We start from the raw sequence: 72,089 nt of genomic DNA on the forward strand, positions 1-72,089 counted from the left end.
TGATGGCAATTCAAACCAACCTAAGTCAACAAGCGTGTTTGAAGTCAACAAGCGTGTTTGAAAATACATGTATTTCTATCCCCATTTGTGCATGTTGAAGTTTGTTAGTACCATGGTTCATTCAAATTCTGGGTTTAATCTATTGACACTTTCACTTGCAGCATGATGGCATCCCATCAGTGAAAACACAGGTCACTCACACAGAACACTTCATTTCCTACTTTATTTCATTTAAAAAAGTGAAAAATGAAAAAAAAGGCATGATACAGCTCTAAATCAAATTCTACCCTGTTTTTTACAAAAAAGTCACTGAAAGAGAAAATCATCACAGTTAAAGTAATCTTCAATAAGACTTTGAATTCATTTGAAAAGTCAAAATTTCATTTCCATCATGGAGTATATTTCATCAGGAGAAAGTCTACCATAATTACAATAACTCATGTACAATACGTTTCCATCAATTTCACCGTGAGATGTCTGAGGATGTGATGTCTAAAATTACACATATTTTGTTGATGTATGGCTGTTGATGCAACAGACAACATATCAGTGTTGACGATTAAAGTGGTACTGTCTCCATGGAACCAGCAGATCACTGTTATTCCACAAAGGACAATATCTCAAGAAAATCACTCGCATCATTTCTCCATGTATGGGGGTGTCACTTGAGGATTATATATTGCTTGTACCAAACCAATGAGGACAATCATTACAGGCTGTGGAATCCTGCACCATGTATCACAATACAACAATGATATATTTGTCTGTAGACTCTGAACTCCATGGAACTAACTAGGTTTATCAGAGGCCCTACAGAATGGGTTGGTATAGGTTTGTTTTAAATCTGAAATCAGCAGCTCAGTATGGATTCCACTTAGAGGGTGCAGTACCCATTAACAAGTATACTGCTTGGTGTACAATATGACTGAACAAGTACTGCTGTCTACTGGGTCTTATATCTCTCTACTGTGTCCTTAACTGATTCTGTTATGTGTAGTACTGATACTTTCCAAATTCTGCACTGGAATATTTCCATGATACCAACTTATACACTGGCTATCAACTATGTACATCAAGAATGTAACTATGAAGGACACTTCTATGAGAAACAGTTTAAGAAATTATTGGGCAGTGTTTAAGTTCTTAATGCTGTTAATATATGGTTTTGTTTTCATTGTTATTGTCACTATATGTGTGTGAGTATTTGTCAGTTTTCAGCCTAACATGAAACCCTGAAATGGCAGATATCAGTTTTTTCTTTATCTCATGAGTTTTAACAAGTCATGCAATTACAATGAAAAAATGCTGAAAAATACACTTCTGCTGAGCTGTCAACTTTTACTGGTGTATCTAAATAAAGTTGGCAAACCATGTTAACTTTGATTTATTAGATTATAATAAAAAATATGAGCAATACTGTTTACAGCCAAATATTACGTGGACTTGTACAAATGAACTGAGAAAAGTGATGAAAAGCAATTCAGTAGAGCCCTGTGGTTTCATTCTGGTCTAGATGAAGATACACAGGCATAACACGGCATTCTGACATTTTGATAAACCAATACTGTCATTAATACTACTGCTATCTTCAATCAGTGCTGGCAAATACATGCAACTCAACATATATACAAATGTTTTTACTGAAACTTTGTCACTGATATACTAGGATGCTATTCTTTGATTGAAAGCACACATCTTATATTGCATTAATGAGTTCTATTGTATTGTGAAAGACGATGTAGAATTGCTAATTGGCACTACTTTTTCCGGTATTTTACATTTACATGAGATTAATTTGTAATGAAGTGAAACAGTAACACATCAGTAAACATGCTACATATAGTTTTTTTACTTTCTGCTTCCTACCATTTTTATGTAGGGCTGAAATACATGGCAGAATACACAATTGCATAAAGTTATCAAGACAGACAACACAATGTTTGTCCCACACCAAGTATTGGCAATTCAGATATAATGTGTACCTGCTGAGTTTTGTTCTCACTTTAGTTTGCATAATACTAACACTTAGGGTTCGTTAATAAAGACTTTATAGACTGGCCAACTTAACATTGAGAAATTCTTCAAGTTTTTTTGAGTCATTCTTAGATAACAAAATAGTTCTATTTCAGGAAAGTGTGCTGTGTCAATAGTGTTTAATACTTGCTCAGACAGTTCACTGGTACAGCTGGCTTATTAGCTTCAATTGCACAAATTTTCAAATACTGACCCTGTGTGGTTGCATGAGATGTTTACACACGGTGGCCAGCATACTGAAATTACACCATGCTGCCACTACTCAAATGATTGTCTTTGCCGTTAGTTCTGGGTTGTGAAAAAATCATCACAGTTCCCATATCATACATCAATTATAATTCTGGGAGATAGAACGGAGATACATGAAATTGAACTAGCTGCCATTAACATTTACACATGCTATGTCTTACTGTCAAGTTCCTTAATGGACTAAGACTAGTCATTTCCTTCAGCAGGGAGTCTGGCGTGAACAGTTTGATGGACTGTATTTATATTTACATTTTTAGAAAGTACACATCACAATACTAGGTCTGTTGCTTCATCACAGAGACTAAAACAACACTTCAGCTCACACACACACACTGGATACAACAGACAGACAAGCAAGTACATGTGGAAGGTATCAATATATATTGACAAAACTCACAACAAATTTCCTTTCTGTCAATAGACCATATCACTTTCTCACATAACCAGATTTGAAGTAAACTGAATTGATGCTATGGGTACTACCATACAATTACCACACCGTAAAGAAATGGTTATTTGCTAATGCTATTTGACTCCATAAATTTAGTCTTAATGCCACTTGAACTTCATGCCTCCTTGACCTTCACAGACCATGACATGTTTCTCAGGCTTTCATAGAGGAAAGAGAAATTCTGCAAAATGAAAGTGAATTCCAGTAAGAAAATACAGGATATGAAGGTATATTTGCAACAACAGCTGTATCAGCTGGGATTAAAAGAGATCTGTTTTAAAAAGAACCACCTATGTATTTTGGCATTTTCTATGTACCATATACATATTCTAGCATCAAAATTTATTGATCTGAGCTACATTTCACATGAAATGGCTCTGAGCTATTCTTAACACACTTTCTGCTACATAACCTTATTCTAATATTTGTCAAGTTTCTTTGAAATTACACATGCCCACAAACACTATGACACACTGACACTGCTTGAACTATCTGATTTCTTCATAGTTTATGTCCACTTTCACTTCTTTTTATCAAATACACAGTGCAGCTTATCAAATGGTTAAACTTAAAATTTGAAAAAATTACTCACCAATACTGCAAGGTAGACAAGACCAAGATAAGCAGCGATACCAAATGCCAAGAACAAGTCAAAGACTGCAGGTTTGACACTGAAAATAGAAATAAATCAATGTCAAGGTTTTTGAATATCACGAAAGATGTCTTAAACAGTAATACTTGTATGTACATAGAGTATGGGACTGTAGATATGAAAATAAGTGAAACAGTGATCATAGAAATTTACCAGTAATTGAAGAAAGATAGGGATTTCAAAACACTACAACATGACTGTTAGTAGTAAACCTATATTGTTTATTTTCTTATTGTACTTGTTTAATTCTGATGACATAAAAAGTGCTGTGGTATCATTGTCAACCTTGATGGTATACAGTACATTGTCAATGTTGAAAACAATGAAGAAAGCATGGTTGGTATCTTTGCATCAATGTCAATGCCACAAATCTCACAATAATGTACAACTTTTGAATCTGATCTGAGGGTGTCAAATTACAATAACACAGAGAGATATGAACTTACTTGTATGCAAACATTGTGAACATGAGTCCATCATAGAATACAAATTCTGGATCCCTGTTGAGAAAGTGTTCAACACAGAAATCAGACTACAGTAGACATATCAACATCGGATACTAGATTAGGCTTACGAGGCTCTATTCATGACACTCACTCTTGTTCTTGCTATCACTAAGTTGTCAAAACGGTGGTGCTTTTGATGAAATACCAATGGCAAATGTTTAGGACTTGTACTTGCATGCTTTTGGCTAGCATTACCTATATCAGACTAGTTCAACACATTGGAATGTGTTGAACCCAAAAGTTGTTGGTAGCTAACATTCATGGCATAGAACACCACAGTTTAACCCTTTGAGCACCAAAGTCAAATTTTGTTACCTTTATGAAATATATCCCCCGCCAATTTTTTTCAGCTTTTTGCCAAAATTTTGATAAAAAAGTGTAGCCAATGAAATGTGATGCCCATTTGGTCAAAAACCATCAAGAGAATTACGGAAAAAAAAAATACAATGTTGCACTAAAATTTTGGGAAGAAAAATTACAGCACTCAAAAGGGTTAAATCACACCAATAGCACAAGTGGCAGTTTAGTACCTCTTATCTGCCTTGACATTAAATCTTCTGACTTCTTTGAGATGTTTTGCCATGGTGTGCTCCAAAGTGTTGAGTAGATGATGATCTTTGCTGATCAATGGTGCTGCTCTAGGGTATGAAGAGATGTAATTCACCCAGGACTCTATCGACTCCTTGTTTACTCCCTGTAACATTGTGCATAGAAATGGATATATTTGATGCAAATAGATTAGGTGAATGAAAGAGATGTAAATGAAGGTTGGGATAATTTCAGTTGGAATGACAGATATACACTGAGATGGGTAGAGAAGTAAGTAGGGAGGTACATCTATTGATAGGAAAGTAGAGAGGGAGAGATGATGATGAGTGGCTAGGAGGTGGAGAAAGAGATACATGAGAGTAAAAGATGTGAGGAAAGAGACACTGAGGGTTGAGTCAGAGAGAAAAAAACAGAAAGGAGTGGGAGAAGGAGAGAGGCTGGCAGACTATGATAGGATATGAAAACAACCGTTTAGTTGTCATTTGGCTGTGACGATTGTACATTATTTAAATCTAAATGTATTTTCTTAGAAAATTCTACAGTGCTCATGGTGATTTTGGGTAGCTAGGGAAAGTTGAGTTAAAGCAGAAGAGTTAAGGTGGCAGTCAAATCGGGCAGACTATAAAAAGACATGAAAAAGAAAGTACAAATGTATTTACTTCTGATTTTGTCATGATAAAGCCGATAAACTACTCTTATTTGAAATTTACATACAGGTTAGACTTTGAAACAACTATAATATCTGATTGAATACATACCATTGCATCCGTGAAGACATGAACTTCATCAGTTTGGTTGGTGGAATCAATGTTGTAAATGAATCTGGCTACAGCTTCACTGATTACCTTAATATTTCTAGTAAGTTTATCAACATCTACACTTGATCTGCTTGCATAAATAAATCAAAAAGACAGTTATTTAAGGTTTCCTGGCAGGACATTTCTTGTGGGGCATTTCAGGGCATGTGTTTGCTTAGGATTTGAAAATCTTCTGACAGTGATCATGTGTGTGAATTTTTCTCTATCTTCTCACACTGACATTTCTAAAGAAACAAACTTCTTGAAGTTGTGTAGCTTTACATCACATCTAATCAAATAAAAATGCGTAGTAGTGCTTTCATAGATTCACATGTATTCCTGTAAACTCTATTATCCATTTCATTTCTTCTATGTGTCACCATGACTAAGAAGTATTTGAAAACTTAACTTTTGTTTGTTTTGATGACTAACGTCTGTCCAGCTGACTTGGTAAAACCAAAATTGTCCAAAGATTAATGATATATTTGAAGGGCCATGAGTAGGAAAGACTGAAGGATGCAAGAAATCAATAATATTTACCTTTCATCAGCAATGGTATTTCTGTGTTGGTTTCTATGACTTGTAGGCTTGATATAGTACCAGCTGCTAATCTCTTGATACTAAATCTTTCATGCTCCCAAGCCAATAAATCCTCTGCTAAGTTAATCTTTTTATGAATCATGACTGAAGTTGACACTGGGATACAATGAACCAGTCACTGATTTCATTTCCTTGTGAAAGAAAAGACATATTATAGAGAGGTGAGCACATCCATGCAGTGGTCTACAAGAGTATTATCAGAGTACATTTGATATCCTCCAGCCCAGTATGGTACTCACACTTATCATACCTGAATTTCACCATTAGCATTGATCAATCTGACCACACTTGGGACCCATGGGTTTGTTAGCCTCCAATTGATGAAATGCAAGATATTGGCAATGTCAATGAAAAAAATAATGTACGCAACTTCTGCATTGCAGTACATGACAGAGATTATAATATCAGTGAATACTGTAATCCAAATACTCTATGTATGCAAAACATATTGTAATTTGTTTACATATATACCGAGTTCTGAAACTAGTCCTTGAGTTACTGTAACAGTAACCTATTCTTAAAATCTTCGACAAGTTGCTGTGTTAGGTCAATTTCACAGCCTTTAACACAGTATGTTGCTGAAAACCATGAGTATAATATATATTGTGTATCTCTTTTAATCATGGGTATGGGTATATATTCTTATCTAAATGTAGATGAATTGAACCATGATTGTGTGTGTGTGTGTGTGTGTGTGTGTGTATGAGTGTGTCCATTTGTGTACTCACCTCTATCACTGCATATGGCACTGATCCTTGTTTTGGAGGCTTTGACACATGTACATACAAGTCATTACCTGAACCAATCGTATCCAAGCACAGTACATATGACACATCTGACAGTAAACTAGAATCTGATGAAAAAAAAATGAAAAAAACAAGACAGGCTCTGTTACATATATATATTTTATATTCTTCTGTAGCATGTGCAGGTACATGTATTTGACCTTGAACTTTAAGTGACTTGTACAACAACTGCTGGAACTTCCTATATAATCTTAAAGAGTCAAACATTTTACATAAATATGATGTGCAAACTATATGCAATATAGAAAGCAGTACACCTAATTTTTGAAACTTCACACAATTACATATAACAGTTTGTCTCTGTTTTTTTTTAATAATGCAAGGATGTACATAGTTGACATTTGCATATATTACCTTCAATCAATGGAAGAACAATGAAACATGGAAAAGAATAGCATAATAGGAACTCATCAATTCATAATGACATGTAGTAAATTTTATCAGCAATGAACTACAGCAACTTTCACATGATAAGTAAGTTTATTGAAACTGAAACAGAACTAGCTGAGTAGCAGTAACATCATTCACATTCACACAATTTCACAAGTGTCAAGGTGTATGAAAATGTTCTTGAAGTTGGAAGGTATTTGTATCATGGTCACTTATTCTACCTGTTCATTATTTTAGTAATGCATGAGAACACACACTAAAATGATATTCCCACATTTACACTATATTAGTGTGTCTGGTAAATTCCCAGACATCCCCTCAGAAACTAATGATGACGTGTCCATGACTACTTACCAGCAGTTTCCACATTATCTTCAATCCATTTTTTGGTTCCTTGGTAATTGTATTTACCACCACCAGAAAGAAGAAACAGTATGTTGTATCTTTCAACTTGAGTTAAGTAAACATTTCTATAAAACTCATTACATAGTAGTTCAGTACATAGATAGGGGATTGCAGAAAGTGAAGACTGCAGTTACTTAAGAGATTCAACAAGTCATGTAAAAGTAAACAGAATTCAAGTATACAGAGGAATTGTGGCTTTGACAAACACTCTAAGAAACCTTTCACAGCATTTAATTATGATGAGAACATTGGAGATGTACCAAAAAATGGGCAGAACATTGGAGATATTGAACAACAGCTACTTGGCACTGGCAAATGGACAGGTTTGCAGAGTGCTTGTGTACTATAGTGTACTGTACTTACCACAACACAAACTTTCCTTTGACCCATAGTAAGTCTGACCTGATGGCATGTCAAGTAATGCAATGTCCTCCTGGTATTTTGATAATTGCCCATCAACATTATTGATTGCTTCATGAACAACGAGCATTCTCAATGTAATATCTATCCTACATGGGTCAATACCTGGCATTTGTAATGAAGTATGGAGTATGCTTCTTAAGTCCACAATTCAATTAAAATTTAACTAAGTTATAATTTAAAAGTGAAAGAACATGTCACTAAAGTAACACAATACAAGTATCATTCCATGGCAATTTTTGAATGATAGCATTACACTTAGAAGTATTTGGATTTTTGTTCTATTGTTGATTCTAATTCAAATTATTTACAGCACAATGACCAACAATTCCTTTTGAATTAATCACTAGTATCTGCAATCTGCGTACAGTCCGAATGGACAAATCTTGGTACAGTAAACCACAAGACAACTCTGGCATATCTAGTTGTAAAGGATACTTTGCATGAGTTCTTGAGCTTGTGTAAAGCTTTGAAAATAGTCTGGCCATTTCTATTAGTGCCACAACACCACTACCATTGGAGTCAGCGCCAAATGACAAATGCTGTCAACAGAAAGAAAACAGAAATAAATATGTGATATGCCTTGACGTAATGACAAACAGACTCTCCTAAAGTTGTTGAGTATACCTGGCAAGAGTGTTGGACTGTAATCTATACCAACTACTAATTCCTAATACCTGTATTTCAATAATGTGTTGAAAATATGGGTAGTCCCGATGGTAAGCCAATGGCTTTTGGTATCAGTTAAAATTCCCTCACTTTCTAAGAATCATAATTAAAATATGAAATTTTTAAGCAGTTACTAAATGTCATTACTGCTGAATTGACAACTGTCATAATTCACAACTTTGGTATAGGAGGAAGTAAAAGTACCGTACTCGTCCGAGTATAAGCCCCCAGTTCAGCAACACTAAACAGCTGTAAAACTAGGGAGAGGCTTATACTCGAGCAACACCATGTTGTTTGGCATGGACGCTTAATTTATGCTAATTTTGTGCACGATTTTTTTCAACACCACTCGATCTTTCTATCGCTTTCAAAATCGACTTACATATCCAAAGAAATTGATGTACAGTCTCTGAATACAGAAGTGACATTTTGGTGAAATTTCAGCGTCGAAAAAACCCCCAACTTGAAACAAAGACGTCATGTATGCTGCTGATCAACAGTAATGTGAACAGGCATGCATTGCCCACACGGAAAGGCAACTCAATATTCCAATATCAAACTGTCTACATCTTGTGAAAACAACAACATAGCAGTGAAAATTGTAATAGTCACCAGGAAAAGTCTTCACAAATGAAAGGATAATTGCTTCAAACAAAAGAAACTGCATGTTTCAAGCATGAAAACATGGTGGCCGTGAATGAAAATAAACAATGGCGGACGTGAGTGAGACTATTCTATTTAGGGGACAGGGGTGAGTAGGGTCAAAGAATCAAGATAGTACTGGAAAAACGTGTCATTTTCCTTACGATATTGTCAAAGGAACTCCAGTTTCCCATTGTTTTAACATCTTTTAATGGTTTCTTTATTATCTAAAATTAATTTTACCAAGTTAAATGACCAAATATACTCTCCTAACCTTTCTGTATTTGAGTTACACCAGGGTAGGGGCTTATACACGGATGTAATGCATTTTCTATAATCCTCTAAAATCAGTAGGGGGGCTTATACTCGGACGAGTAGGGTATAATTGATAAATGCAAACTATAGACTGATTTGCACTTTATTTTTTCAATGGACACTCGGTGATCACATAAAGGTGAGGGCAAAAATTGCAACCACAATACATTGTATTCTAGTGTGGTGAATTGCAAACATTTTCTCAGTTGAGAAATACTAAACTTACATGTAGTTTGATGTCTGTCATGAACCATATCTTTGTTGCATACTCGGAAAAAGATTTTGTATTGAATATTTACTTACCGGAGCTATACCAAATGTATCATAATGAGTCACTATTGCAATGGTTGGAAGTTGATCTTCAATACCAAGCCCTGATAGTTTGCCCTGGGAAAAGAGAAATACATACATGTATCTTTATTCTTTTCCAGGACACAAATTAAACAACATGAAAATCATGACATTAAAACTATGGGCAGTATATTTGGCTTGATACTTTCCAATCCATTATTTATGAAGCTCCATTAACTGTCACTTTTGATGTATTTACACTATTTTTGGAGTTTTTTAAAATACGGTTTCTAGTTCTACTCTCAATATAACATGTTGACATGCACAACATTCACCTTGTAAACACAGTCTGTATGTGTGCTACATGTCCATTATCATTGTTGACGTCTGAATTTTAGTTCAGACTAAATTTCATTTGTAAACAACAACAATACAATACAATAACTGTACACAAAGCACTGTGATTGTAAGGGTAATACTTTGTCTTTCAAAATAATTTTTCAGAAGAATAAGAGATTTTACTTTTTCCTTGATTGCAAATGATGTCAATATTATCAAATGTTATAGCTATTGTGACATCCCTGTAATACAATTTTTAAGGTTATGTCACTTCAGTGGTGCACTTTTATTTCCACTTACATGTACCGTTATGCTTTTAGTATAAAACAAGAATCTGCCGGCAAACAAAAACAGAAACTTTGTGACAGCAAGTGCCATTACATATGACCTGTTTCTCAAGCAGTAACACAACAGCTAGCACGTTGCTCCGATTTTGAAGCAAGTAGCATATACAAGTTATAACAAATTACTAACTGAAAGTGACACACTTACCTGAATGCTTACAATGGGCATGTCCTTGACTGCTTTCGCCTGGGGACCATTCACTACCATTTGAAAGCCATTGGCATACACGGCACTTAACAGTGCTGTAACAGAAAAGAGAAGCCATATTCACTCTTGAGCAGATGTACATACAGTCATTCTATGTTACAGAATATACATTGTAGACTTTCAATATGCAGGTTGTAAATGGATAAGATCAATTTGACAGATCAATTGCCAGATCATTGTTATCAATAGGCAGTCCCTATATGGCTACTACCACACATTTTACCATCAAGAGGTCATAGATCATTTGAGAGACGTTTGTGGCAGTTTCTTACTACAAGATTGTTCATGATGTATTTTGCAACATACACAATATCCAAGTTACAGTGTTTGCTGTCAGTTCAACAGTGTATAACCAAGACTGGTCAATACTAATGATTTTGTTCTTTATAAAAATTCAAACGCGTAGTCTGCCAGACTCTGCAGATTTTCACTACCTGTCATACAGGGGAAATGAAGTTCTGGCTTGTGAGAATGGTGTTTACTGTGCTATACTACAATATGCATGTATCATGTTAAGGTAGAATGTGCCTAAGGGACAGATATCCTGACTGTCACATTTTTACAAAACTTTTCTGATCTACCACTTGTGGAGGCTCATTTCAAAGCGCTTGGAGGAAGTAAAGTTTTCACTGTAAAAAATTCAATTTTTCCCCATACAGATAATACAGGTATGGTGGCCATTTTAATTCCAAATATCAAGAATTTGTTTCTCTAGTACCAAAATTTGCACAGGCACCCCCTGCCCCTTGGGCATCTAGATATCATGCGCAAAATACATTGTTTGTAAACAAGACTCTCGCACAGGTGCAGTTCCGACAACGGTTGCCCCTTAAGGTGAAGTAATACGAATTACGTCAAAATTAAGTTGTGGTGTAATTTTGTTGAAACTTTGCACAAATATTCTTTGAAGTTGTGCAAGTGCAAAAATGAAATAAAAAATGGGGGTCACCACGCTTGTTTCCATGGAAACGGACGTTAAAATGGCGTCGTTAGAAATAAATAAAAATGATATAATTCACTTAAACTAAAGAAAGCAATTATAAAACGCTTAGCAAATGAGTTAATTTTAATAAATACCAAGACTTAAGATCCATATCTATCGAATGTATAGTTTTCATGACGTTTGTGAAGAAATTTTAAAATAAGTATCGACTACAAAATGACGATATCGAAATTATATCACTACATAATTTTCGAACTTTCTTCCTGTCGCTTTGAATGGTGTCATTTTAACCAAACTTGGCGAATAAACTCCTGACATAATACCATTTAGTTTACACTTTCAATAAAAGGGTGTCACCACGCTACTTTTTACAATATCTCCAGGTGAATGGGTAATTTGCGCAATATAAATGGGAGAGAAATGTTAATTTTTCGCTCATATTGAATAAAAACCAGCTTCGTAGGGGGTCAAATTATGACAAGGTTATAGGTCACATGTATTTCTAAGACACTGGGTCAAAAAATTAGGTAAAAGCGCAATTTCAACAATGACAGGTGATGTTAAATAAATGCGCTACAAAATAACTCATTTGCAGCAGGCTGGAGTTAAATCTGCGCAGAAACGTTCTAAAGCGTGTGCGCGTCCGAATTCGTCGCCCTTTACCTTAAGTGTTTCAATTTCAAGGCACATACTACCTTAAATGACATTGCTTACGATTAGCTAAACTGTGACAACCATAGTGTTGAACTGACTTCTAAATAGGTCATGCAGGTACAACATTAATAACATTATGCATTATCAACAGACACAATGGATTGAAGATGAATTTGCTAGACAAGATTTAATTGCTATAAGACACCATACCTTCAGCAGCAGAAGCTGCTTGGTCACTGTTCACAGCACTTTGAATGGAATCATAAATTTCTAATAATTTGTCATCTTCATGGGCAAAGTATACAGGAACATTGGTCTGCTCAGATAACAACTGTGGTTCCAATTCCAACCAATTCTGCAAAGACAAGTGATGACACAATGCTTTCTTATGACACTCAGGTTGCAGTCTAAACTAGAGTATTTGATTTTTTTCCCTTGATAACATCACTGTACCTTTCATAAGCTTTGTCTTGGAATGTAATCTTTCATTGTAATAATTATGTCTGATTGCTTTAATTACATAAATGTCTTTGACCTGAAAGATGTGTACAAAAATGTAGGATTAAAAAGACATGAAACAGAAAGTTATCATGGTTTTAGCATTTGTTTTCTTATGTAGCTATTGCTATACTTTTTTAAAGAGCTACAATTCATTGTTAAGAAAACATGCATACCAATACAGGAAATTCACTTACCTCAAGTTCAGACTTTGAAAGTGAACTTAAACTTGGAGGAATTAGAATGACTATAGCCCCAGCTGACTGCTCCAATAATTCTCTGTATCGATCAATGGTTAGTTCTGTCAGCCTGGATATCACACAGCGTCGAGTTGCAACAGCAGATTCAACAGGTCTGGCTTCCATGTTAACAATGGCATTGCGACATCCTGCAGAACAAAAAGTTACCATATTGGAAAATACTGTTGACATCCTTCACTGTTGAGGGTTTCAAACGTAAGGTGGAAGCTATTGTAGCTATTGTCTAAAAGTGTATTGCTAGTCATTGAATTTATCAACACTTCCACAATGACCAGAGAGACAAAATAAAACTCTGACACTGCTGTATGTATTGACTAAACTTTGACAAATACACACATATTTTACTTTTACAATATTACTGCATTTATGGTCTATACTATCGAGCATGCTAGATCTCATACACTGTATTTATTTTCATTTGTGGTCATACTGGTGCATCAAGTCATCAAAATATGTATTGATGATTGAAAAATAGTCTATGCACTAGAGCTGCTCTGTACAGCCTGAAAAGACGTTGTTTATTATTTCAGTAGTATACAGATAATCTCAACAATTTCTGTGTCACCCCATGTCATTTAAAATTTGAAAGACAGAATTCTATATTTGTGTTTATGTATCCATTTGTTTGTGCAATGTATTTTAATATCATATATGCCAATTCACAAAACAAGGATATCTTCTTGACAAGCATACAAGTAAACAATCATTTTTGTGTCACATTTCACACTCAAAAATTGCTCACTCGTATTTGTTTCAAAAAGCTTCAGTGAAACTGAATTCATAGTGATGTTTTTGCTGCTACAACAATTAATCAGTCTATTTAGCTTTATGCAAACCAGCGGTTCATCCTAAAGCAGTTTACAAATAATATTATAATATATGCAAATACAACAAAATTTAATTTTGTACATATTCCCTTTGCAAGGTTTTAATACCATATGACCTTTCACAATGTGTCTGAATAAATATGTCTACTTGAAAGCTTCAAGGCATAACACTTGCATCTATTAATTTACAGGGTCATATGAAACAAGAAGACAGGCTATTACAGGTCAGTTATGGTGTTTTCATCAGCTGTAGGCCAGGGATACTGCTGCTTTTCCGCAGGGTCTACTATGAGCTGGCACCAATAAAATAGATACTGAAGACATTTGCAAATACCCTGGGACATGTAATGAACCACTTTAGAGTTACATATTCCACAAAGTGCATCACATTTCTTTGAATCAGATGTTCTATGGTTCGCAAATTATTCTGGAATTTACTGCGATAGATTCAATTATGCATGGCGACATGTTTGTAATTGGAATGGAAACCCGTCAGCTCTCATCAAATTGTGAATAGGAGTACAAAATTTGTTTGTTAAAACACTTTAAACCCTTTTCCTGCCAAGTTCGGTGAAAATCCGCTTGAAATTCGGTGTAGCTAGAATCTGAGCAGCCACGGCCGTTTATCCTGCCAGGCGGTGGAAATCGGGCTACTTTTTGGTACCCCCTTTCCTGCCTAGTCGACGGAACTACGTGTAGCAAACCCTTGCTCGCGCTAGGGGTCGTTCGAGGACAGGTTTTGGGCGAGGAACGGCGTTTGCTCTCGAAATGGGTTCACAGAGAGTCCAACGACAGGAAAGGTGCGGAAGCTACCCAGCCAGTCCCCACCCCGGTGGGGGACTGGTTTTTTTTTTTGGGACGAGTAGCGTACTTGGCAGGTTAGCACGTTGACGTATTCTAGCGGAGTTTGGGGTAACTTGGCTCTGAGGCACTACATAGATTGCGGCCGAAATTGACCGTCTCGGCAACCGCTAATCTGTAAGGCAACCGCCTAAGACCGCCTCAGCTGGCGGTGCAATTTTTTGCCAATGGTGCGAGACGAAAATCACGGACTTGGTCCTGATTGACGGGAAGTGCGGACGGATTTGACGGACTCGGCTTTCTCGAAGGCAACCGCCTAAGACCGCCTCAGCTGGCGGTGCAATTTTTTGCCAATGGTGCGAGACGAAAATCACGGACTTGGTCCTGATTGACGGGAAGTGCGGACGGATTTGACGGACTCGGCTTGATTAGTCCCTGACATGGAACTGATCCGAACGGACTTGAGCGACATTTGTGAAGGGTAACCACCGCTTTTAACCGACTTGTTACCTTCTCGAAAAGACTACCCACTCAGATGTCGGACGTTGTCGGCTGCACTTGGCTCTAGACGTTCAAGCCGTGCAACGAAACACCGCCTCAGCCTTGCCATTCAGGAACATGGCCTCAAAATTTGATACCATTGTTCACCGACTTGGCGGCTGCGGTTAGGTGCGTGAACCGTTGTTCACCGACTTGTTACGCCTATGTTGTCCCTGTGAAGTTCGGCTAACGGCCGAGTCTAACGGGAGTTGGCAGACCTGTGTTTGGTTTATACCGTAGTATGACCGACTCAGGTAGAGGTACCTGTCGGTATATTCCGAGTTTTACGCACTCGGGCGTCAATGACGGGTCGTCATCACCGCTGATGACGTAGACGTGCTGGCCACGTTATTTGAAGGAGCCATGTTTGCCCAACGGACGAGGCCGAGACAGCCGTTGACAATTTTGGCATCCTTCATCTTTGACCGCCTTAGTTGGGTAAGCCGCTCGGCAGGCGACGGTTATGACCTAAACAAGCCGCTGAAGCACTGTTCGTTGCCGTACAAGAACGAGACGGCCAGTCCATTACTGCTTAATGGGCAATCTGTCGGGTTGGCTTGTCACCGACTTGGATGACAATACGCCCTGCGCAGGCGTACTTAGAAGGGACATGAGGTTAAAGATACGGGTTTCCCACCCGTACTAAACATGGGCTTGGGCCAACGTCCTTGGGTGGCAGGTGCGCATGCCACGTACCCAGCTGGACGGAATGTCAAGTTGAGATGCTAATGACATTGACTATGTTATGCTAAGTGCTCGAGGGATTTGCATCGCAAATGAGTATTATTAGCATATCAAATGGTGCGGACAGGCAATTTACATGACGGGTAGGAATGTCAGCGCCGGTTGGTGGACTGATTGCCGTAGGTCCATTATAATAACAGGTGGATGCATATATTAACACCCCTGCGTCCAATCATGTCCAGGGCTTTGTTTCCCTGTGGCTTTAAAAGGGAGGGACCTGCTAGTCTGTCGACACTGTTCCAGACATGAGCTTGACGGACCGCAAAAGTTTTCTGAAGGCGAGCAGACGACTGAAGCTCAAAGATGCAGAGTCTCCGGGCGGTAGTGGTAGCGATCGTTGTGATGTCCCTAGTAAACGTTCTAAGAAGTCGGGCAAGAAACGCTCCCGTAAGGCGAAGCCATCTCCGGCTGAAAAACCCAGTGGTAAGCGTAAACGTAAGACCGATCGTTCTGCCGATGAGGATGATGACGGGTCACCGGTTGCCAGTGGTTCTCACCCGGCTGCTCCGGGAGAGACTACTTCACCTGCAGAGACTACATCTGCTCTTGTGGAGATACTTCACCTGCACAGACTACGTCTGCTGCTGCTAGTGAGACAGTGAGTAATGAGACGGCTGATGCCATTGGTTCTCCCCCGGCTGCTCCGGGAGAGACACCACCTGTTGCTACTATGAGCCCTCATCCTGCGTCAGGAGAGGTTCCTGTGCCCAGTGCGAAAGAGCTTGAGTCCTCGTCATCAGCAGAGGCTGCCGAGCCCGCTCCTGCCATAGTTTCGTGTGCTGCGATGTCCCCGCCGAAAAAGATAGTGCGGAGGGTTCGTTATCAGGATAGCCCACCTGATTTTGAGCCAGATATGATCCTTGATGCCGCTACGGGCGAGTTCAGGCCCAGACGCCCAGACGACGGTGATATCACCGCTGAGTCCGACTCGGAGGTTGACGAGGATGCGGCAGAGGACGATGACTTTTATGACAGGCAGTACGTAGGTGAGGCAAGCTCTGACGACGATGATGACGTTGCTGCTGTGTTGGCGGAGGACGACACACCTCCTGTCTGGCGTATGTCGGAGACTACCGATGCTAATATATTTGAGGAGACCGATTTTGACCATGAGAGAGGACCGACTTTCACCTTGCCCAGCCACGCCCGTGAGCTCGATTACTTTTTTAAGTTTATTCCAGCTACACTGATCAGATTGGCCAAGGACGAGACTAATAAATACGCCAAATTCCACCAGCGACATATCGCTAGGAAAATAGATAAATACTGGCGTAACGCTGACTACCGAGAGGTGCAGGCGTTCATTGGCGTCTTAGTCTGTATGGGTATCGACCGTAAATCATCAGTGGAGGATTATTGGTCTAGCGATCCCTTTCTGAGAAACCAGGGTATTTCTACTGTGATTACCCGCAGTCGCTTTCAGCAGCTTATGCGATACTTTCATCTGGCAGACCCAGAGAACGATCCACGTCGTGATCCTGATGAGGCACGCCGCCGACGTCGGTGTCAGGAGGATCCCCTGTATAAAATCAATCCATGGATGGAGCCCATAGTTGACCGGTGCGTAAATAATTATAAGATGGGTAGAGAGATCTCCATCGACGAGGGCATGGTGCGATTTAAGGGCCGTTCTAAATTTAAGCAGAGATTACCGCATAAGCCTGATCGAGACGGTTTCAAGATATGGCAGCTGTGCGACTCCACCACTGCATACATAGCTAACTTTGCACCGTACCTAGGTGTGAAATATCGGGATCGGACTGATGGGAGACGGCAGGAGCGAGGTGTGGTGAAAAGAATTACGATGGAGCTGGTCCAGCCATTCTGTGGATATAATCACAGCCTATTCTGTGATAGCCTGTTTAGCACGGTCGTTACTGCTAGAGAGCTGATGGAGACCGGGATCTACATGGTCGGGAGTTTCAACCGCCGTAATCGTCGCACCATGCCCCTCAATTAATTCCGCCGGGTAAGAGGAAGCGCCTTCCTCTGTCTGTTGGGGATATGAAAGCCACGACCAGAACGGACTCTCGTCTTAACATCACTGCTTATCAGGATAGTAACGCTCAGGTGCTGATCTTGAATACGGTCTATCCACCCTTGGAGTGCGTGCCAGTGGGGGAGGGAGACGAGCGGCGACAAGTGCCTCTGTCGCTGTATAATTATCGCCGGTACATGGGAGGCGTCGACCGAGCCAACCAGAAGCGCAAGTACTATCACACTGGGCGCAAGAAGCACAGATGGTGGACATATCTGGCATGTTACCTGATTGATGTTGCCCTGGTAAATGCATATATATGCTTCAAGCATGTACACCCTGATAGTAAGCTGACCCATAAGATGTTTCATCTGCGTGTCGGGAAACAACTCATTGGCGGTTATTGTGGGCGATCGCAGCCCAGTGTGAGAGAGGTCGAGGCCACTGTTTCTCTTGCCTCGTACATCAATCCACAAATCAAAATCAGCCGATGCACGTTGTCAGCCGTTTGGAGGGGCGGCAGAAATGCTGTAAAGTATGTAGCAGAGAGGGTAAGACCACTGCGAGCGGACGACTGTCTGAGACGTCCAAAGGATGTAGTCTGTGCGGGGTTCATCTTCACGAGGGCGAGTGTTTTGCGGCTTTTCATCATCGCATGATGCTACGAGGTAAGAGGAGCATTGGCGTGCAGACCTCTACTCACACAGCCCCGACGACACCCATCAGCAAGAGAACCCGACGTAAATAACGGACAGGGGACAGCTTCGCCTAACAGTGGCTTGACTGTATTCTGAACACGGACCATGATCACATTTTGAGCACGGTTGTGCCGTTTGTTTGTGCTTTACGATCCCGCTGATTGTAAATTGAAACACGGATTATTTTGTACAATCCCCCGATTGTAATCTTTGTAACACGGACCATGCACTCGGACGTCGAGACAGACTCTGAGATTTATTATTCGGCATAATGTAAATTATTCCCGAATAAAATACTATCTATGGATCGCATATTTTCGTTTTGTTTTGTTTTGTTTAGACGGATTATTTTGTACAATTCCCCCTATTATAATTTTTGAAACACGGATCTGCCACCCCGATTGTAATTTTTGAAACACGGACCATGCACTCGGACGTCGAGACAGACTCCGAGATTTATTGTTCGGCATAATGTAAATTATTCCCGAATAAAATACTATCTATGGATCGCATATTTTCGTTTGTTTTGTTTTTACCCCCACTTTCGTTTTTGGCAGATCCGTAAGGACGCTATAGTAATGGATGAACGTGCGTTGTATCACGTGGGAGGGGCACAGCCCAACGGAGGCTGTGCTCGTGCGACGTAGACGTTGTACCAACCATCTGTCGTTGGGGTTAGTGCATAGAGCAGTTGCACTGTCCAGAGCTAAGGTGGTACAAAACTGCACCTTAGTAACAACTGCACAACTAACGTGTTAGGAAACGGTAACACTAACGAGCTAAGTGTTCACTGAACTGGCCAAACTACGTACACGCCTTCCTTCAATGGCGGAACTATGTCGTTGACACTACGTCAAAGCAGACTGCAATGTGCGACTCTTCCAAGTCGTTCAAAGTACGTGGCCAAGTGACACAACCCAGGGGAAACAGGACAGGTTTGAGGGTGCTCCCGCACCCATAGCACTAACCCCTGGGTCTTCTACTAACCCACGAGAGAGGTGACGTTTCCCCGGTGTGGCCGTGCGTGCCGGCGAACGAGCTTTACTTCCGCGAAAGTAAGCTAGAAAAGGGCATAAAAGTGCACGTCCCCCGGGGCAAACAACGCCCGTGACCTCGTCATTTTCTGGACACAACCTCATCAGCGGTTGCCCCTCTATACGGGCATGCAAAATTTTTGAAGTCTAACACGTATATGGTCGGTAATCGTACCCCGAAAATGCGGTATTTTCCCGCCAAATGCCTGGCAGGAAAGCGTGCAGGAGAGCCTATCTTCTGTAGACACGGAAAAGGGGGCCGGTTTTGACCGACTTGGCAGGATAACGGACAGGGGCGCTCGGCAGGAAAAGGGTTAATGCATAGCGGTTCTAGACAACACAGTATATGCCCCATTAAAATAACATTTGTAAATAACTGTAATGTAAGGTAAATTACTTCTAACAACGTCCATTTAATTTGATATTATTCCAGTTACATCTAACTGGGACTTGGTCTCCAAACACAACACCTCCCAGTGTTACATCATGAGACATCAACTACATGTAGTTATGGTCCCCCAGAGTCAGTATTAACTGTCCAGTATTTTTGCTACGTGAAAAATTAACCTTTTTTTGAGGGGTTACAGCTGACTATTGCTGGGTTGAATTTAGATGACACAGTGCCTTATTTTTGAAGAACTTGAATTTTAAATTGTTCTAACAACCTCCATTTAATTAGATTAATTCTAATAACCTTCATTTAATTAAGTACCTGTAAGTTATCAATTCAATGCCATCAATATTTTTGTATTTTTGGTAATACTTACATTAAGCTTTCTTGTGTTGTTTTGACCTTGAATTTGTAATAATTTGGAGATTGTGACATCAAAAACACCTTTAACAAGATTCAATTTTGTAAAACCAGCTTTTGCAATTCCTGAACATGACTAATTTAACATACCATGATGGACTTTAATTATAATAATAGCTTAAGTTATCAGCATTCTGCACTGAGACTAGTATATTGTATGTGTCATAACCACCATACAAAATTATCACCAATTCTGAAGTCTAAACCTGACGATTTTCCTTCAGAGCTAAGAGGATTGCCATGCAAATGATCTTTGTGACATACCAAAAATACAATGTATATACCAATTTTTTTCTGTAGCTCACTATTCTCACTGCCATATATATATACTGTATATACATATTCATATTTTTTATTTTGCAAATTCACATTCTCGGTCAATATTCTTCTGATTCACCTGGCAAAGCATACGTGTACCCGGAAACAATTGGCTTTATCAGGTCAAAACCTGCCCTTCATGAACTGTTGTTGCAGATCACCTGTTCAGTGTTTTTTGACGAGTAAATACTAATGCAATTGGTTAATTTAAAATAGCTCTTGTCATTTTAACCTATCAAATTTTTCTGGACATAGTAAATAAATGAAAATCTGCCACACGTTTCACTGCAATGTGTTTTCATTTTTAAGACAGTCAGTGACTAAAACTAGAGGATGGCATGATTTGTATCTTCTTGACAGACAGAAATTTGGTACTCTAAGCTTGCAATGCAGTTGTATACGACCTGTAACATAGCATTGTAGCACCTTTACTGTTTAGAATCTGCCTGTGTGCATAAATTACCAATTATTGTTTTCCCTATCATTCATACCATTTACATTTATGCATATGAATCAAAATGTTAAAAAGGTTTGTGACAACATACATGTACACAGACTAAACCAGAATACCAACACTTCTGTACTGCTACATCTTACATTATTATATTTAACATTATACGAGTAGTTCTGTTTCAGTTTTCAATTCAACAATTGAATTCTAATTTTTGGTTCACAGAATATCTAAACAATTGATCTTAGCAAAGAGCAGAATTTAATATCATGCATTTTGGAAGTGAAAGTCCACTCAGTGCATTATACAAGTATGCTAGTGTCTGGTCTTAAAATATAGTTAGTCAAGTAATTAAGTTTACTGCACGTACTAGTCACAAACAAAATGAACGCTACTAATGGTCAGTTGTAGGAACACAGACAATTATCAATTTTAAATTATTCTGGCAATGCAGAAAATGCACCTTGTTTAATTATGTTTTCAACGACTTGAAATTTAAAAATACGAGTTTTACGACATATACATATGCATGCTGCTGTTGGTTTATCAACCAGTGTTAGACCAACTGAATGATTCTTACCATCATGGCATTGTGAAGAACGTCATCAACTAAAACCAATCTTCACAAAAAATTAAATGAATTACTAATTTCATGTAATTGACTACATGAAGAATGACATTTACATATTGATTCATCTAATGTTACGCATGAGATCATGATAGTCTTACCAGTAAGACTCAGCTGATATGATGATTGAAATGAACCAAAGAGTGATGGTGTGTGAAGCTGCATTGTTTGAAATGCTTTGAAGGGAACATTAATTTTAGTCTATTGCAGAACAGCAAATACCCTGTGTTTGATCATAGACGGTCATCTGCTCCACTGTCTATGGTTTGATAGGACACAAAAACTCAGCAGGACTACATTTAACAGGAAATACAAACTCTTACCAATGATGTCTTACTTTTCACTCAAAAAGTTTCAGTTGGGGATTGATGTAAAATGTCCTTATACATTTGTACCATTGCCAAAATATTTGCTGCTTTGCATGTTGATATAAGACATTATAATTAGAGGCCATTGATAATTAAAACAGGCGCATGGTAAATACAATTTTTGTGTTTAGGGGGAGGGGGTTTGGCTGTATTTTGATTACTGTGTGCAAAAATCGCACTACATGTTTTTATATCGCAACATCTCACTACATGTTTTATGTGTCACAAAATATTGCACTCCATTGTTTGGCATGTACCAGGCCAGAGCGGCACAAGCGCCACACCAGCATCCCTTAGACATACACGTGGTTCAGCAAACAAGTAAAATAATGTAAAAATCATATTGGAGTCACTGTTTCATTTTATTCTTTTGGTTGTGTCATTGACGAACATTGACCAAAAATTGATTTTAGAGGGGGTATATGGTGGGGGGGGGTAGCGTATGCATGATTTCAAAGCTACATAATTACTGTTAATTACTGATTGTAGGTATGCTGATACAGAATGAGACTTGCTTGGATTTTTCGCACTTCTAAACTTTCGTTTAGGGGAGGGGGGTTGAGGTCAAACACACTCAGCTTCATTTACATTGCACATGTTTTAATTACAGTATCCATGGCCTCTTTGATACATTCAGCCAAGATGCAACTTCAGGCATATTTACTGTAACACAAAAAGTTGAGTCATCATCTGACATCTATCAAGTATTCATAGATAAAAATGGCCAATATACATGTAGCTGCTGTAAATACCGAGCCATTTGAAGATTTTTTGTGTTTCCATCTATATATATATGTACAAGTGAAGGCACACTGCTAGGGAATGTCAATATAGGGTATGATATCAACATACTATATAAAGCAGGAAGTAAATTTCAAAATTTAGACACAGCAATCACCATTCTGTACAGCATGAGTAAAAAATGCGAGTCAATCTCATAGTCTGTTTTGTAGGGGGACCATGATGATATTTGAATCAATTTTTGTTTTCAAGGGAAAACAATTGAACTTTCAAAAGTATATGCAGACTAATCTTTCTTTTAATACACTAAAATTTGCAGAAAGTCTCTGTTAATCTTGTGACATCTTACAAGTAGTTTAAAATATCTCCTGTTAGTAAGTGTTATTTTGATACTTCACAACATATTCACTTTGAGGCATTGGTCACCAATAAATAGAAGGCATTCCAAGTCAAATGAAACTTATGGAAGATGGTTCGATTCTCAAGATTACCTAAAACTGAGCATACTTTAACTAAATTAATCCTGTTGTTGCACAAAGTATTCCTCTTTTTTAGACTGAAGGATTGATAACAAAATAATGAGAGTTGAAAACAGTACAAATGGAAAACAGATCTTTGGAAGAAAAAATGTAAATCATAGCTCTGGTGAGGACAATGACAAAATATTTGTAGACTTTTTGCATATACTGTTTTAACCTTGTAAACTCCTCATTACATAGTCTGGACCATCTTAAACAGTCTACACTGTACACATCAAATATATGCGCGCAGACACAGTGTTACATGTCAATGGAAAATGGTATCAAATAATGGTAAGTAAGAATGCCCCATCTCATTGTAATTGAACAGAATAAGAAAAAGTAAATAACTTTGCTTGCTGATTTGAATATCATAATGACATTCAAGACTAAAACTATAACATATAACATTTTGACTATAATTTGGACATTAGTTACAAATGTTCTGCATATGTTTATCCATTAAAATAAAACAGTACATTCTATTTATTGATAATATTATTTAAGGTTTCAATTTCATCCTGAATATTCATTATGATCCTCAGTAAATTTTAAATCCCGCCCGCTTGATTAGCTATTCAGCAAGTTTCTCCATTGGGCAGCCATTGTTTTTATATAATCACTTCATACAATTTTAGGAGTAAAATTCAGCGGGTATTCAATAATTGAATTGTAGCCCTTTGTGTCCAGTCTGCTGGTTGGTATGGCTGCCTTTCGTTCTGATTTCGTCGGGGTCGCTCACACATACGTACATATAAGCAAACAAACAAAGAGAAACACACATGCTGAAACGTGTCTAATTGAAGACTTTGAACGCACAAATCACTTTAGATCTCATCCATGGAGGTCTCTTTTTTATGTTACTCACCAAACATTGATACATTGCACGTTATCAAAGTCACGCGTGCACATTGAAGCTTGACCGAGAATATATCGATGCATTAATGATCCATGTGAAAACAGGTAATTACGAAGGGGGCACTCTGCGTCTTAATCAACAATCGACATTAAGTGTATTTACCATTGCTGAATCATGTATCTTATGGGGTGGAAGCAACGAGAAAAAAAGAGCTACGTACCATACGGGGACCCATGCAGATCGTACTGCTGCATTCGATACGCTGTGAACTCGTGTGCGGCGTCCACCACTGGAACACATGCTGGTGATATCAGGATAAAAACTGGCACGAAAAACAGGAATGATAGTGGAAAACTTCCCCTGAACATCTCATAAACCTCGCTTACTTCGTCAAACCACATCTTTGATCATCGATGAGCAGTTCCAGATCAACTTGGTGTTTTCTGACCGTGCTGTCTTTTAACAAGTTTTCGTCTGTCCACGCTTGCTCCGGAAGTACAGTGGAATTATGGGGATACCAAGAGCGCCGCCAAACGTCGCATTTTACTTGGGGGGGGGGGGGGGGGGGGGGGGGGGGGGGGTGGGGGGGGGGGGGGTGGGGGGGGGGGGGGGGGGGGGGGGGGGGGGGGGGGGGGGGGGGGGGGGGGGGGGGGGGGGGGGAGAAGAACCTGCCTGGCACTTGCGAAGCTGTTACTATATTATTAGTCGGGTAGGTCCTATGTGTAATGGAAATTTGTAATTATCTGGAAGCCACCTAGACCTAACATTAATCTTTAATTAATTTCATTACCAATGGCACTGTATCTTTAGAGAGTGTACGATATAGGCCCTATTTTGTTTTACGATGTTAGGGACCGTTCAGTTTTTACGGCCAGGGGGCCGGCAAAATCCGGGGGGGGGGGGGTCATAGAAATTTTGGAATCCGCGAAGGGGGGGGTCATCGCTTTTTCAATGGTAGGAAAGGGGGGGTCACAACATTTTCAAAAACATAATACGCCTTTGGTGGCCCACTCCAATTAGGTTTACTTCATGCAAGGCCATGATCGACCCTCTTTACCAGCGGGCCGCCCTCGGCGGCCCACTACCATGACCCTCTTAAAAGTGCCCGCCTTTGGCGGTCCACTCCAATAAAGTTTACTTTACTTAATGGCCCATGAAACTCTTTACAAGCGCACTCCAATTAGGTTTACTTCATGCAATGGCCATGATCGACCCGCTTTACCGTGCACCGCGTACCGGAGTTCAAACCCAAACGGTGCGGGTAAATTTGACATATGGGTTTTGGTTATTTTTCAGGGGGGTCATCAAATTTTTCGTGTGACAAAGGGGGGTCATCTTTTTTTCACGAAAAATGCAGGGGGTCTATATTTTTTGAACACCGGCGACAAGATTTTGCCGCCCCCCCCGCCGTAAAAACTGAACGGTCCCTTATTGGACTCTGATAAGATAATCTCCACCTGTGTGGCACAGGAACTTTAAGTAATCTGCTATTTATGGTGTCATATGCTATTAACACTGACGAAAACTAAGTTGTTGTTGTCGGTTCAACCATATCGTTGTCCTTGATGATGCATGACGTAATAATTTGGCTTCTATAAAGCTCAGTCAGTACCCTGAAGGTACAGAGTACAGGGCTGAACCACACAGTCGGATTTTCCATTTTATTGAAATGCTATTCAATAAAAATGGTCCCAAGAAGTCATTAAAATGCTCAATGGACAGTAAATACTAAAAAGTCAATCTGAAATATGTAAGTTTCCGATGATAATTTATCGGTTCAGTTTAAAATTAACTCTTCTTGTATAGGTCGATGAATTATTTGATAAAGTTTGAAACGACTACATCATTTAGACATAGTTGGCAGTATGAGCTGCTCTATTCGGGTTTGCTTTTTAAAAAGTTTTAAGCTCTTGTCAATTTGTCAAGTTTTAAGAGGCGAATCAAGAAGTGTATCACCAAATCGCAAAGAGAACTTCGAACCTAAGTTTATACCTATGCTCTGCCATATGATTTCATTTTTACGCAATTTTAACGTTACCTGCTACGGTCTTCCCAACTGCTGGGCTTAATCTTGGCCCAGTTCTTTCATGAGTTATTACTGTTTTCCTAATTTTTCTAATCTTTTGGCATGAAATTTCAGTGTTAAACCACCCGGATCATTTACACTCGCAGTCATGCAACAAACACATTTCAACTAGTTTATATCGACCGGAAATTATTTTAAAAAGCTCGTTATGTTTACATTTAATATTCACCTTTTCGAACGGAAAAGATGTTGCAGTATTTGAAGGATTTCGTAAAATGATGCGAATGGTGAATTATGTCATTGATTGTTTCATTAGAACAAGTCGAGCTGTGAATTTTGCGATGGTTAAAAATGATCGATACATAAATATCTCTGTGACATATGGTACTTGTTCTTCACCGATAAGAGAACTCAAAAAAAATCATTATATTGTAACAATTCTTTAAGCGACTTGATGTTATTTTTTCTGAGTTGTTATATTTCTTAAAGGACGAAGTAAAGTGTTCAATTTAAAACGATAACAAACCCCTAAAAAACCAAATGGAACTGCATAACAAGACGCGACCGATGGATTCTTGCGAAAAAAATATTTTGGATAAGGCGCGTCTCGAGACTGATTCTATTCTTCTGAAGTGCGATGCCAATTAAGGTAGAACGCACCTCGGGGACAGACATTCGGACTCTCAAACTTTTACAGTTCTCTTCTGATATACCACATGTGGGGGTTCATTTTAAAGCTCTTGGTGAAAGAAAACTTTTCACCGGCTTAGTTTTTTTGAAATTCGAAAATTTTTATTTTTCACCATAGGGTTAACACAGGGATGGCGGCCATTTTGAATTTCTAAAATCGGTAAATCTTGGGTTATTTGTTTCTCTAGTACCAAAATTTGCACGGTGACCCCCTATTTTTATTCTTGATTTTGAAAGAGAATGATTGAAAGATTCCTTGAGGAAAGTTAGAGCAAAAGTTTAAGTCATTCACTTTCGAGGTGCATATTACCTTAAAGCATGGAGGTAGTCTCTACTACCTCCATGCTTAAAGGGATACAGTCGTCGGAACTGCGTTCAAAGGTCGTGTGGGACCCATACGACCAATGTTAACACTGTATCCAAGGTACGATGGTTGCAGCTATGATGATGAGGTGCATCTAAATATCATGCGCGAAATATATTGCTGGTAAACAAGAAACTCGCACAAGCGCAGTTCCGACGACTGTTTCCCTTCAATGAAGCTTTCAAAAGTTGCTATGCAAAAACAAACAACGTTGTTGGGGAATCTCCAAGCTCATTGATAATACACCGTTCATGACTGAAACTTTGTCTCGCAACATTTTTAGGGCTGCATTCCAACACAAACTCCAAACGACAAACTTTAAAAGCGATGTTTGTAGCTCGTTAAACGTTGAACTTTTACAGTCAGTTGTCCGAGTAAAATAACTTTTCCTTTTTTTTATCAATGTATAAAGTACACGTAATAATGTTGACTTTTAGATAACCTTTTTCGGGGACCATACCAGGGCTGCCACGTTTCAGTTTTAATGACTACAAGTTCGATCGCTATTCTACCCTTAGCTGTTTTCTCCTTCAACATAACAATGCGGTTGAATCATCGATTGTCCTAGAGAACTCCTAGCGTCTGTTCTCGAATGTGACCAGATACGACTACGAGTTGTATTTCTATTGGTCCAAATCAGAGACTTGTCATTGGTGGTCAGGATACCCCATGTGACCGATGACGTAAAAGGATTTCCCAAAATAGCACATCAACAGTGCAGCCCGACTGCGATAATATCTGTCTAAACGCTAGTGGAGATAGGAGAGGTGTAAGCGTTATGTGTTTTTGGAGGTAAGTCCCGATTTGCCTCATTTTGCAGAGATCCAATCCATTCCAGTTGTTTTAGAGTGTATCTATCAAACGCTTTGGTTTCGATATACACCGACGTTACGGAAAGGCATCGAAAAATACAGCCGATGGTGTGCTGCAAACTTATCGTTGTCGCGCTAGAGTCTTTACATGTAATTTGAAGCATCAGCAATGGCGTCGGGTTTGTTTATATACATCGGCTATGTGCATGAAGGTTCACATTTTGCCGCGTTTTGTTTGCATTTACTGGATGGTGTTTGCGTTTATCAAAAGTTTAATGATCTCAGTATTCTTGTAGAATTTGGTTTCGAACGCATGCTTTTATTTCTTGGCCCAAGCACACGTGTATAAATCATGGAGGAAGTCCGTGTTTTGACGTTGTGACCCATATCCATACCTATCCTCATCCAATCTGAGTCACGTGAAATGCAAATTTATTGAGGGGTATCATAGGGTAAGCTCCTGTGGACATCAAGTGTCAATAGCGGATAGATTTTTCAAACACCAACCTAATCGGTGCAAATCAACCATCGAAATCAGACAACTTTAAAGTGAAGTATTTCGTATTGTGAACAGCGACCCGAATATATTCCAAAAAGATGTAATTATTTGAAAGCCTATGTACATATCCCTGGAAGTGTATTAAAGGGGACACATATGTGAATGTGTTGAAACCATGAACATACATGTACACAGCAAATGAATTTCGTGTTTAGCACTGGAATCTTTAGGTTTATTGGTAACCTGGTCGCAAAATAACGGAATATGTGTGCCCTCTTAAGTTTTGTAGTTTTCTGTTTCTGTTTTCTATTTTGTGAAGGGACCGTGGTTAGGATGAATGTTTAATAACTGTAAACTAGAGACATTATGACAATAACATTCCCATACAGCAATTTTCTTACTGGATAGCTTTGTAGTTGCACCACTGTTACAGTTATGTGACATAACATTATGTGACATACATGTCTGCATGGTGCAGACAGTACAAATGTAGTGTCTTGGCCAATACTCAATAAGTGGCAGACTCTACAAGAGACTGTCAATAGGCCCTGATGCATCTTTGTTTGTCAGAGACGTGTCACTGTCATTGCTGAAAGCATGACTAGACTGCTTGAAAAATGATGAAAGAGTGCTACTGGCTCAATCTTCTCTCTTTGGAAAAAATAATACATTTTTATTTGGAGAGTAAGATGTGATGTAATATTTGTTTCAAAATTGAAATTTTGTATTAATATATTTTATTGAAGACAACCAGATTTAAAAAGCTGCATTTTTATTCAAAGTTTTGAAGTTTTATCACATAATTTCTGTACCACCATTTTCCTGAAATTGTAGTGAACCTTGAGCCAAAGAATGACGTCTATTCTTTCTACAACTCATAGCACGAGAACCGGGCAAAATAAGGACCAATTTCAAAATCGTGCAATGGGAAACTTTTTACATGTAGGAGTAACAAACCAGTTTCAGCTCGTTTTTCCCTACACACTTATTAAATAAGTGTGTAGGGAAAAATGAGAATATTACTGTAGTGATGATTTTAGAGAACATGTCATTATTGGCTGAAAAACAACATGGTATGAAGTTGATATGGGCTGAATACTGTTCTTTCATTTTGTTGTGATTTTGACCCATAGTAGTCCAAAGGGTTTGTGTGTATTGTTAAGTTCATTCAAGCACACATTTCAAAAATTTGAAATGTCTTTTACATGACTGTTCAACTTTGAAAGACGATTCAACTTCAAGAGAGGTTTACTTACCAGTAGGTCCATGTTTCAGGAACCACAATCTCATTTGTATATTCAATCACTGTGAAATTGTTCTTCCCACTTAAAGCTTTATCTGTTTAAAATGATAGCAGTAGTTTTAATATTAATGTCATTTCAAACTTAATGAAGCTGAAAGTACCCGCAAACATATATGTGCACCTTTTATTTTCATGAATCGTTAGAGAAATATCCTGGTATGGTCTTAGGAATACACTGAGAACACGCATAAACTGCTGTTCAACTTGCTAAATGTTGTATTTACCTGTCATCTTTTATAGGTAATCACCTTCATCGCTTTGTGACAGGTGATAGTAGTGTGACACAATGTCTGCAAACACCAGTGATAGTGATCAGTTAACCGACTGGACTTTGGTTGATAAAGATGGCAAAATACAGGTGAGATAAAAGAATTTTTAGTCCCCACGGACACGTCCGGGGGGACTTATAGGTTTGGTCATGTCCGTGCGTGCGTGCGTGCGTGCGTGCGTGCGTGCATGCGTCCGTCCGTTCACGCAGATATCTCTGAGATGCCTGGAGCGATTTCATTCAAACTTGATACAAGGATTACTTCATATGGCATACAGATGCACGTCAATTTGTTTTGTGATACGATCCAATATGGCCGCCAGGCGGCCATTTTATTACGATTTTTTCATGTACAGAGCCATAACTCAGGCATGTTCCAACCGATTTTATTCAAAGTTGGTACAAGGACATTGACCAATGTCATACAGATGCACGTCAATTTGTTTTGTGATACGATCCAATATGGCCGCCAGGCGGCCATTTTATTACGATTTTTTCATGTACAGAGCCATTACTCAGGCATGTTTCGACCGATTTTATTCAGAGTTGGTACAAGGACATTGACCAATGTCATAGATATGCACATCAATTTGTTTGTGATACGATCCAATATGGCCGCCAGGCGGCCATTTTATTACGATTTTTTCATGTACAGAGCCATTACTCAGGCATGTTTCGACCGATTTTATTCAGAGTTGGTACAAGGACATTGCCAATGTCATAGATATGCATGTCAATTTGTTTTGTGATACGATCCAATATGGCCGCCAGGCGGCCATTTTATTACGATTTTTTCATGTACAGAGCCATAACTCAGGCACGTTTCAACCGATTTTATTCAAAGTTGGTACAAGCTTATTGACAAATGTCATAGCTGTGCACGGCAATTTGTTTTGTGATACGATCCAAAATGGCCGCTCTGCGGCCATTTTATTACGATTTTTCATGTACAGAGCCATAACTCAGGCATATCTCAACCGATTTTATTCAAAGTTGGTACAAGGACATTGACCTATGTCATACATATGCACGTCAATCTGTTTTGTGATACGATCCAATATGGCCGCCAGGCGGCCATTTTATTACGATTTTTTCATGTACAGAGCCATTTCTCAGGCATATCCGCATGTTTTGACCAATTTTATTCAAAGTTGGTACAAGGACATCGACCAATGTCATAGCTATGCACATCAATTTGTTTTGTGATGCGATCCAATATGGCCGCTGTGCGACCATTTTGTTACGATTTTTTTCATGTCCTGAACCATAACTCAGACATGTATCAAGCGAATTCATTCAAAAGTATTTTTATCACAGACCTAATGAAGAGGACTCTATCCTCTTTGAGGACCTGTAATCAAAGTACCGATTAACAAGTGGGGACTGTGTCATCAACGATGACTTGTTAGAGAATATTAATTGTAGACATTTTCTTAATTCAGTATTACACAGTATTTATTTGGAAGTAGTATGGCCAATCAGTCAGTGTAATGTGGCTTTGTTGCCTGATTTAGAATGACATCAGATGGCAGCATTCTGTACAATCATGATACATATCTGGTATGATTATTAATATTTGTATTATATCATCAATTTAGAAAAGTTAGAGTATTTAAAAATGAAAGGCAAAACCACGAATTCATCTACATTGATGGTATCAGCTGGTGTCCTATTTTATATGTGTATCAAAAAGTTAAAGTGCAATTTTAAATTCATATTACTTTGTGCTTGTAAATTTTTAATTTTCTGTCCCTTATTGACACTTTCACTACTCCACATATACCGTAGGCTTCACTGAGGACCACCTGTTTTGTTTTATGGCTGGCTATTCTCAGCAGAACAAAAAATTACATGTAGATTTTCTCTATCACTTAAAATAAAATTCATGCATAGTGATGAAGTGATTTTTTTAAAACAATTAAAAATTGTATGAGAATGGACCTTTCACCATATTGGTTTGCCCAAGCTCATTGTTTTCAAGGGTGAGACTGGATGGAATCAGGGATGAAGAAGGAGTTACAATTTTTTACAATTTTTTATTTGTTTATGCTACATAATTGTTTTTTTTTTGCAGTGTGGGATCATGTGAACAAACAGCATAACTTTGTAGGAATGTCCTGTCAAAGTAAAGGGCAGAAATGAATTGCTTTCCTTATAATGACAGTGGAAATAATTATGTATAAGCTGTGCCAACAATGTGAACACTTTTACTTTATGTTACCTATGCTTCTTGGAATACTTGTTCCACAAGAAACATTGGCGAGTTTAAAAACAAGTCTATGGAGTGTTCACAATTCTGTCCAATCAGAGAAAAACTGCCTCTTATATTCCAATATAAGTTAAGGCATTTTAGACCTAGATGGTAAATATGCATGGTTTGTTCCACTGTCAAAGAATGTTCATCTGTACTTTTTAGTTCTGTATGAACAAGTTTCAAGGCTTTATTATCAAGACACTGAACTTTTCATGCTTACAGGAAGGAGAAAGTGGCAGCGAGTCTGCATCTTCAGACTTTGTAACTTTGGAAGCAGAGACTGGGGCTGTAGAATACCACAAACCCAGAGAGCGAGACGAAGATGATGGTGATGATGATGTTGACATTCTTGTAGAGCATCAAACAGACCAAACAGAACAAATTCAATCATTAGAGTTGGCAGATGGAGAAGCCAAATCTGGGGAGGCAGAACCTGACATTGGACATGCAACTCAAGAAACATGCATCAAAGAACCCATCAAACACTTTGAAATTCCTGCTGAAGAAACCGCTAGCGTCGATTATGTTGAAGGAAAAAATGTTGATGAGGAACAATCAGTAGAGCAGGCAGAAGTTGTGGAGGAGGACATTGATATAGCTGTGGAGGAAACAGATAACAACCATACTGAAGACAGAGAAGTAGAAGAATTGACTGTAAAATTGATTGCAGGCAGTGATGGGTTGGATGGTGCCACTGACAATGGGCATGTGGAAGAAGTTTTACCTTGTCCTCAAATTGAAGAACATGATCAAATTGAACATGCTGAAGGTAAAAGCTATGTTCTGATCATGAAATATTTTGTAGACCATTGTCATTGGATTTTTCTTGCTTTGTTCAGTCAACCTCTCACCACCATGGTTTGACCCAAACCCATCATTACCAATGGTGATTGTGGACGTGTTTACAGGGAATTGGGGTGAACAGGTTAAAGAAAGAACAAATACATATTAATTGGACATACAAGCATATAACATGCATGTTAGACATTGAATTTCTTGAAAAATGTATGCATATGGTGAAGGATTACTTAGATTTATAAAGTACATGTATAATAAAGATAAAAATTCAAGAAGTCTATTTAGAAGAAAATTTTAATAGTACATGTAATTGTATTTTGTTTGAAACTTTGTTATTTTGCACAGAAGTAAATACAGTCAATTGTACCAAGTATTGGTAATTTTCGTCCTATTTTGACATGATATTTTATAAACTGTTAAGAGGAGAAAAATCTAGTTGGGAAAATGTGATCAGTGGAGTTAATATTTATCCAGGTGTTGGAAGCACTTTGTGGGTTAAATCTATAGTCTCTTTTGTCAAAATAGAACACCGACATACCTTTATGTAATGCAATTTTTATTTTGAAGAATTCCAATTATCAGTTATCAATATTCATAAATGTTACCAATGACAATCATACCTTAGCATTGTCACAAAATGTTTTGACTTAACTGAACACGTGATCATTGATGAACCAAGGTTATTTTATGAAAATCTGCAAACTAAACAATGTATGCATTAATATCACTATTCATTTGCTGTTAAAAGCTGTTGTATTTAAATCTATAAAATGTACCCTACTTCATGGTTGCATGGAAATACAGTTTGCCACTCTGTATAAGTATTTCTGTAAATAATTAACAAAGCTAGATGTGCAAAACTATAGACTCATACTGGTATTCCCTGTAACCTGTCAAAGTGGAAAATAATATCTTCTGTTTAATGTTGTGTTTTTGTATAATTATTAATGTGTAAGCTAATGTTACATGGTAATATTTTATTTGAATCGCATGATTTGGTTCAATTAGTACTAAGTAGGATATTTGGTCATTAAATCAAGATGATACTCATATACAGTATTTTGGTATGCACAGAAAAATTTGTCCTTGATGCAAATTTTACAGTAAAAAACATGCAAAGTTTTGAATATTTACAGGACAATAATATAAATAACCAAAAGATAGAAAATTGAAACGTGTATTCAAATTTAATGTGCTTAGGTGTATAACATCAATTGTTCAATACTTTAATGGACGATTGCTCTTGAGTATGAACTTTGACCAATATGTAGATACAGGTCTGAACCACAAGTGTGACATGATTCAATGTTTGCCTGTTCCTTTCAGGTGCTGTTGCTGCTGCAAGTTACAGGATTCCTTTAACCCTCATACCCAAACACTGCAGTGAAGACAGCTGCAGTAGTTCTGATTCCGACTTTGTCCGTATTGACCCTTCTACCATTCCTGATGAACTGGATTGTGTTAGTTGCCGGGCAACGGAGCCATTGACATCATCCACATGCACTACATGTACCAGTGTGTCGCCGGCCTCATCACTCTCAAACTTCAGCTTCCTACCACGTAAGAGGCCCAAAGGTAGTAGTGAGATCTCCACATGAGTGCCCCAAATTATCAATGTGTGATATTTATATGATTCAGACCCCATGGTTTAGACCACAGCATGTCAGGGGAGATCAAGACCTGTGTGTTTCATTTTGGTGACATCATCACTCTGCTGTGCCAAATCTTTCCAAGTCAACTATCTTGTCACCTCATAACTCAATATTCATTCCATTCTGTATGTTTCATTACTTGATGTATGTATGGGCCTTGCTGTGAAAACTGTACCCCAGATTTAGTGCAGCTATAAAACAGAAAATGACATCATAAAATGAAATCATGTGATACCTTCATAGAGTCATAAAAGAGTTGTAAATTGTCAACAGCCTGCATGTCATAGTGTTTTTACATCATACTGCTAGCATACTGGTTATTACTTACCAACACCACACATCATCTTAGTCGACACACAGGAAAACACACAATGAATGAGAAGTCCTCTGACATGCTGATGAAATTAATTGACAATATTCTCAATAGTTTCTGTATGACTGACTCACTATGTACATCCTAGGTGAAGACCTCATTACAAATCCTTAGTCATGTTTTTGTAGCGTAGCTTCAGAATTTTGTTTTTAAAAGTCTTGTCTTTGCTTGAAATAATTACCACGCTCTAAGAATCAACTAACGTATTCCAATGGACATGCATGGTTACAAAAATTCCCAGAAAGGCTGCATTTTCATCCTTTGGGATGATGTTTGAATATTGAATATTTGAATGTTCATGAAAATAAAGATTAAAAATGCATGTTGGTCAGCAGTAGTCAACCTTTTGTGATCAAGTGAGTGTTTGTTTTGAAGTCAGTGCAAGCCACTTTGTTGATTTCTACCAGCACAGTGGTCTCTGTGCATAGTGAAATTCTTGCAACATGTCATATGTTAACAAATTGATCTACAAAATGTAAGTCATCACAGAGCAATCATACAGTTAATTGTGCACTTTTCATAGGCAGTCAAAACTTACATGTACAATGTTGAAAATAACTAAATTATTTCCAGCTGAAAGTATTACCCGGTAGCTCTCAAATTGCTTGTGAAATAAGCAACCTTATGAAAATGCACCTCATTTGTTAGATTAGTTTTCACTAACATTATGTAAATATTGTCTGACTTGTTTGTGCAGTTCCAGTGGAAGGTGGAGATGATCCGTGTGACCGACCGGACAGTCCCGACACATTGAATGGCTACGATTCGGACAGTGATGTGTCTGTCATTGAGGATTATGACTCTCAATCTATGCTTGATGACCTTGCCCCAGAAGCAAGCAAACCAGTTGTACGCCGCTATCGACATTATAGGGATGACGGCCTCAATAACAAACTAAATTGGATCTTGATATTGGTTGTGACTGCAGGAATAGCCCTGGGGATTGGCCACTTTATTGGTAAGTGATTCAAACAAAGAAAGTTTTTGTGAGTTACATGTCACATTTCATTATGATCTTTTCAGTGTGATCCCTTACAACTCTTTCACCAACAATGATTTGACCCAAACGTATCGTCTTTTTGGCAAATTTAGAAGTTATTGGGAGAATGGATTAAAAGGGGCAATGGTATTTTGTGAATGATCCAGCAAGATCTGAATAACCTTTCCTTTGATATAAAAGATTTTCATGGACATGTTATCTGATTCGTTTGCAGGATCAAGCAATGAATACCATCACAAGAAAAAGATCCAGGAGGGACAAATTCAGAGATTGAAGTCCCTTCAGAATGAGTTGCTGAGCTGTTTGGAGAAAGATGAAGAGTGGGGAAAGTCACTTGATGGCAATGAACAAACTGACCAAGATAATTATCTCTACTCGACATGCAGTGTAAGAGCAAAAGAGGCCGCATCTTCCCTGGACCAAAGCAGTGAACCAGTTACAGACGGACAAGATGGCACAGAAAATGATCAGCCTGACCAAGCAGAGTTTGGTTCTGCACACACAATTGACAATTTGGAAGAGAGTTTTCAAGAATATGTTTCAATACACCAGGAAGAAAACATGCCTGTACAAGAGAGCGAAGATGCTACCGCAGTGGAACGAGAGAGTGTCAGTAGCGAAACTGAAACCACGATCCCAGAACAGCCTGTATCACATCAACTTGAGGATAACATCAATGTAGAGGTGATGGCTGAAACTGATCAGCTTCATGCTTCAGGTGATCAACTGAATCATGACAACATTGTAGAAATTCAAGAACTTGGTTCACGTACACAAGAGGAGAATTTAGACTCTTTCAGTGAAAATAAGGTTACTAATGAAGGGACTGGTAACAGTGATAGTCTCTCAGAATCAGATATAGACTCTGGTAACAGTATGGAAGAATCAACCCAACCTCTTGTTGAAGATCATTCCTATGATCAGGACTCAAGTAATATTGATCAAGACACAACAACTCAGTTTGAAGAACACACCGAAAGTACTGTGGATGAACATGTTTATGTAAATCCTGGCCTCAATGATGATATCTCAGAATATGTCAGAATAGAAGTGGAAGATGATATTACTGAAAGTGTGGATATGGCAGATGCTGGAGAAGACACTGCTGAAGATCTTGATACAGCTGATGATGAAAGCGAAGTGAACATCAGCCTTGTTGTTTCATGCCAAAAAAGAGTTGAAGAACTATCAGAGGATCTGTCATTTGCTCAAGGCAGAGCAGAAATGTGGAAGAGGTTGTTTGTCAATGAACGTGAAAACAAAGAATCCACCGGCCACAGTGATGATCCTGCTCTGAGCTTCTTTACGTGTGTTAACATGTTTTTACCTGCAATCAATGTCTCAGAAGCTATGAAACCCATTCGCAAGACTCCCCTTGCAGACTTCAGTGAGACAGTGGCTAAGTTATACCGTGATGGTGGTAATGCCGTGAAGGATCTGTCTGAGACCATTCAAGATCAGTGGAGTAAAGTGAATGACTTTGTGCAATCGGAACAGTTCCAGTCATACATCAATTCAAGTAAGGAAGTTGTGACGTCACTCAATAACATGCTAAAGGTCAAGCTGGATGAAGCAAAGAATATGACAAAATCAGAGGAGTTTGCTGCTTTTACAAAGAAGACAACATCTGCCTGGTCAAGAGTTTCAGAAAAACTCTCCTCAAAGTGGCAGGAATTTAAAACATACACAACATCAGAAGACTTTAAGTCAAAGGTGACAGAAGTTGGCAAGAGCATACAGAAAACATGGCAGTCAGTACAGAATTACTCAAATAAGATTTTACATGGTGACGATACAAGTTCAACACTTGGATCAGTGACTGATTCTATCAAGAGAACTGTTGATTCAACCTGGCAAGGTGTCAAAGAAACTGTCGGGCATGTTTTACAGAAGGGAAAGAAAAGACACAAACATCATCATCAGAAGGGAGAAAGACGAGACAAGGACAAAAAACACAAGAAGAAATGGCTTGGCACCATCAAATTACCCGGAGAGGAGAGAGCTCCACTTGAAGACAAGATATATGACAAAGAAACTGGAGAGTATCGATACAAAACATCCAGAAAAGTTTGGATAGAAAACATGAAGAAAGCACGTGCAGAAGCCCCAGCTGTTGTTGATGGAGAGTACAGACCAGGAAGAGTCAAGAAACGTAAGTTTCTGAAAAAGATAAAGTTACCGGGGGAAGAGAGAGACAGCGAATCATGGTTTGATTTCTGGAGTGACAGTGACAGCAACTCACAAGATAAGCATGGCTCTGATGAACAGATACCTGAGGCAAATGAAGTTCCAAGGAAAAAACATAAAAGAAACAAAGAAGATAGTGAGAGAAAAGATGGATGCAGAAAGAATAAATGTTCTAAACATCATAAAGGGAAGGATAAGAAGGAGAGAATTAGGAAAGATGAAGTCAGGGATAGTTGGGAAACCTTTGAAGAAGATTATGATATCCAATGCCGTGGCAACAAGCAGTGTATCGATAAACAGGTGGAAGATGCAAGAAAGTTGTATGTTGAATTGCTACATTATCGTCAGTGGCTTAAGGATCGGCATTACAAGAAGGATATGAAGGAGTTAGAAGAGTTCCTGAGTGATCTGGAAGAGTTCATGGATGACCCACATCCGGACGACAAAGACCTGGAAGAATTGCAGGAGGACTTTGAAGAAGTCCTGGAAGATATGGAGAAGAGAGCCAAGAAACACAACAGGAAACAACAAAAAGAGAGGGAACAGCAGGAGAAGGAACTGGAAAATATCCGTCAAAAATCAGACAAGGAAAGAAAGAAAGAATCCATGGAAGAGGAGGAGGATGTGAAAGATGAAAAGAAACGAGGATTTGGGCATAAGAAGAAAAGAGACAACAACGGTCATGCAAAAACTAAGAGAAGAGAATTTCATCAAGAGACTGTTGTAAAACCAGCTTTAAATGATCCTTCCTATGAAAGGCAAAAAAGGACTGGAAATCAAGAGAATATGCCCTACAGTACTACGGAAGACAGTGATGCTGATTGGTTCTTCAGAAGGGCAGAGGACAGGGAAGAGCAGAGGTGGCATCTACCCACATGGCAGGAAGATGCAGACCCTTTTGATAATTGGTTCTTTCACCGAGCACAAGGCCGCAGTGATGACAGAACAGGCATCACCATGTGGGACATGTACAACTGGTTTCTGGAAAGGTATGAACATCGACAAGAGTGGAGATCATACAATATGGATGACCAGTCCAATTGGTTTCTCCGCAGACCGTAAAGCTTCCAGTATCTTCACTTAGTGCTAATTGTCAGAATTGTTGTAGAAATTTACAAAATTTCCACTGATTAATCTTCACCTTTGCTGGAATGATCACTGAATAGAAATATTTGTGATATTTGAAGTTTTTGGTCATTGTTATGTGAAATGTCTCTATCATAATAGGAATGAAATTTCTAATTTACATAAATGGAATTAAAGTATTTATCATGCACCATGGACTATGTACATGAATGTACATCACCATTGTTAAGCATCTGCTAGTAGTCATGTTTGGATATTTAGAATTGTCTAGTTACTGTATTTGAATATTTTCATTTCATAATTTTAATTCCATCATAGTGTTTGAATGTGAAGAGCTTTTGGGTCTATATGTATTTGGAACTTGTATTACTAACAAGTTATTGGTAATTAAACAAAAGCTTTGTTTTAATATGCGATTCATATTACTTTGAACGTTTATTCACCTTTACATGTCTGGATTCAAAATCAGTAGAAACATTTACTTGGAATTACAGTGTATATTTTATGTATGGCATGGCAGATTTAAAATTTGAGTTATGATTATTTGCTTTGAAATATTACAAGTGTTATTACACTAGATGTGCAATCGCTCAAATAATGTGCAAGCAAGGCAATGGTTTGGTGAGATGTAGAAAACAAGTGCAGATATAGCTCTTTGCTTATAATTTAGTTCAGAAGTAAACTCTGAATTGTCAATGTTTTGACTGCAATTTACTGTTAGGTTTCATTTTGGAAGTAGGTCTGTTAGCATTTGTGATGTGGAAATGTATACTTTATTTTCATCCCATTAACTTGAATATGAATATGAATGCTTAGATACCAGTGTATTAACTTGTTTCAAATATTTAATACCCACCAAAGTCAAAATGTAACAATCATTGCCATGGTTTTACCTCTAGACTGTTGCACAGATTCAACCTCTGCATGTTTCTTGTATTCACGTTTCCTCAATAATTTCTCATTCAGCCAAGTCACTGAGAAGAAATAGACATGCAAAAGATCATAAGATCACAGGTATTGTATTTGAATATGCCTAGGTGATTTTGAAATCGGGTCAATCTCCCATAAACCTATCATGAGTCAGAGATAAATCATTCCTTCTGTGTATGTTGAAGCAGGGATCCAGGTTAAGAGAAAATCAATCTATTCTCTGAATCAACACATGTATAAAATATTCCACTACCTACAAATCTTGAGCATCATGTAATAATTGTCACAATTTACAGTTTCTCAGTTGTGCGTTACAATTTTTTAAAATGATTTGTTAGCATGAAGTTTTTAATGGAAACAGTACATTTCTATGTAAATTTGGTCTTGCGCTCTCAACAGTTTACCTGCTTATTTGAAATTCTGCCTGTATTTTCATGAAATGGTCTATCGTGTATTTTATTTCACATTGTTCAGCTTTTGCCAGGTACTGGTTATAAATTGTCATCTTTGACAAAAGTTCAAGTAAAAGTACAAAATACAGACATTGTGTCCTTTCCATCTGTGCGAGAGTGATAGCGTTTATGCCAATGTAGCTGCATGTATGGCTGTATTTTAACCCCTTGACAATCTTGACACAATGAAATACTATGTAACTCCAATGCCACGAAATTCTGGCAAGATCTAATAAGTATTCACTGTAAGTTAGGAACAGCAATGTTACCAGGCATTGTTGATGTCAAGGGGTTAAAATTTTCCTCGGTACAAATGGTAGGCCTTTTCAAAATTTCATATGACATCTTGCCAAATTTCTATATTTCAAATCCAAGTATGCCATTTTCATCCATGAACTTTGATTTCCCAAATACACTCAAAGTGGCCGAGGTGATTTTGAAAACTGTTTGTGTGTGCAAAGTCAAAAGGTAGCTGCATTTACCTCACTTCATAAACTTTGAAAGATGGCCGAAACAGCGCAGATTTGCAAGTCTACTGTACACTGACATAACTGAAATGCAGATTGTGTATGCTTGCTGTCTGGATTGGATGTCTTCAAAGTATCACAATACACTTTCACTCTTGAACTTCACAAACTTCCAGAATCTGTACCTGCTGGCATTCTTGTGTAAAGTTTGCAACTTTTAAACCCAAAGTAGACACTGATCTAGCTACATGTAGTTGCCTAGGAGACGAGTTGCTCAAAGTTTTGATTCCAGTCCCTTTCCCTCTCCTACTGAACTTTCATCTGTTATTGATATTGATATGACTGACTTTGGTTGGATTTGGTTTGCAACTACACAACTTGCAGCATGTTCATGAATGCTGCCTTATATTCTGTTGTAATCCACATATATTCAAAGTCTGATCAAGTCACCCATTCCAAACTCAGGGTATTGATTATTGATTATCTTACGCATCCATGCTTCCGCAAATTATGCTTCCGCAAATTCAACTCTGTAAAACGAAAATCGTTGTAGAAAGCATCTTTTCCACATGGTAACTGAACTGTATTGGCATTGAGTTCTGAATGAATCAATTGCTCATTTAATACCACAGATGTAGGAAATTATTTTGTGAAGAAATACTCAAAATTTGAGTTTTACCGGCATTTATCCTGCTGAACATCTTGTTTGTCCAGTAATACTGAGATGTCATCATTATACGTCACAAATATTCAAAGTAATATATTTCAGGTGAAAAAAGGTGTGTAGAACATGAATATGAAAATCAGAGCAGTTGTGCATGATAGAGCTAGTAATCTATGTACCAGTTTCAAATAGTTACAGAATCAGTGATTACCCTGTTCATCCCCAATTCCCTGTGAACAGGTCCACAATAACCATTGATAAGAATGGGCTTGGGCTAAACCATGGTGGTGAATGAGTTAAAGATTAAAGATTAAACTATTGCTTGAACAAGACATTCCATCTTGTGCCCTTCTGAATCTTTACAATTATTATGGTCATGTCTTCATCACTTGATAGATTGTGAACTTAATGCAATGTGTACTAGTTAGAAATGTTGATAGTATTGCTGCCATACTGGTATAACGTTTAGATTACAGATCCAAGTTAACCCTTAAGACGCCATAGACTTTCATGCCATATAGCCTCACATGCCAAGAACTTTTGGAATCAATAAACTTAACATGTTACCCTTCTTTTAGACAGGTACAGTGTGTTTCCTGTGATTGGAAGCCCAGCCAAACCAGTATGAATTTCAAAGATCAGATCCAAGTTAAGGGTTTGTACTTGCAGTGATATTTAAGTGAAAAAGACGGTGAAATCTCTGTGTATTTTCACAAGGCAAGATCTCATCTTTATGGAGTTAAAAGGACAGTGTGGTTCATGACTTTCAATATCACAGCTCTGGTACAATCTATTGTGTGGTACCGACAGAAAATTTGTTTTCTGCTGATATTGAGCCAAGTAATTCATCAGACTGAAATACAATAATAGGGCTGTTGCAAATGACAGCATTGTTCTCTTGTTAATATGCATAAATATATATTTATCCACAAATGTAGCTTATACTTTTTGAAATTACGAATTCAAGAGTGACTAAAATACAACTTAATATGGGACCGGTAGTGTTACAATGAACATTATAAAAGACATTAACAGCTCAGACTAAACGCTCCAACAACAACCACAAATGCAACACTGACAACATTTATCAACATTTCAAGTAGCAGTGGTCTATGTCATGTGCTTGCGGCTATATTTAGTAACAAACCAGTAACTGTGAACAGCTCTATGCAGAGAGTGAAGAAATGTTTGAAGTAATGCAAGATGGAACAAAGACTTTAAAGGCTTTAAAAGCATTTATTTATTTATTGGCGCACATGATTTGTAAACCTACATAATAACGGTAGAATGAAACATGAAGGTAAATGTACAAGCAGGATTAGACTGAAAGATCCGTCACCTGAGGACGCTTGGCAGCGTAGAGAGCGTCCAAGAGCGACGGTATTTCAGTCTAAAGCAGGATCTACTTCCAGAAATGAACAGCTAATATCTGTTATGTATGGACATCAAAGTTTGTGATTTCCTTCAGTACAGAACAATGAAATTCATCAAAGCCTACATTAAACACTAATAAGCACTTAGTGTTTCTGCCAGATTGTCTTGATTAAACACTAATAAGCACTTAGTGTTTCTGCCAGATTGTCTTGACTTACACTTGGTATAAACAGCTCCAACATGAGTAGTCATTAAAAGATTGATAAAACAACTCTGACATGGTCCAAGTACACACAGAATACATTCAGATGGTTGGGCCACTTACTGCATGTATGCATGCCTAGGAATTTTCCAAAGTTTGGTTTAGACTTGACATACTCTATGTAATGTAGCTCCGGTGGGCACCAGTGGCATGAGCTCACAGTCCTTGATTCTTGATTACATCCCCCTCCAAGTTTTATTGCAGGTGTAACCATGGCCTTGTAATTGTACATTGTCAGTAGATCACTAGATAGCCAGATAACAGTACAACTGCATGATAATTCTTTAGGTCAAGTACATGTGGGAGACCATCCTACACTGGAACTCAACCACTGGATTTATTTTTCCAGAGGGTCACCGGACACTAAGCATATTGGGAAGAGTGGATTGAATACATCTAAACCATTCTGCACATGGATGATTTACGAACTATGTAGTCTAGTACAAATTTGGGACCAAACTTGGTGCTGTGGTTCTCTCAGAGTCAGTTTTCAAGTGGTAAGAAGACAGGAAAATCATATCATATTCACTGATGAGAAAAAGATTACAAGATAAAGAATTCATTCAAAATTTCACTCTGAAATATTAATGTGACAACACTATGGCCAAGTCAGTCTACAAAAAATCTGAATTCCTACATCCTTTTTCACTTAGAAGTTTTATGAAACAATAAAAATAAGTACTTATCAACTAAACTTTCTGATATGACAAAGTGAAAATCTATATGTATTAATTCTATTTCAGAGAAACCACACACATGGAGTTACAAGACTTTCACTCGTACTCGTACTCATCTTTGAAGGAAGAAACTCTTGAAATGACATTTTTTACATTTTACATAGACCCTCGAGAAAAACGTTTTTCTCGAGGGTCTATGATTTTACATAGTAATTTGATTTGACTACTATACAAACCTGACATGAAATACATCTTACCATATGGAGGATGTTTACATGATTGGTGAGCATACTGACTTGAATACTGTAGGTGTAATATTCCCAAACATTCAATGATACAGACTGATCTGTGCAGACATACTGTATTCTATAAACATTCTTTGGATACAAAATCTAAGCAATATAACTATTGTCACATCAGTAATGAGAAAATGGAAGTGTTCAAAAAGACTCCAAGATCGAGAAGAATGCTATATACCCTGACTACATTTCAAATGTTTCTGAGTCTTCCCAGTGGTTAAAATTCACAAACAGGAGACTGAAAAGAGTTATTTAGAACATTAAAATTTGGTGGGAAAACTTTAAAATAGAAAACGTAGAAAATGCAGTGTTTATAACCAGTGGAAAACAATTGTTTAATAAAAGCACAAACGATGCAGTCTATAGAAAATCATTTTAGAAGCTTAGTCTTACAGAAATGTCACCAGTATGTTGACAAATCTGTCTTTAAATGCAACTACTGCCAGCAACTCCTGTGATGAACTTTTCTGCATGGAACAAACATGGACCGGTACAGTGAACAGTGATAAACCTGTAAACATTACCAGAAATGGCATTCCCATGTCATTTTAGTTTGCTTTTCCTAAATGTACAAAAGGAAACAGAGAGAATGGCAGATAAATTACAACAATTCAAAAAAACATCTACTTCAGCGAAAACATTGAGCACACTGACATTCTGCCAAGTTCACTTTACTGGAAAACTTTTAGCTAACCCTTAGTCAATAGTACAATCTACACCTAGCTAATTTTCTATGAATCCAAAGCTTACATGAAAGAATTGTATGGGAACTTTGACTTTGCAAATAGTGATTTGATTCGAGAGATCAAAGTCAGATAGCAGCAATTATGTGGGATATAATGTCTGAGACATGACTTCTTTTAAGTCTTGAGATTAAAAGCTAGAAACAACTCCTGACCATCTTACATTAATCCTTGCATAGAGGAAATTTATAAGTACAGTTAATAAATTCACATCTGACTTTTACCATTTACCAATTTTTTTGTGTGTGGGAAGGAGAGATTGAATTTCTAGTAAGACTAAAGATTAGTGGGCCCACATTGGACAATTATACAAATCAATATAATTCTATGAGGTCCAGTTACTTCACAAAGATTTGATAGGCCCCCTAAGAAACCTAATTCTTTTCCATAAAGAAGGTCCGCTTTTCTGGTATGTGCTGACATCTAGCAAATACAAATGTTTTGCTTGGACAAGAGATTACCCCTTTTATTGGTAACACAGACTGTGGGTTAATATAGACACTACTGTATCTGCAAAACACCAGGACCACTTGACTACTTCCATATTGGTCAATTATTCTAGCCAATCAAATACAATCTTCATGTAATCACTCCTGTGTATGTTCAAAAGAACTAATATTCAATCACACACAATCTAGAAAACTGCTATGGTACTCTACAATAGAAATTTTAGAAAGCAAATTCTATCTACTGTAAAGTACTGGTATGTCATAAAAACAAAGTTTACTATTTGAAGAATTGATTCAAACCTTCAGATGATAAATAATTTAATAAATAAATAAATAAAGTGATAAAAAACACCTGTAAAAAGGAATACTTTAGTCTATCATGCATTTTACTAGTCACCAATGACTCATCTAAGTTTTGAAAAAAGTCACAATATTTTTATTTGATACAGAAACTTAAAACTTGGCCATTGATGGCAGTGTCTTAAAGAGGCAGTCCTTCAAAGGGGCGGTTCTCAATCCCTGGTTCTCACATTACTGTTTGTTGACATAGACTGTTCATGTGATTTTTAATCCGTCGTTCTCCTTTGAAAGTTGTGCTCAGTTTAATACTCAAGTTGATCAAAAACCATTCATCTGTGTCACTTATATCATGATCAAGAAGTCATAAAAATTCAAATCTTTCTGTTTCATCAAATTAAGTAATATGAATTCATGATTTTGCATAAGCTATCCGCTATTTTTCACAGATACACTTCATCAATAGCCATTTTGAAGTTCTGCTTCCTCAAGAGGTTGCATAGTCTATGGCATGCTAGGGTCGTCCTCTCTCAAAATTACCGGTGAATTCAGGAGGTACATCAGATGTCTTACGATACACTAGAACCTTCTTTCCAACCTTGCCTTCTGGAAAATGAGTATGGAAGAAGGAAGACACCTGCCAAGGGAATGAACAAATGTGCATTATTTTCATCACTGCATTGAAGTAGATTTGTCTTCAGGGCAAACCTGCAATTGACATGACTAAAGGACAAATTCATCGAGGTTAAAAAATAAGTAAAAGTAACAAGTAAAATATTAACTGACCAGCAGGGGGTAAAACACTTGCGAAATCGCAGAGAATTATTCTCTGTGATTTTTCAAATGTTTTATCTTCCACTGGTCGGTCAGTATTTTATTGTATCCATTTTCACTTGCTGCAGTTTATTCCTTTTTTGAGGTCATTTGTAATATTCATGGAGGTTATGTTTACAAAGACAAGATTGTTCAAATCTACTAAAACTACTTTTTCAGAGTTTATACTTCGTGATTACATGTCTGACATTTGTCGGTCACTGCAGCTACCAACATGAAATGTGCTTTCTTTCTGAGCATACTTACATCTTGTTGACATATATTAGATGTTTATTTGAGATATTGTCCAACAGTGATCTTACTGCAGAAGATGAGATTCCAACATAAGATGGAATATATAGAATAGTTGGCAGTACTCGGTCAGAAACTGATGAAATCATCATGAGTTATAACTTGTTTTCTTGTTACAACAATGTCAAGTATGGTGTGAAAGCTAGTTGAAGTACTGACAGTTAAACAGACATGATCTGAGTTTTCACACATAATTGCACAGTTTATCCACTAATTACTAGTTCAATGGAATGTTCCATGACCTTGTTCTCTATTGATAAATACATGTATAGAGGCAGTTTAATGTCTAGGTGTATTATCAACTTGAAGCTATAGGGTATCTTTGCAATTTCTCTCTTTTTTCCACCCTCTCTTCCACCTTCATTTTCAAACCATACCATTGAAGAGAAATGATTGAATCAAATGCGACTGGTATGCTATTGGTAATATGAGAGTGATTAAATATGTTACTTAAAGATGTATAAAGTTTTCTTAGATTACTGAGCTGCTTACCTGTTTGTAGTTATGTTCTTTAAGGAATGCTTTGATTCTCTGCAGATTGGAAGTAAAAAAAAGTGAAAAGATGCTGTCATTTAAATCAAACCAAGTTTCATTGCATGGAATACAACACAGTGACAACACTGTGCCAGGAAAGTATGGAAACCAATGGGGATTGGATTTTTATGCCCTCCTTTCCCAATGCTCCGTTCAAAGACCTGACATGGCAACTGATATTTAAAAATGCAATTGAACTAACACCTGTATGAGAGAGATATACAACATTTAAATAGATGTCCCTGTGCACATGTACAAAGTTCAAATAACTCATGTTTTTGTATTTACTGATAAAACATCTACATGATATCTGTCTGCTTTTGTTTAAACACCTAGGAAACTCTCCTTGCTTGTTTTTGTCAAAATTATTGACATTAAAAAGACTATGTATAGATTCTGAATTTCACACTTTTTGCAATAACCTCCATGTGTCTGACATCACCTTTACTATTTTTTCTCCTTGTTCAACCCTTTCATTACCATGGTTTGGTCCAAACAAATTGTTATCAATGGTGATTGTGGACCTGTTTACAGGGACTTGGGGTGATCAGGTTAAATGAGAAACTTTTATCAATTTATTAAAAATAAGTAAAAGTAATGAATTAGAAGATGGTGAATACAATGTACAGTATGGTTTATAATTTCACTTTATGAAGATATGAATAGATAAGAACTGTGAGTTGGAAATACTTACACCTTTGAGAACACTGTAGAAGACAAGAATGGTGGGTTGTTTATCCTCTCTACTGTATCTGGAATTTAGCCATTTCTTGGGGTTTTTATAAAACCTGTCTGCTTCCTCCATGTACCCTGTCCTGTTCTTCCAGTTTGGTGAACAATCCAGAAACTTCATCTTAACATTGGCATGCAGATGACTGTCATCAGAGAAAATAATGTCATTCGTAGCCATAAAACCAAATATTGTATTGAAAGACACATATATATGAATTGTGCTCATTAAGGGGTTATCAGTCATTAAAGCTGATGCACTAGAAACGTAATTCCTTAGTCTGATGTCAATCCCCCTCCCTCCTCAAAACAAAATTCCTTAATCCCGAAATTGAACTATGTTCATTGTGTATGGAGAACTTGATACCAACCTGTGCAAAAATCTACACATGAATGCAGATAAACCAAATTCAAACGTTTGCACTTTTTCAACATACCAAAAGAATGGTTTGTGAAGATAGTTCAGAAAGTGTTGATTTATCATGATTTTTCCAGGAACAAGTGTATCAGCGTGTCTAAAAGACGCGTTTCATAATTGTGCAACAGATAGGTCATTACTCAGGGTCATGACTTGCAATTAGAATACCATGACCATGACTAAGTGACTGCATACATCTGTAACAAGTCACAAATATTCTCATACAAAAACATTGTCTATCCTGCAAAATTTATCAGGTTATTACACTGATATCAATTGGTAACCCCTTAACTTCTAGGAGATGTATGGATGCATATGTAATGACCAGGCCTATGATTTTACTGGTTACTGTTCAATGTAATGTTTGCACAGCAGAGTAAAAAACCCACATATTATGCACTGTGATCTTGACTTTTGACTGGACAGACAATCCTACGCCGGTATCAGTGTAGAGAATTTGGCTCATGAAATACCTGATGCATGTCAAATTGTAGAATTGTTATGATAGGCGTTGAACAGGTATGAATATAGCTGACAATACAGCAACATTTTCCACAAATTTCGGTTTGCAACGGACGTTTCCATGCTAAAACATTTACCTGTAGTATGGAGTTGAATGACATGGCATCAAAAAGGTGATGGATGGAAGAGTATCAGGATCCTTGGAATTGTGACACATGTTTTGTAGATATGGCATTAGATCCATGGTGCCTCGTTGATGTATCATACCAAAGTACAAAGCCACAGGTAAATTGGTGATGAGAAGACTTAGAATCAGAAACGAACCCCAGGATACCTTTTTACTGTAGTGGTACATTGCCATACCTGTAGAAAAAGAAATTCATGTTTTATATACACTTATTTTGCTTACTACTATTCATATTGATGCATGGGTTAGCATGACTAACTGGTACACTGGTAGTTACATGAAGGAAGAGACGATTTCTGTACAAGACTTAATTGCACATAGATTGAATACTCACCACAGTAGAACATGGCTATCGGCAATATAGATGACAGAAAGCGGAACTCCTTGTGGCTCAAAATACTGTAAAAACACAGGAATTCAACGTTTGCGGATATTATTTTAGAGGATTTGCAAAAGACAAGAAAAGACTTTAAAGAACAAATTTTGGTAACTAAACTAAAAGTCCTAAAAACTTTATAAATATTTGAATTCAATTCTGATAACTACATTTTATATCAAACCTGTCAGAAAATATTGTGACTAGGGCAATGGCACTATCTTTGACATCAGTTATGTATATTTTATGAGATCTGATTTATAGCATTCTGAAGAATGACTTTCCTTAGCCATTGGCTACTGCATCAGTGCTATTTACATCTTGCAGATGTATAATACAGATGCACTGATAACCTCTTCATCTAATTTTGCTTCATAAATAAGTTCACAATTTTATTGAAAACAAAGTATTTGGATCACACCTTTGGTGATCAAACAGTTATACGAGGTATTAAAATTGATATTTTTGTAATATTTGAACAGAGCAGTATATCACAACAGATCAGTCATGTCACGTCCCTCTACCAAGCACCACGCTCATGTTCAACTATTTCAAGTCTCCAAAAAATGCATAAACATAATTTTAATTGACTTGTTAACCCTTTGCAGCCCAGCTCATTTGCATAACAACGTACAGTGGAGACCAGAACTCCCATCATTAAAAGTGTATTGTTTATTCCAAATTTGAAAAAAAGTGGCTCAAAACTGACTACAGCAACCTGAAATTATTTTAAAGCTTATAAAATTTCCTCTCCAATGATATACTGCTTATGGGGAATTCAAGAGATTTTCTTGACACTTTTCCTCATCAAATGAAGCTGGCAGCTGATTTATTGCGCAGTTTTACACTTTCCTTTTCAGGTACGAAGTCCCAGATGAAATAAAAATAAACAAAACACATAATTTGAGTGTGTTTCTTAATTTTTTACACGATATTATTTTGAAGATCAATGTTATTCTAATTTTGCAATTTTTCTAGCATCATAGAGCCGAGAATTTTCCGTACATATTATTACATATCATCAACCAACTTGTGCAAAATTTCATGGCACATTGAGGAAATGTTTGCATCATTTTTAAACTTCTAATAACGTAAAAGTAATATTGAACACAAAATTTTCAAATTTACAACAAAATAAAAGTATTTATTTATAAAGGTGTCTGTATTTCAAGAAAATGAGGGTACGATAGTTCTCTTTTTGGCGCCTGTACATCCGCCTTTCTTTCCAATAAATTATAAGGATTGAAGCTCAGACAGTATCCGCTAAGGGGACAAGTAAGCATCTAAACTTTGAGATACTACTTGACTGGTTTGGCTTGCATGTACTGGATCATATGGCCTTTGAATTTTATCATAGCCTAATCAATCGACAGCTGGCGAAATGACCTTAATTTGCAGGAAAAGAAAACTGAACGCCCGAGGTCAAGATGAGGTCGAACTGAACATATGATCATGCATGGTTGGGGTCACCGGCAGGCACATCGAGTTCATTATCATTGACATGTAAATACTTTTGATATCGGTTCTTTGGCATTACTTTTGTGATCCCCGGTACTTGTAATCTGTCGTCGGTTGACCAGTAGTCATTTACATCTGGCATGGTGTGAATTTTGATCAAAATATTTTGCTATGAATGCCCGCATTTCATCAACCTTCATCTCACACCAGTACTGGTTTACGTCAGCGCAAGGCCATTGACACTGAGTCGCGCAGCGGTTGATTTCATCGACAACTTGTTGACGGGAAAGGCGGCAGAATAAACAGAAAAAATAATCTGACGGCTGAGCTCCGATGCCTAAACTATGATAAGAACCAGATTCAGCGACCAGAAAATTTGGAAGATCGAAATTTCCTACCATGGGGCGACCCTATGGGATCTACAATTTATTGGGCGCTTCCGGTTGTAGTCTGCAGCATGTACTTGCGTAGCACTGCACCGATCTCACCTACGTCGATGTCACTCACTGTTTCTACGTCTTGAAAGCAGAATCAACAGAAAAAATAATCTACCGGCTAAGCTCCGATGCCTAAACGATGATAAGGGCCAGATTCAGCGACCAGAAAATTCAGAAGATCAAAATTTTATACCATTGGACGACTATGGATCTCACGCAAGATATCGGGTGCTTCCGGTTACAGTTTGAAGTCCTCAAACTGGAGTATTTGCTGTAGCGCTGCATCGATCTTGCCAACATTGATGTCACTCACTGTGTCTATGTCTGGTAAGCCTTAAAATTCCTCCTTTTCGTCATTGTTAAGGAGGTACGCTACCATTCCAAAAAATGTTGGGACATTCTTGAAGTTGACTTTTCTGAAATAATCTTTATGTGTACAATGCAAAGATATGAAAAAAACATGGGGTACCCATGCAAAATTTTTGAAAAAAAACATGCCAAAATTGACAGAAAACCACTAAATCTCCCATTTTGCAAAATTTGCACTTACCAGCAGAATCTTTATTTTATCACAAACGATTAACAGATCCCAGTGTGCATACCAAATTTTTGCATTGCCAGGACAGCTGCATTAGGACAATCAACTAAACTTTGTGATGTCTCGTCTTAAAAATTAAATATTAGACCCTAAATTTATCATTTAACTGTAAAATTAGTCTTTTTTAAAAATGTAAACTTCATATAAATGCACAAAATAATTTTCAAAATGTTAAAAAGTACAGCAATATCTATCAAACAGACAGTGTTCTTTGATTTAGAAGCAAAAAAGTTGGGGTCACCACGCAAATTTTCTTACTAAACAGCAAAAAGTGACGAAAAAAGTGAATTTTGTTAGACCTGAGATTTGACCCTCTAGCTTACTGATATTATGTCAGAGCTACAATTGTTAATTATTCTCTACTGATCTTTCAAAATAAAAATGACTGTCGATTTTTCAGTGCAAAAATATAATTTCGGTTGTTTTGATTCATAAAAAACTTCTGAAAGAAATATTATAGGTCACTAGCATGATTTTTTGCCATTTTATCCTGTTATTCACGCTCAGCAGGTTAGGTAGTCTAAAAGGAACATGTACATCTTCTGGACAAAAGAGGGCGCTCTCCTATATAGAATGGTAGCGTACTACCTTAAGGAAATTCTCATGATTTAGGCATTCGAGGGACAGACATACGTGATTTTTCAGTGAGGGATATAACGCGACGGCAGGATGTAAACAAAAATTTAAATTCAAACTTAACGACGCGTCCGAGAAAACATCGATCGATTTTGTGCAAAAACTTTTAATGGCAACCTGTATATTTATGAGCGGGAAAATGTAGCCTAACATTTGCTTAGTACATCATCAGAAAATTATGATACGTTCATCACGGAAAACCGTTAATTTTCCCACATTTTCAAATCGACCCGGAAGTCTGGAATGTTCGGGCGCTTTGGCCGCACCCTAATAGGGCGTTTGAGGGCATTCTGGACTGCAACGGGTTAAAACAATACATAAACATGGTACATTGACTGACTTAACCTGATGGTGATTCTGTACTGCATATCATATCGCAGCAGTGTGTATCACAGTCACAAAGCAGTGTGTGTCACTGTCACACAGCAGTGTGTCACGGTCACACAGCGTGTGTGTGTCACACAGAGTGTGTCACTGTTACACAGTAGAGTGTGTCACTGTCACACAGCAGTGTGTGTGTTTGTGTGTGTGTCACTGTCACACAGCAGTGTGTCATGTCACACAGCAGTGCATCACTACACAGCAGTGCTGGTCACTGTCACACTGCTCTTCTGGCTAACTCTGTTTCTTGAGCTGATTATGCACTGCTTAGCCTATACTTGCAATTTTGCAATTCACCCTATCATCTACAAACACACACACACACTTACCTGTAGACAATGACAGTCCAAAGCATCAGGTATATCAACTCTCTGTACTTTGATTCTTTCCAACATTTTTGGACGCCAAAGTAGAATGGGACAATATGTGTTCCCAACATAACTGGTATTCCAGTGACAGCGTACCAGTAGAATGGATGTGACCCATAGTTGGCACCAATGTTCTCAAACACATTATACTTCAGGAAATTGTATTGCACAAAGGTCCACTGAAAAGTCAACAGATACAAAAGTCATCTTGTGTGTAGTATTGGAACCAGGCATTTGCATGGTGTCTGCTTTTATTTTTAATTATATTCCTAAACACCTTTCAAAAGCTTCAATTATTCTACGAGTACAAAGGATTCTCCTGCACAGAGTTTACTCTTTAGAGATCCATTTTCAATGATTTTAGGGCTAGGGACAGTCAGTAGCATAACACATGATACACAATCAGTGTTTTCTATAGAAAAACAGAAATGAAAAAAAAACACTATAAAGAGCATATTAGTCAAAGTAAATTCTGCTGTTACTTAAAGGCATACTGTTACCTGTTCCAATTTTGCCACAGTTACCATGGAGAGAGAATATCTAACCAATCAGAGATTTTAAGCGTGTGGCTGCTTTTTAAAAACAGTGCCCTCACATGGGCATTTGAATACCAAGGAACGCCCCTTTGACCAAATATGGGCATCTTTAGATTAACAGGTGACTGTATACCTTTAAGTTATCTCCAAGCAAACATTTATAATCTTCATAATCTGTATGAAACAATCAAGTTGAAGGACTGTCATGTCACATAAACAACTTATTGTTATCAATGAATTGCTTTGGGTGATGCAAAACAACAAGTAATATATTTACCTGTCCATAATAGAGTTTATCAATCCACGCTGACCAAGCACCTGCACATATTCTACAGTATGGAGAAAGACGTAAAAGATGAAATGACACAAGTATGAATCCATGCATGATAAGATTGTATTCTATGTATCATTGTTATTGTCAGCATAGGACTTAGTACTGGTAATGAAAAGTAATGAGTGTTGTCTAATTTTGGTACACATATTATATTGATACTGTTGCATAACACACTAAATGATAATCAAATTCCATCTTCTCCATTCTAAATTTGTTATGAAAGATTTCTATTTGTTTCCTTCTCAAAAGAATGTGAAACTTCTCATTTACAATGCTCTTATATAGCCTGTCATATACAGTATAACTAACACATCAAACAATACAATGTAACTGGAATGGTAACTGAATGACGACATTGCACAGATTGTAGTGACTACGTGTATGTGATTCATTGACACTGTATCTGTATCAGTTGTTCCTATTCATTGGAGGTAAAGAGAATAACCTTGATAATTGATAAGTGTTTGGTAATTTCCAGGTTTCCATGAAACAAGAGGGACCTAAAAACCTCATCCGTGACTTACCCAACTGGCAAAATTCCAAGGAAAATTAATCTGAGTTTACTTTCTGTCTTGATGAAATGCCAGAGACAAAATGGCAGCCATACGATGGCAGCTGTGGGTCTGATGATACAGGCAAATGCAGCGATGGATAGATAGATCCAGTTTGGAAACCTGTCAAGATTAAAATAGCAAACATCCTACATATATTACACTGATCAATGAAGAAGTTCATGGGTCATTTTGATCTATTTCAATCTGTATGAGCCTAAGTATATTAAAAATATAACATGACCAATACCCAATCATTCCCATTTACCTGTACGTACATATGACCACTGTTTTGAAAACAATAAAAATGTATCAAAGTCCCATGTGAAATGGTTAAAGAGACAAAATAGGTGTATAAGGAGGTTCACGGGTAAAAGGTGTTGGTGTTCATTTGGCAACTGAGGATCTTGATAATCACTGACTTCGTTGTACATAGTACGGTTTTTTGTCTTCTATTATATACTTTTTACATCTAAGACCCAATGTACCATATCTTCATTGCAAATTTCAGTTCTTCTACAGTGACTATATGTTCCAAGCAATGCAATTTTGATTTGCACGTACATTGCTTACATTTTTGTCAATGATATGAATAATATATATACAACAGCAGTGTTTGTAAATATGTTGATTGTGTTTGCCTTCCTCGCATGCCAGTGCTATCTTCCATTTTCTCACAGTCTCTAGTTCACGATGAAGTTTATTATCTACCGGTAATGTAAAGTGATGTGCCCTCAATGTCTTTTGCAAAGTCTGCAAGAGCTAGCAAAACATTTTATTGATAAGTAATGGGTTTGGTAGGCTCATGTATGAGTTTGAAGAATGAGAAACTATCATACTGCCAATGAGGGGCTGTGAATGAGTATACATATGTCTGAGCTATGCCATTGACCACATACATCCTACCCATGATGCATTCTCTCTTCTCTCTCTCTCAAAGTACTTATAAACAGTATCACAGAAATACACACACCCAAATCATTCTCTGTTGTAGCTCTCTCTCTCTCTCTCTCTCTCTCTCTCTCCGTACATATAAACAGTATCACACAAACATGTACTCTCAGATCATTCTCTGCTGTTGGTTGATGCTGACAAGTGTAGACAGTATAAAGTGGTCTCACCTTTTGGTTTTCTCATTCAAGTAGTTATCTGGCCATGGATAGTAATAAAGACCGATGATTAGGAGTATCATCTCAGTTGTGTTAGACAATGTCCTTGTTGAAATGTAACATACAAACCATGATGTCAGATAGCACAGTAACTGATATGTTGGTCAAGGAATACTCTATTGTAGAAGAATTGTTATCTTCCTATATTAAAGGGCAGAATTAGAATTTGACAGCAAAAGTCGCTATCCTGGGTTTTTCAAATCATTAAATATCAGATGATGGAACAATTTGGTACACTGATTTTGCATTATTTTGACTTCACATCTGAGGTGTCACTGGTAGTGGTAGAGTATGAAATGTTCATTATTTCGCTTCCCAAAAAACTTGTTTTGAACCAAGAAATATTTGTGTAGTAATGTTACTAGTATATATAGCATGTACTTTCTGCAGTGATACTGTAAGCTTCCTGACCAATATATGAAAAGACTTGAGTCATGCAGACAAATACTTATGATCTATTTAAGCAGTAAACCACATCAAGCCACAGTATACCACGAGATTTTGACCAATTCATGACATATGTGCTCAAGCGATAGCAAGGTGTATATATGGAGTAACTGGTCAAAGTTGAGTGGTATACATGTTGCTGAGGTGATTTATTGCTATTTATCATAATATTAAATTGAAATTCTGGCATGAAATGTCATAAAGGGAATTTTTCTCTAGCTGAGAACTCATGCCTGTTCCAACAGTGCTATATTGTGAATATAGCTGAGCATGATTATTTTCATGTCTTGACAATCAGATTGCAGTATTTGTGCCATCAATATACTTGGTACGATATAATTTTATATGTTGTACAAAGCCCATCTTTCAATCTGGATCAAACAATTTGTAGTTTTGTTTCCCACAATTTGCAAACTGTATTACAAGTTTGAAATTTTAGAGCAAGTTTACAATACTTTATTGACACATTTGAAAAATCTTTATTTACTATATGAGCTAGCATTTTTTATTTAAGCAATAGTGTACCCCTCCCAACCCATAATGGACGAAAAGAAACTTTGTACGACATGATGTACGAGGTGAAGCCGAGTACATTCTGGAGTGCAAAGTTTGCTTGAGTCCATTATGGGCCGTAGGGATACATTATTGAATTTGTAGATGTAGAAAACATCTCAGACCACAATTCTTGATAATCGGATACATTATCAGTAATAATCTGAGGGTACGATGTCATAAAATTCACTGGTATTGACAAAGCTATGATATAATTTCTGTTAAACAGAGAAAAAGGCTTAAACTTTGCTTAGGAGCTTCGTCAACTGAAGCACTTGAGAGAATGGCTGTAAAATCTCTGAAGTTAGACTCTGTACACCAAAAAGGATACAACCCAGTAGGCTGTTTCTGACCCGAATAATTTTTGACCGAGTTTGTAGAGGTAGACATCACCAATTGCGGCAATCAATCCTTGAACAAGTCTGGGCATAAGAATCTGTCAAAAAAAATGTGCATACATGAATTGCAATACTTTCAAATGACATCGACAGAATACAATCAATTTATGCTTGTCCCCCAACCACTGATTTTAACATCTTAGCTCTATGATTTTGTTGATAATTGGATTAAGTCAACAAGTTTTATATGTACCATACCAGCACTAACAATTTGAGGAAGTCACTCAATAATCAAAGATGCTTATATACATCATAAATAAAGTGGCTATTTGGTGTAAGTGACACACTGAACAAATATTGACGGGCTTATTAAAGTTTCATTTTTTCCTCGTGCCATAACTTTCATTACTTTTTACTGTGCAGAGTTAGAACCAGGAGAATCACTAAAATGTTTCCTTACCAGGACCATTGGTGATCTATTTTCAGCAACTGCATCGACTTGTACAAACCTGCAAACATCAAAGGATGAGTATAGCCCTGATACCAGCTTTCCATTCCCACGTCAAATGTCCATATGTGTGAGAGGTTAAGGAATGACATACTACGCATATACACAAATTTTTCATGCTTGGGGACATTCTCTGGTTGTTAAAGTATTTTCTCTCCATGCATTGGAATGGGAAATGTTTTCTGCATCTCACTCATCATGCAGAAAAGTTTCTTACATTTGCATCATGTGACATGGATCAACCAATTCAAACTAAAGCATATCAAATACTGTCATCAAACTTGCTGCTGAAAAAGAAATGGTTTCAATGAGACAGGTATACGGTAAAATCTACACTTCAGTTTGCACTACCAGTGTTTCATCTAGAGAGGGGATGGGGAGATTCCCCCTCTGTTGACATGTTGGCACCCGTAGTAATTTGTCAAGAGGGGACCAGGCCCCTAATGAAATGGTGCCAGTTACACCTTAGAGATACAAGAAGAACACATGAACAAGTGAAATCCCCCCTAAATCTTCTGGTAAAGGGGGAAAATCCCCCCTGTTGATTCCATCCTGGATGAAACACTGCACTACCAATATCTAATGCTCTCATTTCTATGAAAGGATATCCATAAACCATGTTGTGAGCAACCTCCAATGACTGCCAATATTCATCAGCTACATAGTAAGTCTGCACCAAAAACACATTTAAAAATCTAACTAAGAGCAAAACTCCAAAGAGGCGAAGGGGAGAAAATTTGACACTATCGAGGAAGAGTTGTTGTCTTTGTTTCATCCTTTCCTCTGCAATCAGCCTCTCCAGGTACTCTTTTTGTTCTTTGATGCTTTCATAGTCATCTAATTCACCCTCACTGACTGCCTCTCTCATAAGCTGTTCCGTTGAGATCATGTCATCTACCATCATTTCTCCGTCATCGTCCATCCTTGTGTTGGCTTGTTCAGAATCCAGCGATTCTTTGCCGGGGAATGTTTCATCCCCAGCTCTCGATCTCTGTCTCAATTCTGTCTCTAGCGACATAATGGCAACATTCAACACAACCGCTGGGTGGCCGCTCCGTCTGTAGACGTTGCAAAGATTTGGACTTATTTCAATCAAGGATGTATCCCTTCCTTTCTTCTTGCGCCAATGCTTCAACGTTGACAAACTCAACTCTGAAGGTTCATTGACACGAACAAAGGGCATAAAACAAAGGTTAGAATAATGCACGACATCTTGTGTAGAAATTGTGAGCAACCTTTACCCGTTTTCTGTGCAAATTTGTGTTAGACGGCGTATAGCGCATAAAACAGGGAACAGAAACACATAGATGTAGCGTTTCATCGTTCGTTTGCTTTATTCTGCAGCCTGTATTCAGACCGATCAGGACCGATCGGATATGTACATATCTACAACATCCCCACCTACGTTCATGGTTTGCACTATTCATGACCTTGACGATGTAGACCATCAGTAGCATAAGGGCAAGTAAACACTTTTGCTACTACTCACCTTATAAACTTGTGGAATTGATACTTTCTTGGTACTGTCAACGCTGATTAAACGTTAACAGCTAGCACAACCTTAGCTAGCACGGTCGATTTTGATCAGCAAGCAAAGAAAGCTGCCATCTGCTAAGATGCAGGGTAAGGGCGCCGCCAGCGTTCTCGAAATTTAGGTAGAGTCAGCGTCAGAATCAGAATGCCACCGATTCGGAGCAGTCAAACAAGCACATTTTTGAGCAGTCAAACAAGCACATTTTTGTAAACGTCTTCACGAAAATAAAATAAAATCTGAACGAAGAATGACTTATAATCTCAAAACATAATACCTAGGTAAGATGTGGATTCACAAATGTCCAAAGGTGTTGGTTTCGTCACTTGTTTGTGTGTGATGTAAACGACAACACTCATCACCAATAGCATATTAGGCCTAAAGTCATCCTCAGCTCAGTCCAATTTTATTTCAAATTGTGATATACATATATAGCGCTGTTTAGTGACATCCACAGTCGTTTTGCGTATACAACAGAGCAAGAAGGATAGTTTAGCGCCGATCGCAAATGACGTCATTTTTTCTTTCGTTAAAAGGAAGGGTTCGTCGGAATTGCGCGTGTGCGACTTTCTAGTTTACAAAGAATGTATGTCATGCATGGTATCCAGATGCATCACGACATTATAGCTGCAACATTTAAATTTTACGATAGTCATTTTAATGAAAATGTTTTATTTCATCAATCATCAACATACCCTAGATACAGTGTTTACATCTGTTCAGATCTGTTGTACGGTTCCCTGACAATCTTTGAGCAGAGTTCCAACTACCCCTTCCTTTCACGTGCAAAATTAAATTTTTGTCCTCATTTTCCGAAAGAGCGACGAAAATAAAACGTGCTGGTGCTACAATGGATAATAAAGGTCACACAAATTTATGTCTAGGACTACAAGGTGCAACAACAGCCGCGAATGCAACAACAAAATTTGTCCGAATTTCAAGCAGTAGTGCAGTGTCCAATGTCGTGTGCGTGCAGCTATATTAGTAACAAACCAGAAATCGCGATCAGAGCAAGAACCCGTTTTAGGCCAAGAAAAATAAGAAGTTTGTTTCTCATCCTAGACATGTTGCAAAAGTGATGCGGTGACGCGGGTTTTTATTTTCCTCTCATTTTTATTATTCTTAAACCAACAAAAACGTGAAAACAACACAGGAATGCACTCAGAGATAAATGAACAGCAGTGTGGCTTTGCAGCAACAGTTCTGTGCCAGCATGTGGTTTGACTTTTAGTTCAGCAATGCACAGTTTTGATAGCGTAATATAAGAGTGACATATGTGTACAGTTCTGAATGGAATGTTAGTGTCAGTTAACAGTTCTGTTTTATACAGCACTGTGTTATGCTATAGTCACGCATTTTTTCATTTTATTTCCTCATGAGCAACAAAAATGGTTTACGTGTGTGAATTGACTCACGCGTGGATGAGAAACAAACTTTCTATTTTTCTTGGCCTTAGGCTGCCTTCACAAATAATAGGTGGGGGGGGGGGGGGGGGGGAGAATCGCAATTGAAATCTTATTCTTTTCAGATCCGCCCCAATACCGTAAAAAAATTCAACATCCCAAAAACTCCCTCAAATTTTTTCAAGCCAACCAACTATCATATAGCCGCATATTTAAGGAAAGTAAGAAAAATAAACGTGTATTGCGCAATTCTGCTCGCAGATGTTCTACACTACCCTTTTTGACGCACACACAAATATTCTGTGGTAGTAATAGAGATATTTACAGCAGTTTGTAGAGCCATATTCCCAAGGCAAGTTGTTACATTAGTTCACTTTTAAATGTATCGGTGGACATTGTGGATTTATCAGTTTGAGCCGACTTGAGTTAATCCAAATCTGGTCGGGTCCATGGAACCCACTGAAAAAGAACCCAAAATGGCGATCATGAGCAGTATGCAAATAGTGAATCCCTGGCTACAAAGTTTGCCAAATAGTGAAAAACAGAGCACGGTGACATGATACCAAAGAATTTTTTATAAAAAGTGCAAGGCATAAATGACCTAGATGCTACTTATAAAGGTTTTACAAAATTGACCATACTGGAAGGTTGAAATATTCCATCAAATAAAACTTTAATCTCTGAAATTGTCAACTTGGTGTAATAATGGAAATTTTTGTGAACAAAAAAAATAAATTCCATCTATTCACACAGTTTTCATTGAAATAAAAGCTTTACTGTTCAAAATTTTACTGTCGTATTATTTTACGATGAGACGCGAACATTTCAAACATTGCATGAACTTGAAATGAATGGTTTTATATATTGATTTTATGCGATTTTCGTGAAAAACAGTGACTTTCCATGATATATTTGTAGAAAATCAAGTATGCTGACTCCTTCTTTTTCCTTAATATTTGATACTAATGTACCAAAATTAAAAAATCCCTAAATGCAAAGTACAACAATGGCCACAATTTTTCTGATCACACACCTTTAGCAAACAATATTACAAAAAAGAAAATTGTGATACTTTTAAGTATTTTTCTTTTCGCATTAATTCCAATCTCTTGTTTTACATTTTATCACGTTGAAGTATTCAGTATTCAGCCCATCAACACAATATACAATGTGTTATGTACGGTATACTTATATTGCTATCAGTTGCATTTCAAAAGCATATTATAATAAAAAACGATATGCCATAAGACCGCTTAGTGCATATTAGGCCTAATACTCAGACTGTGTGAATAAGTTTAAAGCATTTCAACATCATTTAATTAAACAATAACAATAATCAATGATTTTGATACACAATACTACGGTGGCCCCTACACGCCACGGAACTCTACTACTTTTGAATATAAACTCTAATTTTTCTTGACAATATCTTTAATATTTGTAAGAGATTTTATTTCTCCACCGCAAACTTTTAATTTTGTACGGGCAACTTTATCTTAACATTATCTTAACTTTAACTTCTCGAAAGTATTTTTAGTTTTAACAATAAACAAAATATGTTTCACAAAAGTATTTTTTATTTTGTAAAACAAAAGTAAAAATTTTTCAAGATAACAAACTCCCCTACACGTCATGGAAATTTATTACTTTTGAACATAAACTCATATTTCTTAACAATATATTTAATATTTGTAAGAAATTTTATTTCTCCACAGCAAACTTTTATTTCTGAACGGGGAAACTTTATTTTTGGGGTAAACTGTTTTTAAAAACTTTTAACAAAAACACTTTAACTTTTAAAAAATAACTTTAACTTTGAACAAAATATCTGTTTCTCAAAAGCGTTTTTTATTCGAAAAGAAGTAAAAATTGTTCACAGCAAGAGTTGAAGATTTTTGCTAAGCGCGAACTGAGTTACTCAGTTAAATGACATAACCTTATGTCTTTAGAGCAGAAAACTTAAATTCTTAAAGAAAAGTTTTATTTTTCCAAGAGTAAAATTAATTTCTTTATGGAAAAAAGATTTTCTCAGAGCAGCAAATTGAGATACAGAGAATAAAACTTTTTTTCTCAATGGCGAGAAACTATTTTCTGAAGACAACAAAACTAATTCTTTCAAGATATATTTTCTACATATGAGTGTGGTTTAAGAATTTGGTGAAACTGAACTGAGAAAAAACGAAAAAGGAAGGATGAAAAAGTCAAACTTACTTTTCTTCAGAGCGAAATTTATTTCTGAGAGGAGAAATATTTCATGTGAGGGCGCAATTACCTGTAATGCATAGCAAACTCTTTCTAGCGAGAGTAGGCTAAACATATTTTGGGGAAGAGTAAAACATTTTTCCGACGAGCAAAACTTTATTTTAACGGCGGCGGAAGTTAAAGTATCCCACCATACAACACCCAAGTTCGATGACTCAGAGTCTCCGAGACAACCATGACTGACTTCATCGGCGATACAGGCACGCTAGCCCGGCCCTAGCTGCAGTACAGTACCTCTAGGTTTTACCTGGGTATTTGGGTCGGACGGTTTGCCGTACTGTACTGCAGCTAGCCCGGCCCTACCCTGCCTGCGTACGATGCTGTGTGTTGGGGCCGTATAACGCCGGGAACATACAGCATCGTACGCAGTGCTATGGGCACGGGCACGCAAACGAGTCTGCCCAAACGAGTCAGTTCAACAGTTGCCACTTGTCCGAGTCCCCAAAGAACGGTTTTGTGTTTGAGTGATTCGTCCTGACTGCAGACGTTGTGCGACGGGATGGACCGCATTGGGTTCCTTCATTAGCTCTGCATGGGCTGTGTGTTACCGGCGTTATACGGCCTCCCACCACATAACGCCGGTAACACACAGCCCTGCCATGCAGAGCTATTCCTTCATCAGTTGCTGTGTTGTTAATGTTATGTTGTGTGATAGTCATCTTTTCTATAAGCCAGATTCGTAATTGATAGAGTCTTCGACTGAAACTGAACCTGGCCCGCCAGATTTGACCACAGTCGAGCGTGGTTCAATACAGTAGTTGTGGGTCCACAGCTGTGGTGTTTTCGGACGGGATATGCCTTTTACGGGCTGGTTGACTTTCACGTTTTTGACCCCGCAAACCACACGTGAAAGTCGCAAACCAGTCCGCGACTGTGGTCAAATCTGGCGGGCTCGGTTCAGTTTCAGTTTCTATAAATTACGAATCTGGCTTCTCCTCTTAGAAAAGATGAATTTCACACACATTGGCTGTGTGTTACCGGTGTTATGTGGTGGGAGACTGTATAACGCCGGTAACACACAGCCCTGCATAGCCCTGCATACAGGTCTGTGTGTTCCTGGCGTATAACGCCGGGAACACACAGACCTGTACGCAGGGCTATGCCATGCAGAGCTAATGAAGAACCCCAATGCGGTCCCGTCGCACACCGTCTGCCGTCAGGACGAATCACTCAAACATAAAACCGTTCTTCGGGGACTCAGACAAGTGGCAACTGACCCGCGTGCCCGTAGCCCTGTGTACGATGTTGTGAGTTCCCGGCGTTATACGGCCCCAACACACAGCATCGTACGCAGGCAGGGTAGGGCCGGGCTGGCGTGCCCGTATCGCTGATGAAGTCAGTCATGGTTGTCTCGGAGAGCAGATCGTCCATGTAGCCGGCACGAACACGGACTGATACCGGCTACCAACTCGGAGACTCTGGGTCATCAAACTTGGGTGTTGTATGGTGGGATACTTTAACTTCCGCCGCCGTTAAAATAGTTTTGCTCGTCGGAAAAATGTTTTACTCTTCCCAAAAATATGTTTACTCTCGCTAGAAAGAGTTTGCCATGCATTATAGGTAATTGCGCCCTCACATGAAATATTTCTCCTCTCAGGAATAAATTTCGCTCTGAAGAAAAGTAAGTTTGACTTTTTCATCCTTCCTTTTTCGTTTTTTCTCAGTTCAGTTTTACCAAATTCTTAAACCACACTCATATGCAGAAAATATCTTGAAGGAATTAGTTTTGTTGTCTTCAGAAAATAATTTCTCTCCGTTGAGAAAAAAGTTTTATTCACTATATTTCAATTTGCTGCTCTGAGAAAATCTTTTTTCCATAAAGAAATTAATTTTACTCTTGAAAAATAAAACTTTTCTTTAAGAATTTAAGTTTTCTGCTCTAAAGACATAAGGTTATGTCATTTAAGTAACTCAGTTCGCGCTCAGCAAAAATCTTCAACTCTTGCTGTGAACAATTTTTACTTCTTTTCGAAATAAAAATCGTTCTTGAGAAACAAATATTTTGTTCAAAGTTAAAGTTATTTTTTAAAAGTTAAAATGTTTTTGTTAAAAGTTTTTAAAAACAGTTTACCCCAAAAATAAAGTTTCCCCGTTCAGAAATAAAAGTTTGCTGTGGAGAAATAAAATTTCTTACAAATATTAAATATATTGTCAAGAAATATGAGTTTATGTTCAAAAGTAATAAATTTCCATGACGTGTAGGGGAGATTGTTATCTTGAAAAAATTTTACGTTTGTTTTACAAAATAAAAAATACTTTTGAGAAACATATTTTCTTTATTGTTGTACTTGGGCCTCAGCCCAAGTACATTTGTTTTCATTCCGTGGGAAAAAACTCTGTAAGGTATAACCATTTCTTGCTGAGACCAGGGAGGGCAAAATGTCTTGGCTTCATCTTTCTTGGCATAATAAATGGCGTAATGATGCTAACTTAATGGAAGTGCTGCTCTCAGCCAGTCATGAATAAGTGAGATGTGAATATAAATGCTTCTCTATCTGAGTTTTTGCCACAAAATCTTCTGAATATAATCAAAATGTGCATCGAAATGCAACAATTAATGCACCCTCCGTTTCCTAAGCGATGGCACGACCCTTGCTACACCCACTGGACGAGCCAAAGTGGGAGGGGTAATTTCAGTTTGGTCGAACAGGAGGGCTCGAGACCAGAATTTAACATTTAAACTTGAAACAAGTTTAATCACTGACAGATGTGGACTAGTGTTAATCAAAGTGAAAGTTTGATAAGGAAAGGTTTTATATCCCGGACACAATGAAAACATTACGACTGGAAACTGTACCCCCAGTTGAGAATAGTAATGCCCACAGCGATGGAGAACACTTATCCTTGAGCTGAGAAAACCAGACCATCATTTCGAAATAGAGCTGCAGATTCGAGAAGCTCGTTAAAAATAGCTAGGTACAACCCCATTAAGGGGTGGTTTCGAGTTTTGAGGGCAAATTTCGCCTCCTTCATATAGAAATCGTACGTTTGTTTTTCCAGGAGAACACACCATTTGACACAAATTTGCATGTAAAGGGGTCGCCAGTAAGTACGTGGTCAAATCTGGCATAAGAAACAATATGAAATGTTGGGTAAAGCCAGTCCAAAATAAACTGATTTGAACTTTTGTGTTTTGTAATTTATACCACTGCAGTAACATTACCTTTTTTTGACAACATCACACAATGTAATACGTTTTGAAACTGAATACTCCGACGTATTCTGTGTCTCCTTTGCTAAAAAATACGGTATGCCGATTACCATGTAAGGAGATGATGACGTCAAGACAGATTTGTAGTGCGTTTGGTCCTGGATGGTGCACGAAGTTTTGTCGAGGTAGCTTGTGTATTTATTTCCTAAGTGGGAGAGATTAGGGTCGATCTAAACGAAGGCCGAAGAATGTTATGATACTCTAAGCGAGCTGAACTCTAACGCGAATGGTTGGATAATTTGGAGGATGTCTAGAACCGGGGTCTAGAATGATCTCGTCTCATTAACAGTCCGGGTCAGCTCCAAAATTGGAGACTCATTATGATAATGTATTCCGGCATTAAGCCAATCATCGACCAGATTACATCATTAATAAAGTACAGGTCACGCTGGGTCACAAAGTACCCACCAAGTGTGATCGGCAGTTTTGGGCCGCTTATTAAGCCCCTGTCTTGTGAATTTCGACGAATTTCGACAATCAACATAATCCACGTGTTCTGCAGAAGGTCATGTCCAACAAGGAGTCCGATTAGTGAACAAATATTCGAAATATTGACGATTCATTTCTACCCTAGTTTATCGATTTCGCTCAAGTACCGAGAATCATTTTGTGGATGTTCGTCATCTCTATTAGAAATACTGTTATAAAGGTTATTTGTGTAGGTACGCGTATAACATTTTGCAAGAAAGAAGAGCAATGTCAGAGCTTTAAAACGATACCTGTTTTGTAGTTGTCAAACGCAGACTAAAAATGGTACGCGATTTTGAAAATGTGTTGACAGAGTGCCACACAACTGTTCCCCATACGGTAGAATTTGTATCGCTGCCATCTCCGATACAAATGGGGTATTCTGAACGATCTGTGTAGGTACACGATTTATATTTCGCAGGACTTCAAGCCAGAGTCTAGGAATCACAGCGATATATGGGGTTTGGTTGTCTTAGCCAGAATAAAACTGGTACGCGATTTTGAAATTGTGTTTTGACAGAGTGGCCACACAACTGTTCGACATTATGACAGAATACGGCGCGGGGAGTTCGACACAGTATGGCGTACGTAACGAAGGACGCATGTGGAGGTTGCCAGGAAATACAATTTTTACTGATAGCGCGCTGGCCGCTGATTGGCTAATGAGAGGGGAAATATTAAGGTATAGCGTCTCCAATTTGGAGCTGACCCGGACTGATTAAGATTATTTGGCGGTCAGTATTGAATTTCAACTGCGTCACAAGTTTGCGAAATGAGTATTCCGTCGAACGGTCAACGAACGATGTGTTTTAGAAATCTGGAGACATGGCACATCGCATTTTTATTTTAGTATTTTATATTTTACAAAAGATTTAAGAAGCAATGATTTTGTCGAAAATTCTGAAAAAAATATAGGAAGATTTGATCGCGAACACATTTTTACTTGGGGTCAACTAGCCCTGCGTACGATGCTGTGTGTTCCGCTACAGCTAATCGCCCTGCTCACTGGCACAGCCCTGCAAAGACCCGTACGTAGGGTCAGTGACTTCAAATCCATTTTGGGACTTGACGTAAAAAGCCAAATTACTGCCGAAATTCAGCGTTCTTGGGCCCAAGTCGTATCCCAGCCTACCTCAGCTACTCGATCGCTTCCAAAAATGACAGTCTTTTATTCACTTCTCGTAAATAACCGTCGATGTCGGCAACTCTCTCGCTAGCCCTGCGTACGATGCGTGTTAGCTGTAGCACATAGCATCGTACGCAGGGCTAGGCAGGGTCAACCGGATGCGCTATTTTGCGGGTTGCGGGCTGCGGGTTGCGGGCATGAAAAAATGTGTGTTTTTTGATATCATTTTCGCCCTTCTCACACTTCAGATTAGTTCAACCGCCGATAAGAGCACAATTTTCAAAATCGTATTCAACGCCGTTTCAAATAATTTTATTGTGGTGAACACGATTATAGTCCTAGGAAACTTTTCAAAGTCACGCTGGATCAAATGCTTGAAGGGGGCATACCGGCATGGAGCGACTATCATACTGCAGGTGCAAGTCATACGTTCATGATATTAGGAGATAAATTATTGAGAGCTGCAGAACACAAACTCATCCAAAAATATTCCTATTAGATCGATTCCTGAAAATAAGGCAACGCACCGGCGTGTTTTTCCCACTGAAATTCTCGCGTAAAATGTTAGCAGAATGTCGTTCTCTGAGGTCGCGACCTCGCTTGAACCGAAACGGCAAAGTAAACTAAGTCCTTTGTTGTACGTCTTTTTCTTTTAAAGATTTCATGAAAAATACACGGCATTTACAATACACATCACTTCTACGCTTTTTTAAGTCACATCTTTCCTTATGCATTGCATTTAACTAGGCATTGTTTAATTTTCTGTATGAGTTGCCCTGGAACCGAATTGTGAATGGATGCATTACAGAGAATTTACTTCCTATGGCCTGATACTAGAAATGTAACATTTTCATTCCGCGATAAGTGGCGACATTTCCGAGGCGCGATTTTTTTTTGTCAGTCTGGTATTACGTATATTTCTCACTCACATCCATGGCAAGAAAGAAAAGTGATTCAGATCCCTAATTATTTGTAATGGCCAGGCAGCTCGGAATAAATAAATTGGTCCTCGGAATCGCCGCTTTTAGTTTAGCAGATTTTGATTTTTTTTCAGAAACATGACGTATTTTCACCGTTTGGTTTGGTCTGTTATAGCATCTTTAGTCCAAAAAATCAAGTTAACAGTATTTATGTTTTAAACAGCCTTCAAATATACAGTATTACGTTAAAATACACCATATAGTAGTGTTTCATTAATTTTAACCATCTTGACCTGATGGTGAAATATGAACTTCGCAGGAAAAGGGATACTGTACGATAGACCTGATCATCATTATTGATAATAGACACATTATAAAGGTTTTATTTCTTATATACTAAATGCCATATTACATATATTAGAAATCTAGCCATAATTCTAAAAACCCGCAGCCCGCAACCCGCACTTTAGCAGATACCGGGGTCAACATGGGGTCGCAGCCATGTTGCCTCAAAAATTATTTCTGTCTGCACTCAAAACTCAAAAATGTCGGATATGAACCTGAAAAATCGATGCAATTTCGTCAAAATTCGGCGAAATTTCAGCCTATAGACAAAATTTCATCTAGGTAAGGTAAATTTACTGAAATTTGATCGACAAATAATCCTGAGCTTGAACGTGACAGCTCGCCTTCTCCGGGAAGTCAAGCATCCAGCTGCCCATACACAGTTGCTCATATGGCCAGGTGTATGAGATTGTTTGCAAGCGAGCGAGCCAATAGAGCTAGAGGTCTGATTTTTGGTATATAGGAATAACTTAGCAATACAATTATTTTGACAAAATGTCACGTGACCTCAATGACCTTTGACCTCAAATAGATATATTTGTCCACAACTCAGTAACCACAAGTGCTACACCCTTCATATTTGGTATGATGGGACACCTTATGACACCACATATTGTACCTCATTAATTATGCGCATATCTAATTCTGAGCAAGCCAATAGAGCTGGATGTCCGATTTTTGGTATATAGGAATAACTATAGGGTAGAAATCTAAATATGCCCATCTAAATATTAGACATCTACCATCGAGAACAAAAGAAATTTGCTGTAATTTGAATATTTAAGGAGTTTAAGCAATTTTCACTATAAATAAAGAACCCCTGCCTCAAACTCCACAAAAGTTGCTAGACATATTTTGCCGTTGTCATGCCATTGCTTCGTTTAATAACCAGTTAATCAAATGCCTAATTGACAGGAGGAAATTCAAGACCATATTTGAATAGTAGTATATATTGTCCTCAAAATTACTCTATCACGGCCCAAGTACTCATTGCCTTCAGCAATACTGCCTTGTTAAAACTAAATTACTTTCGGGAAGTTAAAGTAAGATAATGTTCAGATAAAGTTGCCCGTACAAAATTAAAAGTTTGCGGTGGAGAAATAAAATCTCTTACAAATATTAAAGATATTGTCAAGAAAAATTAGAGTTTATATTCAAAAGTAATAGAGTTCCGTGGCGTGTAGGGGCCACCGTACAATACAGTGTTGAAAAAATCAAAACAGTACCTACTGATCGTTCAGATCTGTATTGCACTCTATGGACAATGTACATTGTAATGACAAATACAAGTAGCCATACAGGAAGAGAATTAAGTCAGCTGTATCCTTACGTTCAAGGAGATGTACTCGTTTTGTGTACCATAGTCAACAGTATTGTGTGAACAGTGCATGGTACACCTATTATTCCTTTTGGCTATCGTCTATTGATGACTGTCAAGCATCCTGATCTCCCACGTGTTGCTCTGCGGCCTGATCTTGTGTACAACTAACTGTCACGAGCGTCATATGACCCGAACTCTTCTTCAACTGCATAAACGTCAAAGCTATCTCTGTCAATGCCGGTATGCAAAAACAGTGATACTGCCAGTAGCCAGTATATAGCAGGGCAGTAGATGTATAACTGTTATTTTGACAATATTTTTGTTCCGATATAAAACTACATTCTTGTTAACCTTCTACCCCATAAGGGACTGGTCAGTTTCTTCGGCCTGGGGGGGGGGGGCGGTGGATTATTTTTTGCCGACGTCAAAAAGTGGCTGACCCCCCCTATTCCAAATTTTGAAAACAGGGTGACCCCCCTATTCCAAATTTCGCAAAAAAAGGTGACCCCCCCGCACGCGACAACTGTAATATGTTATAATATAATACTGTAATATATATATAATATATATATATATATATATATATATATATATATATATATATATATGTTATATTTTACATACATTTATATTTTAAGTCATTCTGTGTTTTAATGAAATTGTTGGCATGTCAGTTGTAAGATGGGAATTGCAAAGTGTCAATCTTAAAGTTTGAATACAGTACATTTTGAATGAGCTGTGAATGTATTTCACACTTTCTATGCTTAACCAGATGTCCTGAACTGTAGTACAGAAATGGATGTCAATCATTAATATCAAACAGGAAAAGCAGTAAATCAAAATTTTGATGGGTGTTAAGACTTGCCAGCCATCCAATTAAATCTCCTGAGGAGCCATAGAGAGGCATTTTAGCCAAATCTGATGTGTGCAGAGTCTGAGATGACCTTTTCTTGTAACATTGATATTTGTGCATGTTGCTTTCTCATACTGAATTCTCATAGAGAGAACAGAAAAGTATCAGGAATTTGTCATGCTTTTCATATGAAATGCAAATTTCATAATAGTACACTTTCACTTAGCAAACATCAAGATAT

At 37.8% G+C, this 72,089-nt stretch overlaps 3 protein-coding genes across 4 annotated transcripts; 1 reads left to right on the top strand and 2 right to left on the bottom strand.

Moving 5' to 3' along the window:
• Nucleotides 1-203: 203 nt before the first annotated feature.
• Nucleotides 204-24,835, bottom strand: LOC139122047 (BOS complex subunit NCLN-like). The gene is given in 16 exon segments (XM_070687417.1): nt 204-2,915; nt 3,327-3,405; nt 3,833-3,886; nt 4,423-4,586; nt 5,200-5,326; nt 5,779-5,821; nt 5,824-5,920; nt 5,922-5,969; nt 6,567-6,691; nt 7,389-7,477; nt 8,298-8,401; nt 9,789-9,872; nt 10,608-10,702; nt 12,475-12,619; nt 12,960-13,150; nt 24,559-24,835. Coding segments are annotated over 16 exon segments (1,692 nt in total). The 5' UTR covers nt 24,740-24,835; the 3' UTR covers nt 204-2,849.
• Nucleotides 24,836-28,115: 3,280 nt separating this feature from the next.
• Nucleotides 28,116-41,120, top strand: LOC139122048 (uro-adherence factor A-like). 2 transcript variants are annotated; one of them, XM_070687418.1, is made up of 6 exons: nt 28,116-28,210; nt 30,273-30,390; nt 32,777-33,323; nt 34,679-34,927; nt 36,075-36,335; nt 36,592-41,120. In XM_070687418.1, the coding sequence occupies exons 2-6, from the start codon at nt 30,319-30,321 to the stop codon at nt 39,624-39,626; spliced, it is 4,164 nt and encodes a 1,387-aa protein (XP_070543519.1). In that variant the 5' UTR covers nt 28,116-28,210; nt 30,273-30,318; the 3' UTR covers nt 39,627-41,120. The 2 variants fall into 2 exon arrangements, with proteins under 2 accessions (XP_070543519.1, XP_070543520.1); XM_070687419.1 differs by having other exon boundaries at nt 34,679-34,912.
• A 2,259-nt stretch (nt 41,121-43,379) lies between these two features.
• On the bottom strand, nt 43,380-60,037 carry LOC139120961 (GPI mannosyltransferase 3-like). The gene is given in 15 exon segments (XM_070685549.1): nt 43,380-46,901; nt 47,882-47,920; nt 48,618-48,798; nt 49,670-49,895; nt 50,054-50,118; nt 53,935-54,152; nt 54,787-54,838; nt 55,368-55,517; nt 56,516-56,658; nt 57,894-57,998; nt 58,154-58,163; nt 58,361-58,436; nt 58,439-58,476; nt 59,017-59,560; nt 59,898-60,037. Coding segments are annotated over 14 exon segments (1,836 nt in total). The 5' UTR covers nt 59,427-59,560; nt 59,898-60,037; the 3' UTR covers nt 43,380-46,778.
• Between the last annotated feature and the right edge of the window lie 12,052 nt (nt 60,038-72,089).

This window comes from Ptychodera flava, chromosome 21, assembly GCF_041260155.1.
Source record: "Ptychodera flava strain L36383 chromosome 21, AS_Pfla_20210202, whole genome shotgun sequence".
NCBI classification, from domain to species: Eukaryota; Metazoa; Hemichordata; class Enteropneusta; family Ptychoderidae; genus Ptychodera; species Ptychodera flava.

Bases quoted from the DNA above. Each gene is read 5' to 3' on its own strand.
- LOC139122048 (XM_070687418.1), top strand. From the start codon at position 30,319: ATGTCTGCAAACACCAGTGATAGTGATCAGTTAACCGACTGGACTTTG. The intron at 30,391-32,776 runs GTGAGATAAAAG...TCATGCTTACAG, and splicing joins ATAAAGATGGCAAAATACAG to GAAGGAGAAAGTGGCAGCGA. The intron at 34,928-36,074 runs GTAGTAGTGAGA...TTGTTTGTGCAG, and splicing joins ACCACGTAAGAGGCCCAAAG to TTCCAGTGGAAGGTGGAGAT.